The 71,174-nt window shown below is 39.3% G+C and overlaps 3 protein-coding genes across 15 annotated transcripts in view; 2 read left to right on the top strand and 1 right to left on the bottom strand.

Moving 5' to 3' along the window:
• BAG5 (BAG cochaperone 5) overlaps positions 1-2,252 on the bottom strand; it is a 5,492-nt gene extending 3,240 nt beyond the window's left edge. The window contains exons 1-2 of one of the 3 annotated variants that reach the window (XM_071426356.1): positions 2,118-2,252; positions 1-1,538 (exon numbers count right to left, since the gene is read on the bottom strand). The exon at positions 1-1,538 is cut by the window's left edge and continues 3,240 nt beyond it. In XM_071426356.1, the coding sequence (XP_071282457.1) occupies positions 157-1,509 (1,353 nt within the window). In that variant the 5' untranslated portion in view covers positions 1,510-1,538; positions 2,118-2,252 and the 3' untranslated portion in view covers positions 1-156. The other 2 variants (XM_071426355.1, XM_071426354.1) reach the window with 2 other exon arrangements.
• Positions 2,253-2,299: 47 nt separating this feature from the next.
• COA8 (cytochrome c oxidase assembly factor 8) lies at positions 2,300-9,318 on the top strand. Of its 2 annotated transcripts, none has more exons than XM_071426358.1 (5): positions 2,300-2,432; positions 3,286-3,483; positions 4,475-4,538; positions 6,483-6,573; positions 9,075-9,318. In XM_071426358.1, the coding sequence occupies exons 1-5, from the start codon at positions 2,307-2,309 to the stop codon at positions 9,178-9,180; spliced, it is 585 nt and encodes a 194-aa protein (XP_071282459.1). In that variant the 5' UTR covers positions 2,300-2,306; the 3' UTR covers positions 9,181-9,318. The 2 variants fall into 2 exon arrangements, with proteins under 2 accessions (XP_071282459.1, XP_071282458.1); XM_071426357.1 differs by having other exon boundaries at positions 2,307-2,537.
• Positions 9,319-24,446: 15,128 nt separating this feature from the next.
• Positions 24,447-69,971, top strand: KLC1 (kinesin light chain 1). Of its 10 annotated transcripts, none has more exons than XM_071426343.1 (16): positions 24,447-24,791; positions 41,473-41,734; positions 44,890-45,120; positions 47,131-47,209; positions 49,062-49,287; positions 49,812-49,899; positions 50,558-50,659; positions 51,282-51,455; positions 51,596-51,695; positions 52,562-52,611; positions 52,698-52,765; positions 54,112-54,220; positions 56,213-56,323; positions 61,515-61,645; positions 66,192-66,258; positions 67,606-69,971. In XM_071426343.1, exons 2-16 carry the CDS (start codon positions 41,474-41,476, stop codon positions 67,669-67,671), a joined length of 1,863 nt encoding a protein of 620 aa, XP_071282444.1. In that variant the 5' UTR covers positions 24,447-24,791; position 41,473; the 3' UTR covers positions 67,672-69,971. The 10 variants fall into 10 exon arrangements, with proteins under 10 accessions (XP_071282444.1, XP_071282442.1, XP_071282440.1 ...); XM_071426341.1 differs by having other exon boundaries at positions 56,213-56,350; XM_071426339.1 differs by having other exon boundaries at positions 56,189-56,350.
• The last annotated feature ends 1,203 nt before the right edge of the window (positions 69,972-71,174 follow it).

The following is a 71,174-nucleotide window of genomic DNA, read 5'->3' as shown; positions in this document are numbered from 1 at the left end:
TGGGTGACTGCGTGGGTTAGCAGACATATAGCCAAGTCAACTGCTTATGCAATTTCCATGATTTCAGCAGGCACAGAATACTTTATTATGTGCTGCCAATGATCTTCCTAAGGTGCCAAAGGGGAAAATGTTCTTCTGTGTCAGGCCATGGCTGTTTCAGTATTCCCATTCATCTGTTTTCATGTCCAGATAGTAAAGAATATTCTGTGCAAGCTTTACTGCCTGCTTCCTGGCAGCCTTACACCGCTCGTCACCTTGCGGATCAACAGCATCCAGGGCTAGAAGTTGTTTTGTAAGAAGTTCTTCCAGTCTCATGTAATTTTTATCTGTTCTGTTTCCATCAAACGAAATCACCTCTTTCTGAATCTGAGACAAGTTTCCAAGTACAGTCCAAACTGCTTTATGACACTGATGTTCAACAGCAGTTTGCTCTGGATACTTCTGCCTTTTTTCCAGAGCTTCATTCAAATCAATATATGTTATAAGAGTCTGAACTTCAATTACTGCTCTTCTCCTGGCCTCTCTAATACAGGGGTTTTTTCCTGGACTCACTTCATCTAGGTGGGCAATTAGTCCCTGCAACTCTGCTTTGGATCCCAGATACAAATCAGAGGCATTCTCTGTTTTGAGAAGTAAGGAATGAACTTCCTTCATCTTCTTACGGATCTCTTCTATTTTTAGAATGGACTGATTTTTTGCCAAATCATAAGCATGAGTAGAATTTGCTTCTTCATCCAAGTCCAGGTATTTCTGCAATTTATTGATCTCTTCTACTACTTCCTTTCTGTAGTTTCTTATTTCCGTGCGACCACAGACATCTAAAGCATCCAAATCAGCAATGAGGCCTGTGAGCACACAGGACAGATGCCTGCAGGTATCATTACTACTCACTCCCATTAGAAGTGCAATGAGAGTTCCTCTGGCTTTGTTCACCTCACACATTACAGAGTTAATTTTGGAGACAGAAGGATGAACATCATTCGAGAGTGGCAGGGACAGCTGTTTCTTTACAGCATTCTCTATAATCTCCTGAACAGTACATATCTTTGTCAGAGTGCGGTATCTTGCTTTGCGTAGAGAAATTTTCCCTCCAGTTTTCACCTGGGTAAGCCTCAGCACAATGTCCTGAATTCCTTCTTCAAATTCATCACTTATACCGTTTCCTCCTTCGTAAAAAGGTGTGATCTCACGTTCCACAAGAGCCTGTGCCTCCTTGAATAAAGCCTCTATTTCCAGTCTGCGCGGATGGTTTGCATTTTGTTCCAGTTCCTTCAGCAGCCTCTCAGTTTCCTGGGCAGCTCGCTTTCTGGCCTGCTGAATATCCCCCTTCCCTTCGGTGTCTACAGAATCGATCTCAAAAAGCTGTTTCGTAAGGTTTCTTTCCAATTCCTTGTAATCTCGGTCGGTAGACAGACCGCTGAAGACAGCCACTTGCTGTTCGATCTCTTTTACTTCCTTCTGTATTTCATGTAACCGTTTTACGGATGGGTGTTGGTTACCCATATCCATTCCTCTTCCCCAGTCCAGCTTCTGACGAACTACAAGGAAAACGAGAACAAGACTTCCTTAAGTGCTACACGAGCACACATTACAACTTCTCCATTCTGAAGCACTTCAGCGTTACAGCTATGTTAAGTACCTTCACCAATACGACTAAACCGCTCAGCTGATATTTCATAACCTTTTAATTTTTTTACACCTTTCTCCCGGTCGGGCCGCAGGGGCGACGCTTTAGTTGCCACACGCCCAGCTCCAGGCTGCTCACCCCCAGCCTTCCCCACCTGCTCTGCGGCCGAAGCCGCCGCAGAACAAACAGGGCACCCGCAGCCCAGGGGAAAACCCGGAGCGAGGGGAGAACAGCGGCCGAACCCGACCGCCCTCGGGCGCCACAGCCGCGGGGCAGCGCTCCGTCCCCGCACATACCTTGCTGCCTCTTTGAACTCGTCGCCCCCGCCATGGTCGCAACCTCCCGCCTCCCCCGCGGTGGGGCCCGGCGCAGCGGGAAGAGGAAATGAAACCGGGCCGCCGCCGAGGCACCTGCGGGAGGCTCGTCCCCACCGGCCCCGCAGCGAACCCGCGCGGCGCGCGCGACCCGCCGCAGTCACTCACTCACTCACCCGCCGCCCAGCGAGGACCCGCTGCCCGGCCCGGCGCTGCGCCACGGGCCGAGCGCCGCGAACCGCCCGAGCCCCGCCCGGCCCGGCCGCGCACAGGGAGGCGGAGGCCGAGGCGGGCCCGGGCCCGGCCCCGACCTGGCCCCGCCCCGCCCGCAGCCCCCGCGCGGCAGCGCCGTAAAGCGCCGGGCCATGGCGGCCGCCCGGGTGCTGCGGGCCGGTGGCTGTTACCGCCGCCACCCCCTGGCCTCCGCTTCCTCCTCCGCCTCCTCCGGCAGCGGCCGCGCGGCTGAGCGCGGGGAGCGGCCGGACAGCGTGGTAAACCCGGCGGGGGGCGGCGGCTCCTGCGGGGGCCGTGGGGGAAGCCTCGGGGGCCGCCGCCCCCACGGAGCCCTGACTGGGGAGCGCTCTGGCTGGCTCCCGGTAACGCCGGCGGGGCGGGGGCAGCCGGCAGCAAACCGCGATCCCCGCGGCCTCTGGTTTTTATGTGTTTGCCGAGGCCCCCGGTGTTGGGTGTTGGAGGGGCGCTGAGGTCCGGGCTGTGGGCTAACCCCAGGTGTTCCGAACTCGGCTGGGGCAGGCGCATGCCTGTGTGTGGGTACAGGGATGCAGGAAGAACGCCGGGCTGAGGAAAACTTATAATCGCAGAATTATAAAATATGAATTTCTAGGCCCCTACAAGGATCACCGAGATCCGATTCGTGGCCCTGCACAGAACAGCCCTAAGAATCGCACTACTGAGAGAGTTGTCCAAAAGCTCCGTGAGCTTGTCAGGCTTGGGGCCGTGACCCCGTCCTTGGGGAGTCTGTTTCAGTGACCCTCAGCCCTCTGGGTGAAGAGCCTTTAATATCCAGTCTAAACTTCCCCTGCCACAGCTTCACGCTGTTCCCTCGGGTGCTGTCGCTGGTCGCCAGAGGGCAGAGATCAGCCCCGCAAAAAACTGGGATACTTGCTGGTTCTCTCGGTGAAATATTTTAACTGAGTATTAGTGGTAGAAAAATAAAATTAAAAAAAAAAAATTTAAAAAACTGGTCACAGTAAATAAATGTGCTTTATTTCTGAACTTGCTATGTTTGTGTGCTCCGTGGCGTTTGGGAATTTATTCCAAATTGCGAGGTCCTTCAGAAGCTCGGCAGAGGTGCTGGTAACGCGTTGTGTCTGTGCTCCGCAGGGCCTGGGTTTCCGTCCCCCCGCGCACTCTCACAGTGACTGGATCGGGCCCCCGGACAAGCTCTCCAACCTGCGCCCCGTCATCTTCTACGTGCCCCCCGAGGAGTCGGCGCTGGAGCGGCGGCTGCGGGAGGCGCGCCAGGAGGCGCAGGCCAGCAACCAGCGCTTCTGGGCACGGCACAACCGCGCCTTCCGCCAGGTGAGCGAGCCGGGCCCGCACCCGCTGCTGCTGCTGCTCCCCTGGCTGCCCGAAACCCGGGGGCTCGCTTCTGCCCGCTGTTAATGCGCTCAGGGTCACGGGGGAAATGATGGGTTTGTCGTTCGTTTATTTAGATGATGCACAAAACTAAACATCCCACGTGTTGCTGCCTAGTGGTATAGAGTATTTGCCTTTTTCCTGTCTTGCACTGAAAGTATAAAGTTGTAGCTGCTGGACCTGTCTGTGGCTAGAGCAGCTGTTGAAAATTATTTCATGGCTGGTTTTTCTCTTGTCATAAGTGAGAGAAAAGAAATTTGGTGTAATTACCAAAATTACTAAATGAGGGTAAATGACATGTCCCATTTCACTGGGCAGCGTATCCCAGCAAGGCTAAAGTGAGTCTGTCTTTCCTGATTTTAGCATCTCCCAGCCAATGTGGCATTTTTTGGAAGAACAGTAACAGTTCAGTAATTCACCATTGTTTATGATGCTGAACATCATATCCTCTCAAAATTTGCAATGATCCCAGAAAAAATGAAGCTTGGTTTTTTTTAATTCCACAGAACTGTTTTTAAGTCTGTAAAACCCACACACAAATGATTACTGTGCTTCCATTAGGCTGCATGTTTTTCTCTATGCTCAAAATCTCAGTTATACAGTACAGCACATTTCCATAGTTTGCTTTATAAACTGAAAGTTTGACTTCTGTCAAACAACACTGAAGTTTGGCTGTAGCTTTACTCCACAAATCAGTTTTATGAGTATCAGTAAGACACTTGCATGAATTAATTGATGCATGCAGGTAGCAGGATCTAAGTGACCAGTTTAACTCACTAGACTAAGAAAAATGTTTAGTTGACACTTGCAAGTATAACAAGTATTGCTAGTTCTTTCAAAGGATGTTGAACACCACATTGCTATGTAATTAAAACCAATGGTTAACTTCAAGGACTGACTACATCCCATTCTAATGTGGAAAAACATGTTTTAGGAAAAAGAAGAATTTATTTATTCAAGACTGAAAGCCAAGGGTCTGGAAATGAGAGATGAATCAGGTTAGTGAGATCTTTGTTAATAGTTTAGGATGCATTCTCAATTCTGCTTAACTTTGAATATTATTAGTTTATGCTCTTTGTGTTCTGTCAAAAGTAAATCTTAGGGGTAGGATTTAGAACTGTTTTCAGGAGTGTGATTATAAAAGAGACAAGGAGCTTTTCAGAGACGTGCATGTGGGGGTCAGATCATCTGTTGCACTGTTCTCCCCCTAATTCCTTCCCTGCAGCCAGAGGGAATGTGCTGAAATCCTAGCCCAGTAATATAATAATTGTGTAGCCTGAGGAGGAAGGGACTTTTTACTTTCACACCTCCTAAGCCAGTGAGCTGGCTGAGATAAACATACAGAGCATTTGCCTCAAGTGCATGTTATGGTTGGGCAGATAAATTCCCAGTCTTTGGCTTCAGGTCCCTGCTGTGTCCAATGAACACAATATTTTTCCTTGAGGGAGAGTAAGGCAGCTGCTATCTGCCTGTCTCTGCCTGGGCACAGTTATTGTAAAATAGTTGTCCCTCTAATTCATTGTGTGAAAATGAAAACAAAATGCCTTCATAATAATAGTGAATTGAGCATTGTAGTATGAGGTTGAACACTTTGTTCACAGAATAATGATCTGTTTGAGTTCAGTGAAGCATCTGCTCTGACGTTCTGTATGTCACAGACCATTATTTTTCTTTTCTGTTTGTATTCTGGTGATCAGTGTGTGCTTGAGAAGTAATTTTAATTAAGATCTATGTTATTTCAAAACCACTTCTTTTATACTGCTGTTTTGTTGTTTTTTTGTTTTGCTTTTACACTCTAGAAGTAAAAGAGAGTGACCACATACTTCCATTAAAAATAAATCTATATCAACTGCATGCCTTTGGTCAGCTATTCTATAATACAGCTGTGAATGTTTGTAAAAATAAAAATATACACAAACAGTTGTAACAAAACTTACTTTCCTATGTAATGAATCAGTTTTGCTGATACCAGTATGAAGAAACAAATTAACTATAAGTATTAACAGTTTTCAAATGGTTTTATAGTTAATTTATCCTATAGTATGTTAATACATTGTGGTATATTAGTTTTTTAGTAATGACAAATAGAACCAATCAATAATTTACATTTCTGTGGTCAATCTCAAAAGCCTTAAAATGCATTTTGGAAGTGTAGCAAGTTGAATATTGCAATTCCATTTCCATCATCCTATCCATGTTCCCTGGGGCATTGAAATTTGACTGTCATTTTAGGGACATTTTGTGCCAGAAGGGTTGTGTAGGAATTGTCTGGTAGAGTTGAGAATATTTGCTGGTTCTCAGGATTAGACATCTTGTGCTATAGCCACAGGTCTTCCTGGACCTTTTATATTCTGGCTATGAATGACATACTCAAAATAATCTTTTGTTCTCAAAATAATTGCCTACTAGATTGTTTGGGAGTCTCATATCTCAGAACATAAACTTTTTGCCTGAAGTTACTTGGAATTTATTAACAGTAATAGAAAAAGAATTACATCTGAAAATACCATGTCAGTTGTGGATAGTGTTCTTTTGATATTTATGGACTTGCTTTAGGGGGGGGAACTTAAGTTACTAAATGCTCTTATTGGTACTCTTTAGGCTTCAACCCTGTGAGAAATTATTTTATTCAAAGGAAGATACTCCTAGATCTATGCACATTTTCATAGGGGTTCACTGCTTCCCTAAACAGTCTAAGAGCTGATAAACTATTACTTGCACAAGTAATAGGGCTTTAAGAACTATGCCAGCTTCAAGATGATCAGTATTTTTAATCTGCTATGCTCTCTAGATAAGTCTTAAAAGATTGAAAGTTAAAGACATTAACTTGTTCAGGTTTACACAGAAAGCTTGTAAGAGCAAGGAGTTAGACCTAGCATCTGAACCCAGTGTTTTGATCCAAAGAATTGCCTTGACTTTGTTACACCAAAACCTATTTTCAGGTCAAAAAGCAACGCTGAATGCAGAGGAAATGGCTGACTTTTACAAGGACTTTCTAAGTAAAAATTTTAAAAAGCATTTGCAGTACAACAGGTATGTAGCAGGTATTTATGTTGACCATTATACATTACAGTTTAAGTGAAAGGTATAAGATCAAGCTTAAAATTTGAACATTTTTTCTGTAATTGGTAAAACAGCACAAACCCTTGTAATTTTGGAAAATTATATTTTTAATGCTATTATTAGCATTTGGCGAATCTGCATTATCATTTGAGTTCTGCTGCTGCTTATTGTTGTTTTAATGGAAAGATAAGCTCAAGTCTGAGATTTCAAGAGACAAGATCAGGCACATTTTATTATTTTAGGGCATGGGTCTTTTCATGCTGCTAATTGAAACTGATAAATGCAAATAGACCACTTGAAAGTTCTGGATAACAGATTCTAGCTGACTGTTAAACAAGGACAAGTAAATTATTTATCTCAAAGGAAAATCATTTAATGGGAGTAATATTTAATAATCCTGGGTCTATTATTTTGCAAGTGTCTAGTAAAAAAGTGATCAGCTTTTGAGTTTGACAAGGCATAAATTGATCACCTGACCTGGGTAGAATCTCAGCTACAGCTTGGTGAACCCACATCCAACTCTTCAGAGCATCTCCTGCCTTGTTTCAGTGTCACTGTGTGTACAACAACTCGATAAACTGGACTGGGGATCTGAAAGGGCTGAAAAATGACTTGCAAACTCACATACCCCTGCAAGTAGCTGTGCACACTTGAGAAAGGGCTAGAAGTGAGGGAGGAATGGGAAGGTGAAGGAAGACAGCACTTAATTCAGAAATGCTGACCACTGAATGTGAAAACAGAACTGCAGTTTCCTCTCTGTAGTGGATTGGGAGATTATTGGGCTCAAAAGTGTCAGGTGTGTCTGGGTTCCTCATGGTGTGATGCCAGTGAGAGTTCAGCCATCACTGCAGCTGGTCTGTAACCAATGGTGGCTTGAGTTTCCTTGTATATTGTGCATAAACCATAAAACACTCTAAAATCCTGTAAGAACAATTTAACTAACAGGTATTTAAATCTACACATCTTATCTTGCCCATGGAGGGGCAGGGGGGAACCTCATCATAATCCAAAGCAACAGCATGAAAAGATGCAAAGTAAGAAATTGTTTTTAGTGAGAGGATTGTCAATACATTGCCTATAATTGATAAGTGGGAATGCAAATAGTTAATCTTAGAACTGGTTACCAGTTGCCATTGTTGCAGTGACCTTAGGATAGTGTCCCATCTTCAGGGGAAGAAAATTCAGGCTTTGTGCTTAAACATGACCTTCCTTGCTGCTGACTTGGAAAATCAAGTTTTGTTGGCTGAATTGTTGTAGTTTCAAAGTGGAACTGCACAGCACTGAAAACAGCAGAGCTTTTTACAGGCAGTCTGAGGGGTCATATTTATAAAAATCTGTTTATGCATTTAGCTGTATGTTCTTTTGCAGTATTGCCAGCTGGCCTGAAAACTGGCAGCTGAAGTGTTGCAACTTCTAAAATGTAGTTAAAATTGAAGCAATGACTGTGCATAGATGCCTTGAATATCTAGTTCAGGGTACTTAGACTGGAAATAGAGTTTGGTTTTGGAAAAAAATTCAAGAAGGATGTAGTAAATTAAAGGTGAAAGAGGAAAAGAAACAGTTGCAATGCTAGCATGATACTTTTATTTAACATGACAATTGAAGGGGTAGCTCAGTGCTGCCTGTCAGTGTGAATTTGGCTGCTGTCCTCACTGAGGGGTTGGTATCTCAGGCTTATGTTAGAGCTGTGCATGCAAGGTTTGCCCCAGACATCTCAGGAGAAGACCTAAATCCTAGTGTTCTAGTTACAGAATTCTATGTATCCTATTGCTTCTTGTGAGCATTTTACAACATGGAAGTAAGATCCTTGTTAGAAACTAGAAAAAAAATTTGGTATTATTTTAATTTGTAACAGGGCAGAGAACTTGAAGCTAGTTTGCAGAGGTTAAAAAGGGCTGATGCAGACTATACTGTGAATAATTTTAATTTGTTCCAGACACCGTGCATGATTAATAAAAATTAAATTATTTAAAGATATAAAGACTAACTGACAATATTAAAGACATTATCTTTAAAAGATACTGCAGTAGAAGGGTAATGTTGAGTTATACAATTAGCCTTTGAAGTGTGGTTTGATTTTATTTTTTGCCATCCTTGTATGAGACCAACTCTGCCCTTTTTAACACAGGCATCTTTATCCACACACAAACAAATTTTACCTGAAGCACAGCACTGGCAGGTAGTCCAGATAGCTTGGTGATCTGCTTTACTTCTGAAACATGAGACAGTTTTAACTATTTTATCTCAGCTGATTTCAAATGCAGCTGCAACCATGTAATCCATGTGTAATCTGTTCCTGAATGTGGATATACACAGACTTTTTCATAGGTTATTTAACTCTTATTAGGCAGGAAAAGGGTTCCCACAAAGAACACAATTTGGCAGTGCCAAAGGATATTTTAATATAATTGTGTATCTTTTTCCTGTTCTTGTTCTGTGTGCTGATTATTTTCTTGGCTTTGGAATCCTAGAGATTGGTATAAACAAAACTTTAGGATCACATTCCTCATGGGACAAGTTGCACTGGTGAGAGCTCTGAGGTGGCTTCGTTGGAGAAAGAAAAATGTAGAACAGTAATCACAGCTCCATGAAGAATGCAACACTTATGCTATAAATTTGTGGTTTATAGTAATGTTCAACATTTGAATGATTGACGCAATAATTACTTGAATTTGTTTGTTAAATTATGTAAATAAAAGTCAACACTGGTCTTAATTTATAATCAGTATGTAGATTTCCTTTACCCTTTATTCCAAGAATATCTAAAATATTTCTCCACCGAAACACAAGGAAGAAAACTTTCAAAAGCTGTTCCTTGTTCATGTCAGATGGAATGGGTAATGAGTGTCCTGTTTTTACTATAGACTTAGGGCTGCTAAATAATATGAGATTGTGTGCTGCACCTGAAGTCTGGTCTCAGAATGATGTCTCCACTAACTATATTGGTATATAAAGACAAAAATTCCTCATTTTGCAGCAGTTGCCTGTCTGGGGCAGTAGCTACCCATAAGTAATACAATATGGGTGAAGGAACAAGTTTGAATTGAGAGTATATATACAATCAGTTTAGAATAATCCTCTATTCAGTGTGATTATCTGCTATTTTTGATAAAGATTTAAGGTATGATTTCATATAAAGTGCTGTGCAATAGGATCTTCTTAGATTTTCTTTTTTTTAATTAAGAGAAATATGCCTCCCTTGGACAAGAGCTCCTCTGATCCATGATTGGTAAATGTTTTAGTTGCTGAGCAATTTAACAAATGTGCTACCCATCATTTAATCTTGGTAGAAGACAAAACTGGTAACTCCTGCATGAAGAATGACATTACTACAAGCATGCACTGCTTTCTCCTGGTTCATTTCTTCCCCAAAAGTGTGCTATTCTCACCAGCTTCACCAAAGCACTGAAAATAACTTGTCTGAGGGTTGTTTGTTTTGGCCTCCAGGTAAGTAACAGCAATTGGAAGAAGTTTGGTTTGAGTGAAGTCCTAAAATATTGTGCTATTTTTAAATTAAAAGAAGTCTCAATCCTCACTATCTTCTCTCTGTCCATTTCTACAGTTAAATTACTTTTTTTTTATCCAGTACCTACTAAGAGGATTCTGTTAAAAAGAATGTATGCTGTCAAATGAAGTGTTTTCCTAAAGCTGTGCTGTAGGGAAGGTTCTGCTTTTGGAAGCATCATCTCAGTAGCCATTGACCTATTTTTCATATCCAAACATGACATGGTTTGTTCACAGACTTTTTTCAACTGGAGCAAAAAGAGCTTTGTCCACATCAGCTCTAATAATTTTCTGCAAAATGAAATAAGTTAAATAAATTACTAATACAGTAGCAGATCACAGTGTTTCATGCAACTATGATATTATCAGACTAAAGTGGCCATTGAATTGTGATTTTACATATTAGTAAATGATTAATGGTGTTTGCTGAGATAATAGCCAACACCTTGAAAGTATCTGTGAATGTTACATTGCATCAGTTACTGTATAGGGTATATATTAAAAATTTACAAAATACCATGTTTAGGACAACAAATTTTTGAAATAGACTATAGTGGGTATGTCATATAATTCTTCAGGGCTTTACAGTAAATCATATCTTACAGTATGTAAAATTTGACCACAATGTGAATGCACACTTTAATAGGTAGTTCAGATGTAAAACAATAATTGGATAATACAAGAAAATATCCCAGAAAGGGAGAGACCAGAGCCCCAGTGGACTGGTGGTTTATGGCCATATGTTCTGACAGCCTGTGTAGAACATCCCTAAGGTGGTTTCACATATGCTTTAAATGGGTAGAGGTCAATCAAAAGCATTTTCATTTCTGAGCTGCTCACTTCCATTAGCACAGACATTTTTGTGTCTGCCTGCTGAACCAGATCAGGAAATTGATTCACTGCTCAAACTAATCCAAGATAAAAACTGTTCGATGTCAGATGAGCTAATGTGCTTCATCATGCAGATATGTGTTATTTGGCATGGGGGAGCTGTGGGAATTCAAATGGAAGGTTTCGATCGCGCTTCTGTAAATTCACAGTTAAAACTGTTTTCTGAACATGTAATTTTAGTGTTTGTCACCCAAAACCAGTATCAGCATACACTGGACCATGCTAGGATACTGTGAGCTGCTTTGTCTTTTAAATACCTCCAGGGACAGTGACTCCACCATCTCCCTGAGCAGCCTGTTCAACTGCCTGACATCCCTTCTGGTGAAGAAATTATTCCTAATATCTCAACTTCTGCTGGTGCAGCTTCCAGCCATTTCCTCTCCCATTGCTTGTGACTTGGGAGAGTGACTCTCACCTCTCCAGAACCTCCTCTGGGGTGATTGCAGAGAGCAGGAACACTCCAGCGGTGACCTCTCTGTCCTTCCTCAACTGAGGGGCCCAGAACTGCACGCAGCAGCTGAGCTGTGGCCTCAGCAGTGCAGAGTACAGGGGAATGGTCACTGCCCTGCTCCTGCTGGCCACACCATTGCTGACACAGCCAGGATGGCTGTGCCCAGTGCAGAGTACAGGGGAATGGTCACTGCCCTGCTCCTGCTGGCCACACCATTGCTGACACTGGCCAGGATGGCTGTGCCCAGTGCAGAGTACAGGGGAATGGTCACTGCCCTGCTCCTGCTGGCCACACCATTGCTGACACTGGCCAGGATGGCTGTGCCCAGTGCTGAGTACAGGGGAATGGTCACTGCCTTGCTCCTGCTGGCCACACCATTGCTGACACTGGCCAGGATGGCTTTGGCCTTCTTGGCCACCTGGGCACACTTGCCTCGTGGTCAGACACTGTTGACAGGACCTCTGCTTGTCCTTGTTGACCCTCACACCATTGGCCTTGGCCCATCCATCCAGCCTGTTCAGAGCCCTCCAGCAGATCACTCTCCTGCCCAGCTTGGTGTCTTCTGCACACTGAGGGGGTCCTGGATCCCCTCACCCTGGTCATTGATAAAGATATTGAACAGAACTGGCCCCAACACTGCTCCCTGGGGAACACTGCTTGTGACTGGGTGCTAAATGGATGCAGCACCATTCACCAGCACTCTGGGCTCAGCCATCCAGACAGTTTTTAACAGTGAAGAGTGCACCCATCCAAGCCATGAGCAGCCAATTTCTCCAGGAGAATACTGTGGAAAACACTGTCAAAGCTTTACTGAAGTCTAGAAGGGAACAAAGCCTAGGAGGGAGCAGCCTTCCCCTCATCCTCTCTGCAGGTCATCTTCTCACAGAAGGACATTGGGTCAGTCAAGCAGGACCTTCCATGTGATCGTTCTCAGGCACTTCGGAGGTTTCCAACACATCAATATCCATTGTGTCACTGCTGCCACATGGAAATCCATCCCCAGTCTCCATGGGACGACAGATGAAAGGAACTCCCCAGCACACCATCCCTCAGACACTGGTGTGTTGCCCCCAGGCTATCTCCAGTCCTGGTTTTATCCTTTTCCCCCTTCAAATTCATTAGGATTCTGTGTGGAGTGCTGAGTCCCTTCATCTTAAACCTATTGAGGGAGTGAGGTATTTATCTATTAGGTAAGTGTTGAGGTCTGATTTAAATAGATTTAAAATATCTAATAGAACCACTGTGAAAAGATGTTATTAAAATTAATCTGTCTGAAATTTTGAATCTCATTACTAAAAACCACATGCATTTACTGAGATAATTACATTTTCTGAACAGCCAAAAACCGTATCATTTTCACCAGTGTTGCATTATTATCCTTGACTCAGAGCAATTGCAATAACACCAGCTGCTTTTAGATATTATTGATCATAAAACCTTTATACATCAAAGGAAAGCTAAGGAGATGCCAAAGACTACTAAAAATAAAATTTTATGTATACAAAAGCCTGCTACAGTAACTGAAGCTAGTGAAATAGATCAAAGAGTGACTTTTCTGTGCACATTTTCTGAGTATAGGAAAAATACAGGGGAGTGTTCTTATCATTTAAGTATTTAGCTAATCCTGTCAGAAGGAACAGCAGTAGTTCATATTCAGTAGTGTCAGCATGTACCTTTCTAGTCCCTCTCATGTGCTCAGTAAGTCCACAATAAAGCAACAGTATTTTGGTAATATTCAAATAGTTTTAGTTTGTATTGACTTGAGGTGGTTTTGTTTTGATAGTCTGTGTGGCATTTTGCTATTCACTGAATTTCTCTATTGGACCATGAATTATGATAGAATATGAGAGGAGAAAGAGGAAGTGTCGAATGGGAATTAAGCTGCAGACTGACTAAAGGCTGGGTTAAAGTGATTGCAGCATCTTTACATATGATTAATAAAGACTTGTACTTAAAAAAAGAAGAGCTTTTCTCAATTTCATTATGGTCTTTAAAAGCAATGATAGGAGCTATGGAGGAGACAGCTTCTATGTTTAACTGAAAATTCTTAGGCATGCTATTAAAAATCTAGTTCAAACTTCAGATTTGCTGTTTAGAAACTGACCCTTCCTGGCCCCATTTCAAGTGGACTGTCCTGCTTGCAATTTTTAGCTTCCACTGTCGCTAAGCAAGATTGGTACCCTACAGGGTAATCAGATTTAGCCAAACAAGAACTTAATTTACATCCTGTGCAGAGCCCACGGGCCAATCTTTTGCATAAAGACTTGAAGATTGAAATGTTTTCATGAAAGGATAATATATGCCTGGAACTGTAATATGCACAAATAACATTTTCATACTAAAAATTATATCCACTGATCACTGTAAACTGATTCACAGAATAATAAACCCATAATTGAATATTCAAGTTTATTTCTCAAAAAAAACCCAAACTAGTAAGGGAAGAAAAGCTCATTTTATTTCTTAACAATTTATGTCTTCAGAAGAGTTTATAAGTGCACGGAATGTAATCATCTTGAAGCACATACTCATTAGTATTCACAATTATATAAATCACTTCTTTGTGCCTTGGCTTTGCATGCATTAATGGATTAAGATTTACCCAAGTATTGTGAGATTTACTTGACTGATATATTCGAATAGCAATTCAAACAGCAGATGCTGTGGAAGTGCAAGAGTAGTACATGGGGCTAGAAATAGTAAAGGCAGAAAAAAGACATGATCCCTTTTCAAGTCTGATCTTACTCAGAAGAAGTATCACTATGTAGTGACTTATCTATAGTCAAAATCAGCTCTAGAAGACATGGTCCATTTCATACATTGGCTTGTGTTTGTGGCTTGTGGTTCAAACCAAATACCCATTTAACTGAGTTTCTTATATTTTGCAGGGAAAGGCACAGTGATTTTGCTTGCTGGTCCATGCAGGTTCTCATCCCTAGGGTGGCCCCAGGTGTGCTGTGACTGCTTGAGACAGCAGGAGGCAGCAAAAATGTCTGTATGCATTTCCTGAGGCTGCCAGGAGCCAGCGAGCACCAGCCTAAGGCAGAGCAGCCCCGAAGCCACCGTGATGGACCATGTGTGGCAGGAGTTTCCAGCAGCCCCCCTGGCCGTCAAGGCTTTCTGGCAGTCAGCAGTGCTCTGCTCACACTGCTGCCTCCAAAAAACCCCCTGATATGATTCAGCTGCAGGCTTGGCTGTGATACTTCCATCAGCTGAGCCAAAACACATTAACAGGCAAAACACAAGTTTCAGAATCATAAGGAATTCAGGTCACTATTCATATCTCATTGTAAAAGAACTTCCTGTTGACAAATTGTAAGAAATCCTTGCCATGGAAAAATCATGATTGGGGTGTAGCATACGCTGGCTGTTTTTAAAGGGTTCCAGAAAAGCTACAGACTTTAATTCCTGGAATGACTCAAATAATTAAAAGTCTAAATTCTTGGGAGAGAGCAGAGGGGGTATGTGTTGTTTGCAAAACAGACTTTGTAGTTAAGGCTATTTAAGAAGACAAAATCCATGAATTTCAAATTTCAAAAGAGTCTCACTGCCTTGATTGCTTTCCAAGTGGTTGTATTACCCTAGAGTGTCATATAGAAAATAGATGGTATGACACAGCATAAATATTCTGCAACAAACCAAGCTCTGACCTTAGTAACTCTACAATAAATACTTAGGAGAAAACACTTATTTGTTCAAAATTTTATAAGAATCGAAGACAAAATGGAAACTAAGTTCCAATGAATATGTAAGAAAATGTCTTCTGAATTTATCAACCTTCTTTTCACATTTACCAAAATAGCACCTCACTTTTACTGTCATGTCTGGAAAACCTCCAGTTTCCTCAGGCCTCATGAAAAATTCCATCATGGAAAACAGAACAAAATACTAAGCTGACATATGAGTAAATAGCCACAGGTGCCAATTTGTGCCAAGGAAGAAATCCAGCTCACTTCAAAGAAAAAAATCAGTTCTGCCATAGGATATTATAGAGCAACTTGAATTGACAAGAGGTGCTTAAAATTAATTTTGTTCGCTGCCTCTCCCCTGGTGCTGGTTCTGCTGCTGGGCAAAAAGGGGTCTATTGAGTGGGACACCTGAGGGCTTGCTGGACATGTCTAAGTTACCAGGGTATCTCAGCCCTAAATCTGAGCTCCACAGGACTGAGACACCCAGGCTGGTGCTGGGACAATGTGGCTGAAGAGCTGCCACTGTGCAGAGCACTTTTCCATCTCAGGAACACTTTTCTCAGGCTTTTAAATCATGGGGTTCACAGTTTCTCTAGAAGGAACAAAGCAGCTTATTACTTACTGACTTGAGTCTATAATTTATAGGTATTATCAAACAGGCACCTAGCACTCAATGCTCAATTTTGTATGTAATTAACAATGTCATTTCAGTATTTATAGCTACTATATGTTTACATGTAAATTAGAAAAGCAATCTCACTTGTTTACAATATGGACTTTGGTTTTGGGCACAACCCAACAGAATTCATAACCAAAAATTCATAACCAAATTCATATGAGTGTTCATATGAATATTCATTCAGAATTCATAACTAAAAAGAGATAGAAAAGAAGTGAAATTAATGAAAAAGATGGTTAACACAGCATTCCAGCCTCTTTTGGCTGCAAAATGAGTGGGATGGGAAATGACAAATGTGTGAACCATCCTTTAAATGAATTTAGAGTACTTTCTTCATTGGTGCACAATAAACCTGGCAGCACCATTTTACAGTTATGTAGTTAATTACAAGGACGTGGGGCACGTTCAACTGCTGCCTACAGTGGAACCATTTACAGGGTACATTTCTGGTCAATGCTATACACTGGGGAAGGGAGATACTGTTACTCATCAGCCTCTTCTGTGTGAGTCATGGCAGCTTTCAAACATATGGTGATGGTGTACTTTGTGGCCCTTCAGCATGTAATATGAAGTGTAACACTGTGTAGGCAGTACATTTCACTTTCATGGCTAATTTATATTTATCAGTTGTTCCCAGCTTTGTCTTAGTTTTAAGTGAGGCATGTGTCAGTTCCTGTTTGCAGCTACATTATCTTCAATAGGTAGACTTTGATAAAAAACTGCACTATTAATGTCTTTGAAACAATTTCAATATATTTCAATTTGAGCGTTCATTAAAATAGTTATTTTAGATATTAAGGAATAATCTTATGTTAAAATACATGGATTCAAAATCTAAATGCCATGCATATGGCATGTTTCAGCAATTGCCCAGGACATTCCCAGGAGGCTGTAGTTAATTGGTATGGCAGAGTGAACAGCTCTCTGTAATCAAAACACCTCCAACAGTCCAGGTGTTTTGGGTGACAATGATGTCATAGATAACCATGGCAGCATGGATTTTTTCCTTCAAAGAAATTACTACAAGCTCTACTCTGTGAATTTTCCTATGCCCAGCTAACCACCAAAGTCAAAGGCCAAGGAGTCCTGCTTTAAATTCTTATTTACAATTGTCCTCTAAAGTAAAATTGTAGCCTCAGAATATCTGTAATGACCTACATACCAATGAGGTAACTGCCTTTTTAGCCAGTTGCTGCATAAATTACCTAAATTAAATCTAGTCTTTGGCACAAGGAAAACCTTCAGAACATGACGTGATGCAGCAGTATCTGCCAAACTTGTCAAACTAATAGCATCCCCTCACTGGTTTTTTTATACCTATACTGGTTAATAAAAAACCTCTACCTTTTTTATACCTCTATAGGTATAAAAAAACCTCACTGTTTTTTTTTATACCTATACTGGTCAATAAAAAACCTCTACACAGGTGCAGGAGGAATTGCTTTCTTCAGAAATAGACACCTACAGGGCTGCTTTCTAAGGCCTCCTTCCACATCCCCTAAATGCAGGGGGCACACTGAGTGTGGGTAGGCTGGGTCAGAGATGGGCCCCATGGAGGGAGATCATCTGTCCTTATCCTGCATCTGCTCTGTTTCCCAGGAGACAGGATGAGGAACAAAATATCCAGCACAGACAGTTCTGTTTGCTATTGATTTTTAGAGTGACTCTGCCCTTCTGAGCCCCAGGTCCTGTCTACCATCCATCTTGCCACAGGCACATTCAGAGAAGCCATTTTCTGTACAGACATAATTGGTCATTGGCACAGAAATGACAGAAACTATTGTCACACAGCAGAAGCATTTCCATTTCCCTTTCCCTTGGGGCAAACTGTATTACCATGAAGTCCCCAGTCCAGTGCAGCTGGGTACTGCCCCTGAAATACCCTCTTAACACAAACTTAAGACAAACTCCAACAATGAAAAGTGAATGTACAATGGCCTCCCATAAAAAATGTGAAATTCCAATCAACCTTGAATGCCAAGTGAATTTGGTATAATTCCATATAGAGCATTAGCTAAGGAAGAGAGAAAAGCATTTAACAGAACAAAGGGGTATAAAATTTTGGCAATTACTGTGCTATATGCAGAAAAGGAATACATCAAATGTAAGGGAGGTTTTCTGGCAAATCTGTCTTGGGAACAAACATTTTGGGTAGTGACCATGGCACAAACAATTGCAGCTCTTTAAGCTCAAGGAAGATGAAGCAAATAGGAGCAGAGAAGGGCAAATTGAATAATCAGGGAGATGTAGAATCTCTTTTAAAGAGATTAAGAGTTCAGTTTGTTTAGACAAGCAAATTGATGGTCATGAGGGGAGAAAGGTGTGCAGAATCTGCTACACAGGTGAGTGGAGAAAGAACCAGCTAAGAGAGTTAAGCAGGAAAGAATCTTCTTTTTCTACAAGAATTTAATTAAACATACAAAAAAGAAGTATTACCTATGAGGAATTCCTTAGCAATGCAAATACATAGAGAAATTGGGCCAATCAGTAGCCAGGGAAAAGAGCCAGAAAAAAAATAACACAATTTGGCACAATATCTGTATGTATATATTACCCTTGAGAATGCACAGTGAAGGAATGATGTTCTTGGGCAGGAAGGGCAAGATGCCTGCTTGGTTTTCAATAGACTTTGATAATTACATTTAGAAAAAGACCAGATTAGGTGTTTATCTGTAATGGCTTTTAGACTTCAGAGATTTAGTTGTGTTTTCTTTCATCAGTAGGTGCAAATTTCTACTTGGAAAAGGTCATATACAGCTATATACTGGCATTAGCATTTCTTGTGATTAGCTTATGCATAAGCTTTAATAAAAGGCAGCATCTGAAAAATCCTTCCTTCTTCTCTAAATGTATGCAGGAACCTCAGTGACAATAAAGAGAATAGATCTCCTATAGCTGTGTGAGGAAGCAGCAGTTTTCCTGGTGCTGAGGCAAGTTTATATTCTAGTCTGTGCCTCTGCCTGATGTTGATTGGAAAAAATTAATGCTTTTCCTACATTTTCAAAGATTCACTTCTCAAAATAAGAAAAATCTCATACTGCTTAATGAAATTATCCCAGATTTACACTAGTGTGTCACTGAAATTACAGCCCTCACAGCCCTCACAGGTTGGTTGTTTTAGGAAAAAGCGTTTCTCATAATGAAACTCTGGAGGATTTAATGAAAAAAAGGTTATCCATAAGTCTCCTTTGCTGAGGATCCTAAAATGGCTACTGAAATTACCAAGGAAAGAGTCTCACCTAATCTAATTGCAAGTAATCTGGCAGCCAAACTGGATGAATTAGCAGATCTCTACAGGAATGCTGACAAACCATAGAGGTAATAAAGAGCTGGTGTTCTAAGAAAGGGAAGGGGATAATGGAAGCAGTAAGAAAGCAGACACTTAGAAATCAGTAAAGGTGATCCTTTTCCCCCCTGCTTTTACCTACATGTTCCTGGGTTTGAACAGACACATGATTTTGTGTTTGGGAGAGTCTGTTTGTTGTGTTTGTGGAATAAACTTTTTTGCCATCAATACTGGGCCTAATCCCAATATAAAGGTAAAAAAGGGAGCTGAGTTACAGTTGGGAAGTAAGGATATAGGAGGGTGAACAGGAAGTACTGTACCACAGACTGAATGTTATTATTCCAGTTGTGTGATATTCCAGCCACAGCATGTTTTTTATTTCCTCTGGAGGATCTAATACACTTCTGCAATGGTTCAGTGGCTGAGGTAGGTGAATATAGAAATAAATGTAACTTCCTGTGACTCATATGCAGAGATTAATAATCCTCATAACCTTGAATGAACAACTGGAACCCCAGGGGAGAATAAACTCACTGAGAAGTGAAAGTATGGAGGAAGGAAAGGAGGAACCTAAATAGGATGTTATCTTTCTTCATGCATAAGCACTAGAAGTCATGCAGAGTGAATATGGAGAAAAGAATATTTCCAAGCTAGAAAGGTGCTGGTAGTCAACCATCAGGTGACTGTAAACAAGTGAAGAAGAAAGTTGCTTCACCTTTCAAGGAAATGAGAGGTATGACAGAAGGCAGAGCAGAAATTGCTGCTGCAGCATAGTGAGTGTAGTGGTGTAAACATTCCCTCATAGAGGTGGCAACTTATTCCTTGAATGCAAGGATTAAAATTCAGGTCTAATTATCATCACAAGCTCTCCTCTGTGAATCCTTAACCTGTTCAGAATTTTGATGTTTAAAGTAGGATCTTGGAGAATACTGACAGTGTCTGTAACCTCATACAGCACAGAGTATTAGACCTTGTCAAAGGGTGGAATCCTTAGCTCCTTGATCACTTACTACTTTGAAGATAACAGTGGAAGTTTGGATATATAAATATAGCTGTGCTGCTGAAACTTTCTAGTATTTTCCTCTATGTTCACATTAATATTGACATGCAAATTCTCTAGCTTTCCAGTGGTTATTTTAACTGTATTACCTGAGGTTTAGAAGTCTGTTTTTCATAACAGAACTGTTTTAAAGCTAAGTGAACGTGCTGCTTAAACCTTTCATTCAGTATGTTATGTTCTTTAGTAGCAGCACAGCTTTGTAATAACTGAGAGTTTAAAAAAATCTTATTAACAAAATATCCAGTGCAAGTGTCCTGCCCTGTTTTAAAAAATATAACAGAAATTAACTGTTAAGATTTGAATTAACACTTTATGCTTTATTTCCTTGCTATTTCTCTGTGAAGAGAAAACAGCAGGGAAAAGCAAACTTGCTTCCATTTGTTACAGCTTCCTAGAAGTCCTTGTGACTCTGAAAAAGGAGAATTCACTTGCATGTAAATAAAGCTTATTGACTTGGGAAGCAGGATCGTGATCAGTGTTTATTTTACTTAGAATTAATGCCTTGCCTGACAGTGGGATCCCAATGGTAAGTTCAGCATTTGACAATGAGTCAAGCAAAGCAAAACACAGTCCTTTTACCCCAAAGTGCCTGAACTCCCTGACAAAAAGGTAGCTCTGCATGCAGTAAATGCACACATGAACAAAAGAGTTGGGCTAAAATTGTGCCTAGGACTGGGTACTTGACACTTCTGAGCCTGGTTTTTATGTTCCTCTTTTCCATAAAAGACATTCTTTTAGGAAATACAAACTAAAATATATGCAACTGTCAAGTGGTTGTGGTGAAACAACAGACAGGTTGCTGAATCTGGCCTTTCAATATTTATTATTGCCAGGATGCTTTTAAACAGCACTTTAGCAGCAGTTGAAATTACTCCAATATAGTACTTTATTGTGGCCATATTTCTAAAATGAAGTCATAGATTTTATAGACTATAAGATTAGATTGAAAAAAGAGTAAAATTCTCTTTTGGTAGAAAGATTTTCTAAGATATATATCTAAGAAGGATATATTTTTTTAGTACAATAGTGTGCTGGTGGCATTTGGCCAGCGTCAACCCATCACAAATGGTAAAATAAAATGACTCACACTTCTTAAATGAAGTGAACCTGAATTTCTTTACAGGCTTGCCCCATTTGTGGATGTCAGTTAAGCTGACCTCAGTTTGCTGTGTGTATTTCTCACACTGTTGCACTTCAAAAACCACCGGGCTTTGTGCTGCATTAGTTGAACTGTTTGCTTTTTGCTCTCCCACTGTGAATTACAAACCTCCCTCTCTCTTCCAGGGGAAGGGGGAAATTGGTATATATTCAGACTAAAGAATCCATTGTAAATAATGTGTTATGGGGTTATGTTTTGGTCTGCACTCAGAAGTCTGCAGAAAACCACGGTGACCTTGCTGGCAACAGGCAAAGGATCATAGGAGCCACCATGCTTGGAGGTGTTTAACCAAGGTCTAGTTGACATGGTGGTGTTAGGCCATAGGTTGGACTTGATGATCTCAGAGATCTTTTCCAACCTAATTGATTCTGTGATTCTGTAATGTACTAGAGACAACATGTCTCGATAATTTAATCAAAAAATCAGGGCATGCAGCATAACTAGTTCCTGAAGAGAAAATGGAAATGTGGGCAGTGAATAGTTTTTACTTCTAGATGAACCTGGATAATTCTCATGTAGATGAGACAGGAAAAACAAGATCCAAATGAAGAGGAACTCTTTGGATATTTCAGGTCAGGCAGTAGCTTGAGGAAAAATCATCTTCGCCAAGTCCCTCCTGTGTCTAACTTCTGCTGTGTGCCATAAACAGAGAGGAGTAACACTGCACTATAGCTCCATTGAGCTAATCAACCTTCCTGCAGGAGGGAGCTTATAGTGTGTGCTGTTTATGTGGGAAATTGCCAGGATGCAAATACTTGATTAGCCAGCATATTATGAATCAGGGTCATAGCTGGAGTAGTTGCTTTGTTCAGAGATGCTCACATCCCTGGGGTGAGCAGCTAATTGCAGGAAATCTTTTAAAGCAAATGTGTGATAGGAAGAAAGCAATGAATATTGTTTATTCAAAAGGCAGGAGTGGTTCCTTTGAATCAGTTCTCTTGCATAATTATGTAATTAGGGCATGTTCTATTTTTAATTAAATCTCTTGAATATTCATGAGAATACTCTGAACCTGTGAACCAATTGGCATAACTCTTTAAAATGTACTTTGTGTAAAGGAATGCCCTTCAATCTTTTTTCCCCTTTCATATTACTGTGCAAAGAGATATTTCACATTGCTATAATTGGGTTGTATTGCCTGTCAAAACTAGAATGTGGTTAATTAAATCATTAATATAAAATTGCCAGAGAAAAGTTTTAAATGGAGATGAAGAACACAAGAAACTGCTGCTTGGAAATATTTGTATCAAAATTGGGTTTTGCTGGACAGCTTGATGTGTGTAAGATATCAACCAGAGAGAGGAATTCACTAAGTATACTTTATTTCCCTCAACTTTTCAAATCCAGCAATGATTCTCTGTATTTACAGTCTGAAGACTATCCATGTTCCCCTAACTTTGCTTTGTTTCTTGTGACTCTTCCTGTTCTTCTGCCTCTTTGACAACAACATCAGCTTTGATTCCTCTTCTGACTTCCTGCTTATTCTTAGGAGCCTTGCTTTGTCACCCAACTCTTGTTCTCACATCTGCTATTCTGTAGACTTGCTCAGCATTGTACATGAGGGCAAACATACATAAGCTCTGCTTTCCTTGAATATTTTAAATATTACCACTTAGGTGAGGCTGCATATTTTCATTTACCACTATACCTCTGTTCTTCTATTAGGTTATGATTCATACCCTGTACATACTGCAGGGACTAAATGATCATTGCAGGTCTCCTCCAACTGAACATTCTATTCTATTCTATTCTATTCTATTCTATTCTATTCTATTCTATGTGGAGCCCAGGTGATAATCAATAAAACAATCACAATATAATAGGTTGTCACCAATCCCTGATGATTTACAATGTACATTTTACTGCTTTGCTATATTTGATGTTTTGGGGTTTTGGTTTTTTTGAGGTTTTTGTTGTGGTTGTTTTTGTTTTGTTTTGTTTTTTAAACTGTTCTTTTTAATATTTTTTTTTTCTATCTTATACCTCAATTCCTTCCATCTTTCCTTTCTGGGCTTAAATTCTACCTAGTGGAACATAACACAAAGAAAATACTGTGGCTGTTCCTTCCTCTCTAGAGAGAGTGGGAATGAAATTGGAAGCTGCAAAGAAATAGTTCTTGTGACAAGTGTCACTGAGTTCTCAAGAAAGTCTTACTTTTCATGTGTAAACCTGCGTAAGAGCAGGGATCTTTCACTTACTTCCATGCAGAACAAAGACAAGGGCATTGAAATATATTAGCAACACACACTGAGCTCTGTGTGGGGCCCCAACCTTCAACACAGAACTCATCCTTCAGCCCATTTCTCTGTGACTTGCTCCATGAGCCACTGCACACTGCAGAGATTTTCAAGCGCATTTCATGAAGTCATGGTTGGAAGAGACCTTCACGATTATCCAGCCCAACCCTCCACCCAGCACTGCCCCTGTAACCCCATAACCACTGAACCCCATTGCCCAGGGCCACATCCCGGTGCCTCTCGAGCATCTCCGAGGTGGTGGCTCCACCACCTCCCTGGGAAACCTATTCCAGGGAGTGATGTGGTTCCTCCTGAGCCTCCTCTTCTTGAAACTAAACCAACTCAGGTCCCTCAGCCATTCCTCATAGGAGACATTTTCTAGACCTTTCACAAGCTGTGCTGCCCTTTGTGGGACACATTCCAGCACCTCCACGTCCTTTTTAAAGGGAGTTGAAGATTTTCCCAGAGTCATCCAACTGAGATGGGGGCATCAGTTTCACAAGTTCTACAGTCACCATAACCCTGAACTTCCTTCCACTACAGGAGGTGAAACCAGCGCCAGGAGCATCAGCAGGGGAGCCCCCTTGGCGTGGAACCGCCCCAGTGTCACCGAGGGCGCCCTGAGGAACCGCCGGGATCTGCTCTCCGCTGACATCCACTTGAGGCGGACGAGGCAAATCTTAGCAGGGTTTAGCGTGGCCGGCACCGGCAGCCTCGGGGATGCACCTGAAGCCCTGAGCTCCCTCAGAGCATCCCGCCAGGCACTGCCCGCTCCCGGGGAGGGCTGACGCCATGACGGGGGGCGGTGGGGGAGAAGGGCGCGCGGGCGCTTGTGGGAGAAGGGGGGGCGCCGCCATGTCAGGCGGGGCGGGAGGGAAGGAGGGAGGGGAGCGCGGGGCGGGACAGGGGCGGCGGCCGCAGCCGCAGCAGCAGCAGCCGGGGCGGTGGTGGCGGCTGCCGGCAGCTGTCAGCGCCCGCTCCGCCGGCGCCGACCACCGCGGCCCTGCCAGCGCCTTGCGGGAAGCGCTGGGTCCGCCGTGGTGCTGACTCGCTTCTTCCTCGCCTTCCCTCCCTCTCTCCGGTCCTCTCTCCCCCCCAAAAACCCTTTTCCTTCCTCCCTTTCGCCCGCCCATCGCTGACATCCTCCTCCGGCCGCCTCCCCGCCCCGGGCTGCGCGGCCCCCGCCGCCCCAGCGAGCGCTGCGCACATCGCCCGAGCTGCAGCACCGAGCGGTGAGCGGGGGGAGCCGGCCGGGCCGGGGCCGGCGGGCCGGGACCCGGGGCGTGTGTGTTTGGCTGTGGGTGCGTGGGGTGTTCAGCTCCTCTCCCTTCTCATCCGCCGCTGCGCAAACAACAAAAGGCTGCGCGGGCCGGCCGGTCCCCCCGCAGCGCCGCCGCTGACAGCCGGCCCCGTCCTTTCCGCGCCCAGGGCGGGGTGGCTTTTTGGGGAGGCTTTTTTGGGCGTTTTGTCAGTTGCGCTCGGCGCTCGGCTGCGGGCAGGGGTACGTGCCTCGGGATGGGGATCGGCTGGGCTTTGTCCCCGTTTCCTCTGCCGGCTCCCCCCGGTGCTGCGGCGGGCGCCGCCCTGGGAGGGAGCGGGCAGAGAGGGCTGGGGAGGCTCCGGCCTGCGGCTCCGGGCGTGCGGCGCTTTGTCTGCGCTCCCCCGGCGCCGGGGCTGCGCCGCTGCCAGGGCGGAACTGCTGGTGGAAGGCGAGGCGAGGACAGGTCTGCTTTGGGCTTTGTACATAGTGACCGGATTTATACATTGTAGGTCACCTGCCGGGCTGTAGTCCGAGGCGATTCGTAGACTTAGGTCTTGCCTGGATTTCTGCACCTCCAAAATAAGGAAAGCATTGGTTAGAAACACGTTATTCTAGCAAAAAATACATAATTGATTTAATTGATAACTAATTGTACCTTTGAAGCAGAGATTGATTAGAAGGACACTTTAAAACCTTACTTATTTTGCTTTGGTCTTTCTGATATTTCTAAGTAACAAGATGCCAGATTTGTAGATCTGCATAGCAGTTGTACGTAATCAGAATAAGGAAACTTCTTGACACTTTATTGAATTCTATGTTCTAGACATATTGAAGCACATTTTAATTGCCAAGATGGTATCACTTAGTATAATACTCTTGTGTGCCTTTTGAAGGTGGCTAAACCAGTGATGGTGCTCTTAAACATTTTGGTGGTTTTTTTTTTGTTTTAGTGATTTCTATTAGTGGATATGATGTAAAAGTAATATCAGTACTTAAGATACTGGCCATGAAGTCAGAATACAGACTCAGAAAACAAAACTGGCTAGGAAAAAGCAAAAGTCTATTTCTATAGTTTACTTTGAACAGCAAAATTATGAGCCAGTGTCATTCATATAGCATGCTTTCATGTTTACACATAAAAATACAAGAAATTAAAACAGTTAAAATTCATTTTTAGCTGTCCTGTGCTAGACAAAAGGTTTAACAACAATTGCTCTGCAAAGCAATTGTCTCTTTCACTTCCACTTTTGCATTTGCTCATCACTTAAATAGGAAACTTATGTACAAAGGGTGTCCATTGGAAGCTAAAGAGGAATTGTTGAGGTTTTAGATAGCTTAGCATTTTGATTTAAAAAAGTCCAACAAAACTGAAAGCAGCACCTTTTAGAATGCACTGTTGATTTAAAACTCTTTTGGAAAATAGCTTTATTTTAATTGGGTATGAATTCCAAAGCTTCAGCGAAACATGATAGAGGATGTTATAACCCCAGGATTACAGATACAATTGGAAGTTACACATTCAGCATTTACTGGCAGCAGAGAGAAAGCTGATCCATCTGGTGAGGCTGAGCAGAAGACCTTGTAAGTCACTTGCACAATTATTTTTATGACCACATGGTTTGGGAGGACCTTTTCCATGAAATTAGAACAGCTATGGAGAACTCTGGCAATTCCATTTAGGGAGACATTTCACATAGTGGAGAAGCATGTGGGTAAAGGCAGGGAATTTAAATTGTCCATTCCTGAAACTTGCTCACCAATGCAGTATCACTTCTGCATCATGTTGCAGTTAAAGTTTGGCAACCTTCATGTTTCTGAAGGATGAGGATGGAGCTGGACAGTTCCAGTAATCAGAAGTTCTAACAGCAATTTGAGCATGGATTCTCTTTACTTGCTACCATATATAACTAAAAAAGAGTATAAGGTTACCCCCCAAAGGTCCTGTGAAGTAGCTTCATGAATTGTTTGTCAAATTCCTATGATATGGTTAGTAATGCCTTATTAATGGAAATTGATTCTTTTAAAAGGTCTGTGTTTGACAACAGAGGACTTACATACATAATTTGAAATTAAATATGCAGGAGTCAATCTGAATGTTTTTGACATAGAACAAAATACACTGTACAGACATTTAAGGCATATAAGGACAATTGCTGCTTCCTGTGTTTATGCAGAACTTGCCATGCTCATGTCAGAAGCCTCTCACTCATGTGCTGCTCATACAGTACACATATCTCTCTCTCTGTATCTTTTTGTGTATGCACACATACCTACATATGTCTCTTATTTAATTGGGAATTTGGGGAAGTACTGTAGCCTTATATTCAGCTCTGAATCCATTTAATGCAGCTTCTGTTTCTCTTAAAATGTGGGCTTGTGCAGTTACTCTTTCATCTCTTCTTCTGTTTGACTTCTCTGGCAGACGTGCAATTGAATTTACTCTGGGATTAATAGCATCTCTCCACTTGCATAGCTCATGATTATTTTAAAACTCGATTCAGTGTACAAATACTTGTAAAATAAAGTTTTTATAAGAGGAGTAAAAAATACAGAAATCTAGGTAAATTCATAAATAAGCAAAGTGTACTCTGTTTACAAAGTAAAATGTATTCAGTGTTGAAGAGCAGAGTTGCAGATAGTGATGGGAGCAAGCATGCTAGGTCTAGTTAAATTAACATTTTTTGTAGTCAGTAAGCCTCCAGGGTGTTGTTCAGTATGACACAACTGTTGTAAAAATGGACCACTTCCTTCACCATTTCAATAAAGTGGGTAGCCACAGGCTTTCTCTTAATTCAGCCTTCATAATATTTCATGTTTCCAAAGTATTTCTAATTGTTTTACAAGAACACAGTATTTACCTTGACCAAAGTTTAGAAAAACATTTCTTTCCAATGTTAACTCTGATTTTCCTTCAAGCAAAAGCATGACAAACATAATGTCTAAAATGCATTTGTTGTACCCAAGTACCAGCCAGAGACACCTTGTTCACTCTAAAAAGATTCCTGTTTGACTTCAAAGTAGAACTAGTTGTAGCAGTTACCCTGAGTCAGAGTCAGCTTCAGGTGTTCTTGAGGTAATAAAGTCTTCCCAGTGTTTGATTTAGTGAAACATTTTCCTTTCTGAAAGTAGGATGTAGAAGGAAGTGTGGTTCCTTTGAAAATTACTAAATAAATGCCTGACCAGAGAAAGGTGCCCTTTTTGTGACTTGGATTTGCTCAGATATTTGTTGTCGTTGTCTTCCGGGATTTAAATTGGGCACTTCGTTATGGATTAGAGCCAGAGTTGCAGATGCTTTCAGTGATACAGGAATTACTTCCAGAGGGTTCTATGTGAGGTGTTTGGTAGTCACCAGGCATGAGATGACCCTATACATGGGGCTTTTTGTGCTAGACAATTAACATACTTAATAATAAGAGGCCATAATGAAAGGGCATGCATGAGGGCTGAAGGTTGTAGGTATACTTCTAGTACCCATAATATATTTGGGAATGTGAACAAAGGATGAACACTAAAGCACAGTTAACATTAGAGATGCTAATTTCTTTAAATGTGTAAAGACAGTCTCTGATAGTTGACAGTTTCTTCAGATTCAGTCAGCTAAGAAAACAGATGCAGGTAATAGTATCCATGTGTTGATTTAATCACTGTTTGTTTCTTTGAATCCAGTTTATCTCCCAGGGATGCTGCTTTTTAACTGCAGTAAGAAACAATCTTTACTCTGGAAGCTGTGTTTTGGCATTTGGCATGTATGTAGAATTAAAATGAGTTTAGTTTGTCAAATAGTTATTGTTGGTCATGTTTCTTGCTGAAAATGAGGAATATGGGCTCATGCCATCTTATATTTCCAATATGCTTTCCCTCTGTTGTCTGCTTAAATGGACATATTTTGTACATAGTTTCTCAGTATCAAGTCTTCCTTACAAGTGAAAGCACTAAAATATCTTTTGTGGGTACACTTAAAAGTGAGCAGTTTCATATTTTGATTATTTTGTAAATACCCACCATAAACCCAGTTCATCATGTTTAGATTTTCTTTCTAGGACTATGTCAGAAACCTAGCTGATTTTATTAAGTTTTAGAGTGACTAGAACAAAGGATATCACCAATCTAGTGGGTAGCACTGGCTTCTTTACATATCTGTAGGGTTGGGGTGGTGGCTAGTTATATTACATTTACTATGGGATGTACCCCAGCAAACCATTTCAAAAGTTAACACTGCACATCTTACTGTTCAAGAAATGTCTGACATAAAGCAACTTTTTGATACTACTTGAAAAGTTATATCTACAAGTTAGTCTTTTTAAATGACAATACATATATTTTTCAGTATTACCAGATAAATTATTATCTTCATTCTTATCTGTGTTTGTATGTAGTAATGTTAATGTTAATATTTTGTTAATGTTAACAAAAAATTAAGATTACTGGCAGTGTGGTGTGGTTTGAGCTTGTGAGCCATTCCTCAGTGCAGAGGGTGGTGGTTGAAGCTTTGTAAAGGATTGCAGTAACTGCATTCCTGCGCTGTATCTTGAGTTTGTTCCTTCCAGTGACAGTAGCTGAATGATTTGCAAACCATGTCATTATAGATTAGGGACTGGCAGGGAGGAGCAGGGTGTGTGTTGGTGTGGTTCTGCTGCTTTCTTTTTGTTTTTCTAAATAGAATATTGTCTTAAGATTTAGTGCTTTTATGGATGTTCCTTTATCAAACAATGTCAGCCTGAATAACGTGGGAAAGGCACAGTTTCATCTTTGTCTTCTGGCTTGAGCAGCTTCCATTTCAGAGGCTGCTGTTACTCTGTCATCCCTCCTGTCTTTGCCATGAGTGGATTTTAGTATATCCCCACCTTTAATATTTCATTTGTTCATGTGCTTAAACTGGATGTTCCACCCTGCTCTCCCCCAGCTCCCAGTCACATTTAGTGTGTATTTAAAGGGAGGAGGGTTGATGGAAGAAGTGGATTCATCTCTCCCTCACAGTGGCAGAGTGCAGTCAGATTAATCCAACTAGTGGGATGGTAATATGTGAGGACACAGGGGAAGTTATAGTTTTGAGCTAGGAGGGGCATTACAACCTCCTATAATGTTTCTGTTGACAGAATAGGAATATATAATTGATCTCTAAGGATGTAGATGAAATGTTCTTCAATCTCAGTGCTGGTTTATGTAGTTCCACAGTCCTGCTGCTTGTTCCCTTGTCCTTGTTTCATCAACACAGCTTGCTGCATGGCAGCCTGGGGAAATAAGTGTATTTTGGTTGGCCTGAACCTTTTTTCTTTTCTGTACCCTCACTTCTGACAGTAAAATAATCTAGCAAAAGGCACATACCTTTATTTTGATTTATTATGGACAGGGATGTGAATGAATTGTGTGGCTGGATGAGGAGCACTGCCAGGTTAGGATGGCTAGCCATAGCCTTGGTGAGTGAAAGAGTGCTCAGGGTCAGGTGTTTGCAGGAAGCCAGGCCAGATGATTCAGTCTCTAAATTCCTCTGGACATAGAAGGCAATAACGTGTGGAAAATAAAAGAATGTGCTGAACTTTATATTTACCATTTCCTTGGATGTAGTGGCCCAATTCAGCATAGTAGCATTCACTATAAGGAATATTACTGTATTGAAACATGGAGGGGTGCAGAAGTCCTGATGATTGGCAGTGTGTTAGCTTGCATGATAGTGACCTAGAGGTATAAGGGAATGAATCCCCAGAAAGACATGTTAGTTTTGAGGAATGTTGTATTTTGGGAAGATTAGATGTGGGAACCTGAGGACTATGGCTGTGGTAAGGCAGAATTGTGTTTAACAGAGAGAATGTAATAAAACTGCTTAATAAGATTCTGGTCTGGGAGCATTCTGGAACACAAGATACTGGTCCTTGGTAGGCACTCCCAAGTGCTTAGGAAATCATACAGAGATGATATGTAATGTTTTCTTATGGTATAGACAGGTGTCATAGCCAGATGCCCTAATTTTTTAAAGAATTTGTTATCCATTCTATACCTTTTGAAAAAGACAAGAGGCACCACAGGGTGACTTTGTCTCAGAGTCTCAGTAATTTGCTGTTACTTAAATACATCTTTCCATTGTTCAGAAAATAGATAAAGGCAGATTAATGAGTCAATTACTTTGCTTTTAAGTACTTTTTATTCAATTAGTATCAATTTCTCTCCCTGGAGTTTTAAGAAAAAAAATCATATTCTGCATGTTGATTTTAGCCCACACTTAAAATATTGCTGTTGGAATACATTGTTTAACTAAAGAAAAATATCTTGGGTTTGGAATTTGTGCTGAATGCAGGTGGGCAGCAAAGATGCACAACCCGTTTTTGAAGGCAGCAGTTGGTGGGATTTGAATTATAGTGACTGCCTGTACTTTGTGTGGCCATTGAATCTTGATCCACACCCATTTGTTAGGATAACAAATAGCTTGAAAACATGCTTGCTGACTTCTGTTTTTTCTTTTCCTTTTTTGTATTGCAGCCTGTAGTGTGGCTGCACATGGAGCGGTGCTTGCGAGCGCATGATACGGTGCTTTTAATGGCCTGCTTGTTTTAGGAGGCCACTGTTCTGCCATCCTCGGGAGGGGCATGCTTTCAAAACAGATTAGCCAAGTGAGATGGTTTAAAAAACAGTATTCAAATGAAACTTTTAGCTTCTGTGTTTATTTTCCAGTTAGTGTGCTCTTGTTCTGTGTCAGCCCTCCAGAAGAGCGGTGTCCTGCAGCAGGGTCGGGGGAGCTGTCACACGAGTGATGTGACCACAGGGAGGGTTTCAGGAGTCCCAAAGGGACACTCTGTGCCCAGCACTAGCTAAGGTAAATCAGGAATGTGAAAGATCACTAGAGAAGGGGTTGGAACTATGGTTTGGTCCTCAGGTATGAGTGCACAGAATGTTAAGGTGCCTTTGTGAAGTGTTGTGTTAGGGCCTGCTCTATTGCTCAGCACCTCCTGACCCAGGAGAGTTCAGAACATCAGAATGAGGCCTCCAGATTATGGAGTACTCAACAAGGAAATTATTTCCAACCTTACAGCTAAGTCAGCTTTCTGCAGTTGTAGGTAAGAATCAGTGAGTGAGTGATATGCAGTTGTTTTTCTAGATGGTTGTATCATTTGCTGTCCTTTCTATGAACTTAAATATGTAAGGTAAAAAAAATTCTCATAACTGGTAGTTGCCATTGAAAGTATTGGTTTTAATGTAATATTGAATGGGTTAGCATTGATTCTTTCTCAATATTAAGGATTATGCCTGAACAGTTTAATTGTGAAACTTTTTCTGTCTTTTTGCATTTCTTTTTTTAATTATTGAAGGATAAGCAGGAGGAAGATACTTCCCCTAAAGCTTGAAGAGACACTGCACAGTTTGTGCATCTTAATGTGAACTATTAAATAGTTTCAAACCCGATGTAAGGATTTGTTAAACCTAAAGGCTGCTGTGTGCTGAAACACTGTTAGTGCATGTTCCTTTTATGCCTGCAGAAGAAACAGCTTTTTTTTCTTGTTTCAGTCCTAATAACCCTTTTCTTCAATGTCATCAAGCATGTAAGAGCATTGTAGTCAATACTCACAGCAAATTGTCTGCAGAGCTTCCCACATGGATCCAGTGATATGAGGCAAGCTGTGGCCTTCTCTGCCCTTCCTGAATGCATTTTCCAGATCTTTATGGGTATGCTATAAAAAGTAGATTTGGTTAAGATAATAGAATTGATGTTAGCAAGTGGAAGCTGATAGCATTTCTAATGTATTCTGGAAGACTGATTTGATGGGAACATTCCTGTACTTCTACTTAAGTGCTGTTTAGAGATTAGATAAATAGATAACATAAATGGATGCTTACTTTGATTAGTCAATAAAGCAGTTCTTGTCCAAAAATAACAATGCAAAATGAAAGAACTAGAGTTAAGCTGAAAAAATGTTTTGTCTACACTATTGAAAACTTCAAATTGCAAGACAGGTAGCTTTTGATGTTGCTGTAGTTCCTCTTATGTTGTGTGCCCTAACCCTATTCCAATCTCAAAATCTCTCACACCAGCAAGAACCAGCCTTATCAAAACATTTATCAAAATTCATTGACGACCTGTTTGCACAAGGTGGCCAGTCCATGAAGAGCCAAGTGCTATTTTCACACAAAAATCAATGCAGGTTCTTGGAATATTGAGGGGAAAAACTGTGTAATTTGATAGTGATGATGGATCTGTTACTCAGACTTTCTTGACAGTATTTATTTTAAAATACAGTCAAAATTTCCTTTCAATCCACTTAAAGTAGATAATTTAGGAAGCATGTCCTTGTAACTACAAAATACTAAACTACAAGACAGTTTTTGAACAATTAGCCTAGATTTCTCCTGATGGATCTTTGATTCTTGTGACAAGACTTTTTAATAATTAAAGGTAATTATAACTACTCTTTAAGTTGTTACACCTCTGCCTTCTGATTCATGTAAGTAAGCTTATTCTGTCTTTATGTAACTGCTCTTGATACAGTCATGATCTTTTGGTTAAAGTGATCCAGTGAGGTGGGCTTTGTTGTCACATCTCACAGGAGAAGGCAAATCTCCTGTGGCCTAAACTGGTATGTTGTGTCAGTGTTTTAGGGAGGGAAAAAAACCTCTCCTTTCTCAACATCCACTGGTGGCTGCCTGAAAGTGTTTTATTAGTGCTCACAGAAGCTGAGGAAGTGCTGGCTTTGCAGGAGACCAACAGACGCTGCTTCTGTTGACACAACAGTGGTACAGAAGGGAGGCAACTCCCTTGCTCCAAGGGGTAGGAGACTTGGAGGTTTGCAGTCTGCCTGCCTTCAGAGATTCCATGGACATAACTAAAATTAAAAAAAAATTTCAGCATTAGATTTCACCCAATACTGCCCAACAGCAGAAGAGGATTGTGTTCAGTTTTATTATTCTGGAAGAGAATGGAGTTTGGATCTTGCCACAGGGTTGTTTCAGATTTTGAGTAAGGAAGTTATGTACCACCAGCATGTAACAGATGATAGCAGCCTTGATTAACAAAAAGTTTCTAAGCTGTCCCTTGTTGAAAGTCTGGCTTTTAGTGTAGCTCCTCTGGACTCCTGACTGGCTCTGTGGAACTGCCTTAGACACACATGCCTGTCAGATTGCTTTTGCACTTGTTTCAGCTTTGCCAAAGAGTAATCTTTGATGTGATACCAAGTGCATAGAAGGGTCTTAATATCCATCCTAGCTTCATTTGAAATCTGAGGTATAGGAAGGGCTTGGGAATGTGTACAGAGAATGAATTTTTCTCTTACATGCTTATAATACATCCAGACCAACTGTAGTATCTAACACTTTTCAGAGAATCTACAGTGATTTTAGGATATGTTGCTAGTCTGTGTTTCAATCACTGTATTTTTAGGTCTTTGGAAAGGTAAAATGCAGTTGATGAGATGTGCAAAAAAGAGGGTACTTCGCCTTGATTCCTTCCACACAAATAATTGGAATGGGTGTAATAATGTGTAAAGGGCAGTCACATCATCTGAGGGTCTCTGTCTGCTGCAGTCTGTGAACAGGAAAAGCAAAATGGGATTGGCCTGCAGCGTTATGGAATTCCAGATATGTTTGAGTCTAAAAGAGATTTTGGAATTAGATGGGCAGGTCATCTGGACTGTCTGCAGTTAAAAGGATACAGATTTGCTGTATCATGATAATTGAAATGCTAGCTAGTAGCCAGTGTTTATTCAGTGCAGCACGGTCAAGGGATTGACACCATAATCTTTTCTTTAAGAGGGAGAATAATCCGTGTAGTTAAAGAAAGCTTTTATGTCACTGAATACTTTTACACTGTATACAGATTTTGAACTGTTAACTAGTTCAGCAGGAAATAATACATTTCATGAAAATAATTTGCTTGCTACAGAAGGAAGAAGGCTGAGGACTGAAATAACTCTCAAGACATTTTTGCCAGCTGTCTTTGAAATGTGCAAAAGTATTTTTTTCAAACTAGTATTAAATTTGTTACCTTTAAGAATCCAGGTATGATTGCTAAGAAAGTGTTCATTAGTGTTGAAGTAGTGTGCTATAGAAATCTAAATCAAAGGACTCTGCAGCAGAGCAAATCTTCTAGCTTGTACTTTCTCAGCAGTGCAAATCATCTTAGCTTGTGCTTTCTCTAAGAGAATTGTCAGCTTCACCCTTGGTAAGGGTTTTATAGGAGCTATTTTTGCTATCATCTCTTTTTTTTAGCAAATATGTTTTGTTAGTCTGAGTTTCTCTGTAATAATTTTTTCATTTTCCAAAGAATCTGAAGATTTCCCCTGAAAGGTATGATTTTTAAATTTTTTAATAGCTGGCCCCAACATTAAAACATTGAAAGATTTATCAAGGTAGATGTGCAGTGGCTGTGTTCTTCAGCTAAACAAGTACATAATCCTCTTCACTTAAACATAGTTTAATGCAGTGCAAGGGCTTTGGTGGCCATTGAGGTTTTCAGAGGCTGGCAGTGTTTTTCAGAGGTGGATGCTGCTGGGATGCAGGGGTAGAACGTGAGGCCACCACAGCCTCTTCCCACTGCTGCCATGTGGAGAGTAGGCTGCTCCTGGCAGTCATTAGAGAAAAGCAGCAGCCTTGTTGGAGATGTGGAGATTTCTGCCAGTATTCAAGGGTTGTTTTTGTTTTACTCCTTTTAGTCAATCTGTCCTTTGCTTAATTTTAGTGTCCTGTGCATTTCTTCAGAAACCTCTGGGCTTGCCTTTAGAAATGCCAAAATTTTGCAAAGATTGAGTGTTTGTCCAGTTTACTTACCAACACAGACATTTTATGATGTTAAGACTGTAGGTGACAGTCCAGATGTGATTCTGAGCTTTTCTTGGGATATGTGACCTTGACATTAAAGAACCACAAATGCCTTTTTTACAGGACATTTATTTACTTAGCATACCTTCACTTTAAACCAAGTGGTAGGGCAGACTTCTGCATTCAGGGCTAGCTCTGAATTGAAGGCTGGCAGGAGGAGCACAGCAAGATATTTTAAATTCAAATGCTTACTATCTGGTAATTGATAGAAAAAGTGGCTCCCCTTGGGGAGGGGGAGTTTCTCTGTAGCTTAATGCTGGTTGCTAGGTTGTGTGCAACTCCATCCTCTTACCTGCTTCTGGTCAGTGATTTACAGCCTCCAGAATGTGCTGCTAATTGTCCTCACGGAGTTATTTTTATTTTTAAGGCAGCTCGTGTACCTGTGTGTTAAATGCTGAAGGTGCTTTCTGAGCTCAGGCATTTGGAAAGCCGAGGCAGTGCAGAAGTGCAGCAGTGTTCTGTTTATAGAACTGGGTCAGCCAGTGTGCCTTAAGTCTGACCTCCACCAGGACACTGCTTGCAGGTGCAGTTCCAGATTTTCTATTTTATGCAGATTCAAATATAGATGATGGGAAGAGTGATGACTAGCACTGGCAGGGAAGCTGCAGTCCTGAATATGTCAAGAGGGAAAAGCTACATTCCTCTGGGAGTTTAGGGGTCATGTAATGGAACTAAATTCCTGACTATAAGGGATCATTTTAAGTAAAAGGAAGGCAAATCAGACCAAAAAGGAAAGATTATAAATATTCCTTATGGGAATATGACTTGTGACAGCAGAAATAGTCTCACAGGTAAAGAGAAATTTAACATCTTAAATTTGAAAAAAACAACAGATAATCATTGTTCTTTCAGACTTGGAGATTCTGACCGAAAGCCATAACAGCAGTTTAGTCCAAATCGCTGTTTGTTATGTGAGTGCTTTTACAAACACCTTTCTCAGCCTATGAAAGGCATCCATGAGTGATTCATCCTTGTCACTTGCGCTGTTGCTGAGCTGCCTGCAGGAGGGGTGCGGCTGATGCAGTGCTTGACACGCTGCTCAGTCCTTCCCAAACTGTTTTTCATCTCTTGCCTTTGTTGCTTAGTTTTTGTGCTTGGAACAGCCTGTAATGTTTTGATGGTTGTTTGAGAAGGCAGTTTTCCACATTAGGAAGATTAGCAGTTAAAGCAGCCTGTAGTATTTGAAGATGATGCCTTCCATGATGTAATGAGACGTGTTCTTGCTCTGAGCAGGGAATTAATGACTTGTAATTTGCAGCTCATACAAAATTGAAGCAAGTACGCGGCAGATGTAGGATGCTGAACCTTGCCATTTAATTAGGAGGAACTAAGAGTGAAATTAGGGTTAAAAGCCTTGAATAGACTGATTATTGTTAGGAAACTGTGAACTGTTAAGTTCCTATTAGAGATACAAAAAGCTCAAATTAGTTTAACTTTTCTCTGTAACTTCGTGGAATTTGCAGTGCATGTGGGTGACAGAGCCCCTAGGTATGGCTTGAGCCAATCTTGCAGCAGCTTTTACTGTTGGGAAGATGATTTACTCTTTTTTATATGCAAACACATTATTTGAATTATTTGAAAATGAATGAACACATTCATTTTCAGCTCTGTACATTCAGAGAAAAAGTTTAGGGAGAATTTCACTTGACAAAGCAGTTTAGACTTGGAGGGTTTTATAATTTATTTAAAATTATATTTTGCAATAATTGTGATCATATGCTAAGTACATTAAAATTTTATCTTCCAAGCTTTTAGTACTTGAAACTCATTAATTAATAAAAATATCAATACAGAGAGGGGCGTCCTTAGGGATTCAGACCAAGGAAGAAAAATTAGACTGGTTTTATTTATTTGTTTTTAGGATCCATGCTAATCTTTAGTCAAGGAAAAAAAATTCTTGTGGGTTTTTAGAATGAAATTCTTCCTTGGTAAGTTTTCTTATGCAAAGAGGGATTCATACATGTTTTGGCACAAGAATATTTTGAAGTGAACTGCAGGAAAGCAACTCTTCTTTAAAAGCAGCTGGGTAGGAAAAGCTCTGTAAGAGATCTTTAAATGTGAGCTGGAGAGTTTAGTAGCTGGCTGTGATATGTGTATGTATGTGGAAGAATTTAGGCAGAAATCTGTCATGTCAGCATTACTAGTGTAGTTGGTTTGAAAGTTTTATGAATAACAAAATACTGAAACTGATTAAAGATAGCAGCCACTTAAGTTGTTTGTATATGATGAGATTATCCCAGTGGTTACAGACTGAAAGGCTTGGCTTTGCTTGCCTTGTGCTTTCTTTGGTTCAGACTCTTACTATTCTCAGTCAATTTCTTTGTTTTGAGCTTATGTTACAAAATGTTGTGGAAACCTCTTTTTATGTTGATCTGTCAAAATTACTAATTTTTGTGCGTTCCAAGGCTGTGACTTGATTTTTCTAGAAGTTGGAAAGCATTAAGTGGCTTTTGGACTTCAGCATAGTCAATATCATCACAAAGAAAGGAGGAGGATAATATTCAAGATCTACACAGACACATACTTAATATAATAGGTAAATTTCTTAAGCCAGCTAGTGAGTCTGTAACTCTGACTGCATTGCATATTTTTTTTCCTCATCCAGAATTCTGTTTTATAAACCTTTGTACATCTTAATTCTTTGATTTGTTTTCGATTGTAAACTGAGCTAAAAACTAGTATTTGAATCAGTATTTGAATTCCTGCCCAGGTAAAATTTGCAGTGCAGTGGAGTGCAGGACAAAACTTACAGGAGCTTGAGAAGCCTTTGCCTACACCATTTTTTTCCTGTAGGGAAAACGTATAGGAAGAAAGAGTTAACATTTTTTGAGAAGTGACAATAGGCTGGCTAGGTTTTGTCTCCTTTCCTCTTTATACATCCTGCATACAAACTTCATTTGTTTGCTTCCTGTGTGGCATTTGCTGCCTCAGGATATTCAAATCTAATTTACAGAATTACAGAATATGCTGAGTTGGAAGGGACTCACAGGGATCGTTGAATCCATGTCCTTGCCCTTTACAAAACCTTCCCCAGTTATATGATTATGTATTCAAATATGGGCTTGATTGGTGAACAGGCAATGATCTTTTGTAAAATACATTTTAGAAGAATCATGATAGCACCACACCTTCACTTACTGCCCTTAAAGGCTATTAGATATTTATCCATAAATTTTACTCCTGCAAGGAGTCAGATTTGATAGCAGGACAAATTATATGTTTGTTTTCCTCCTGTTTTCTAAATTATTCTCCCAAGCACAATCTATAAAACTCTGAACACCAACAGACAACCCTCAAAACTTATCCCAAAAGATTTATTCCTTTCCTGTCAGTGGGAGAGATTGGGATTCTAACAGTGACATTCTAACAGAGGAGACTTGAGAGTCCCAAGGACCTTCATGTCAGTCTGTCTTGATGCAGCTTTTGGCTTGGCTCCAGCTCCAGCAGATCCCTTGTGCTGGTAGTGCAGAAGCAATGAAAGCTTTTAGCTACATTTGAGTTGGAATGAGGCAGCTAAAAAGCCTGGCACACTGGATTGAGACAGGAGGAATGTATTCATAAAGCAGGTCTGCTGCTGGGATGGTTTTAGTGTGGTTTTGCCCCATCATGTTTAAACCTGCTTCTCCTCTCTTCAAAAGCTGCTGTGCTGGCTTGGCCATCCTTAGTTGCAGCTTCAATGTATTCAGCCAGTGCTATGGGCCTTTTAATTTATCTGTTAATTTATGAGTGTTAATTTATCTGTATTCATCACTTAGAATTAATTTTATTTCTACTGAAGTGTTTAAAATGTGTAATTTTTTAAAGACAGTGTCTGTGTGTGCATTACATATATGCATGCAAACATCTGCTTTTCATTTTGCTGTAAAATGACAATATTGAGGTATGCAGAAGGAATTGCTGCTATCTCTGTTCACAAAAGATACACAGATAATCACTTCATTAGATGTCTCTGCTGGTTTTACTTCTTTATAATCAAAGGTTCAGTTCTGTGCATGCAGGATGGAAATTGTTAATTGAGGCTGTGAAAGTGTGCCAAGGCTAATTAGGCTTGTGTGCTGAAGTTAGTATAATCCATAACAAATTCCTATATGACTGTGTGTTAGAAGCATTCATTTGCAAATTTGGTCCACATTCAATTACAGTTCATTTTTCTACACAACTTTGGAGAGTCTATACTTTAAAACTGTCTTTTTAAGCATTCTGGGTCATAGTTTTCAGGTTAGGAATGGGAAATGTGTAAATATCATTCTCCTCATCAGATCTTCATGGGTTAATTTCTTATGCCATGCTAGATTTGTTGCTTTATACAGATTTATATGTTTTATATTGATTTATTTGTGAATATGAAGTTACTGTATTAAATCTGGGTAAAACCAAGTTCACACTTCCCCAAATTCTGTGTTTTCAGATTATTACAAAAAAATCCTACTGTCATCTACAGCTTTGGTTTGGTAGCAAGTGGCTCTGCCTTTTGGGTATTGTATTGCAAGACATCATCACAGAGAGGGTAATTTGAGCACATATAAACAGAAAGAGCAGCCTTTTATTTTTAATATAATACAAAAGCATAAGAGCACATCCTTTGGCTGTTGTCATGTGCATGTACATGTCTTCTTACAGCAGTTTTAATTCAAGATTTCAGTGGTTCTAATTATTTTTGAGTTCTCCTAAAATTAGACTAGCTTTTTTAGTACAAAGTTTTAATACAGTTTTAATTCATGTTAAATGTTAGTTTGCCAGTGCTTACCTAGGTGTCTTCACATAGATGGGATAATTTATTGCTTTTGAAAAATGTTTCCTATTTTATTCTAATTTATACTTCCTGGTTCATGCAAAGATTTAAGTAGCTGAGCTATAGAGGAGTAATTTCTCAAGTCTTTCTTTTCATTCTAGAACATTTTTCTGAGTGACATTTAAAAAGGGTCAAATGGTTTGTGTGTCTTCTGTTTACATTTTTACATTGTTAAGCTTGTTTGTCAGTTCAGGAACAGCATGTGTGATAATTAGAGAATCTGAGTTTCTAAGCTTTTTTGGGTCTTCATTTGCATTTGGTAGAGGTGTTGACAAACATCCAGAAATTTACTATCTTTAGTGTAATATGCATTAGATACTGATAAAATAGCACAGTGAAATGTTTCTTGCTGCAAGGGTTGTACTATACAAACTATTTTTTCTGGCATGAGACAGGTGTTCCATCTTCATCAAAACAGCTGCATCTAGACCTGTAGGCAATTGAATATCTATGTGTTTAGAGTTAAAATAATGAATGAAAGTTGTCCTGGGGGTAGTTGTGATGTTCAAAATACATAGTGGTAAGAGCTTTTGTAGTCCTTGGGAAAGGATGAGGCTGGTGTTACCTTTTTGCAGGAGAAAGATGCCTTTTCTCATGACTGACTGATGAACTCTTTCAGAAGGCTACATGATATTTCTTCAGATTCTTCAAGCTCCATTTTGTGGGGGTTTTTTTTAGAGAACTACAGATCAGTGGCATCTGCAAATAGCTATATTTATTATAGTGTGTATTTTATACACCACCTACTTTGCTTTTTCACAAACCAGAATCCTGGAGGTGCAGCCCTGTTCCTCAGTAGTTGCTACAAATTCTAATACCACGTCATAGTCTGTGTTTCATTATATGTTGTTTTTTGGTTTATCAATGAGTGTTAATATTAAATCTGGAAATAGAAACTGGGGAAGTTGACACTGTTCAAACTCAGGACATGAAACATTGTAAAAATTGTGCACAAATATAATTGTATTCTGAATATACGTTTCAGACTTTATTCACTTATATACTTATATGCTTATTTTATTTTTCCTTTTGTACTAACTAGCATATTCTTCCATTTCAGAATGTATGAAAACATGTCCACAATGGTGTATTTAAAGGAAGAGAAGTTGGAGAAGCTTACTCAAGATGAAATAATTGCCAAAACTAAGCAAGTGATTAATGGACTAGAGGCACTGAAGAATGAACACAATTCAATTTTACAGAGCTTACTTGAAACTTTGAAATGTTTGAAGAAAGATGATGAAACTAATCTGGTTGAAGAAAAATCAAACATGATTCGAAAGTCACTGGAAATGCTGGAGCTTGGCCTTAGTGAAGCACAGGTAAAGTTGTGGTAAAAATGAAGCATTTCAGACATTTCTCCCCAGATATTAGTAATATGCTGGGGCATTTATATTATTCTTGGATATAATGGACAAAAGCTGCTGTAATTAATAGAGGTAGTTGCTGTACATCATGCTGTGTTACAGAACTAATTATGGGGTTAGTGTTAAAGCACTGAAACTCATGACTGGGCTCCACTTGGCATCAGTAATATTCCACTTGACATCACTGGCATTCAGTCTAAACATTTTCTGTTTAGACTTTCCACATCAGGCATCAGGCAGGTAATGTTGGAGCAGCTCAAGAACTGAGCAGTAGCATTTTAGCTCTAAAAGATGGCATAGAAAGGTCTCAAAAAACCACACATATAATGAATGTATTTGCTCCAGCTTTTGAGCTTTGGTGTAGCCTTAAATTCATATTTATATTCCCTTGACTCAGATTTTTTATAGTAGCACATTATGCTTTTAGAGCTTAAGTATCTCTAATGTTTATTGAACATTTTACTAAACCAAAATTGAAACTGAAAGCATTTTAAAGTTTAAGACTTGAGTACAGAATCTGAACAACTTTGACTGATGCATTAAAGAGAGGACTGAGCTAATTTCTATGGACTCTTAGTTGATGAAGATACCATCTGCAGAAAATAAGTGAAAAGTTGTATGTTTATTGGGTTGTCAGGACTATATTTATGATATTTTGTACTAAATCAAAAACCTGAAATGATGTGATATGACAGTCATCCCTGTAAAATAGGAGAGTGTTTGCAAATGAGTTGAAAATGCCAGTGAGTTAGTTCTACATTAATAGGCTCTCTGTTGGTCTGTAACTGTGCTCAGACTTCTCTTCTGGACTGAGCTATTATTGTGTGCTGATCTGGAAGTTGTGTGCATTGGATCATGGTGAATTGAGGCTGAGAGAATGAAATGTGGGTTATCAGACAGGGGAACATAGAAGCCCTGGACAAACTGTCAGGCCTTAGTGTATATATTGTATATTCTTTGATGCCTTGTATAGAAGGAAAATGCTAGAAGATATGTGGAGTCAAATTGCAATAGTTGAGTTACCTTTAATGGTTGTTTGTAGAAGATGTGCAAGTGAATGAGTAACTTCTGTGTAGTATTAGGACTCTGAGAAGCCAGTTCTGAATTTTACTCTATCAGGAGCCTCAGTTGCAGATGTTCTGCCTTGTTTGCCTCCCATGGTACTTTGTGAACTGTAGTGGTGAGGAGCCAAGAAGTCTGCATTTGCTGCCTTTGTTAGGGAGCCAATTACACTTCAAACTGCTGCTCTCAGACCTGATAAGGCTACTCTTCCTGAATGCTTTGAGTTGTAACAATGTAGCATTTTTTTTAAAATTTTTAAATTTAAGATATGGAAATAGATGGTTTTTGTGGCATGCATGTAGGTCTGCTGATGTGTTATTTCCATGAAAATGAAGCTAACTTTGCTAAAGAAATAATCAGTCTTTTCTTTCAGTTAATTCTAGTGAGTAAGACAACAAAATATTTTAGTTTGCCATTGCAGCTTCTTCAGTGTTTGAATACGTTGACCCTATTATCACAATTTTCCTAAATATGCTTTCTCATTATATAAATGCCACTGTTTGAATTGACCAAATAATTAAAAATGTTAGAACAATTTCTAATATGTAATTAGATAGGTGCTGAAGTCTGGAGTTTCAGACTGGTTTTAGAAATTATACCTGGAGTTTTCCTTACTGCTATAGGAAAAATTAGTTTCTAAAGGCTTAATGAATATTTTGACACTGGAAATTTCAGCTAAAATCACCATCTGTTTCACATGAAATACTTAGTTGAAAACCACTTAAAGATTACTTTGTTTTAAAAAAACCCATGAACTTGAGGAGATGAAATACTGGTAACTTGGGGATGTCTAACAGATCTGAAAGATTTGTACTCACACCAGTGGTCCATTCTGGCAAGGTGTGCATCCTGGGACTGCTGCCAGCTGTTCTACATGTGTCAGTGGGAGATTGCATAAACAGTGAAGGGAAAATATCTTCTGCTGGTAGTGTTTGGCTTTCACTTAATAAGCTCCCTTTTCATTTAACTTTGCTCAGCAAAAAAAACCCCAGTCCAAGTAAGCTGCTTTTATGGGTGTTCTATTTTTTGCCCTTAATGTGACTGTGTTTGAAAGTCTGCACACTCCAGCTTATGGTTAGTAGTATAAAATGCATCTATAAATTGTGTGTTCAGTTGCACATGCAGATCTCAGTCAAATATCCCTTTGAAGTGTTACCATTATGCTGAGGTGTTCATCTTTAGGAGCTATAAGCATGTATACAAATCCCTTTTTTGTGTGGAAGGTGCTAAATTAGAACTCTGTGTTAGTTCTTAGGTTATCTTTGTGATCCTGCAAGTTGAATGTATTACTGCTCCATTTTATGTTAGTGGAACAAAGATTTCCAGTTCAGTAATCTAGTTCAAAATTTTAATGTATTTTAAGATTATATTTAATGTTCAGGAAATTCTGCAACAATTTTAACTTCTGATAGCATCATGGAAAACAATTATTTAGTAAAGAGTTCCTCTAGGTTGGGACCCCAGCAAGGGAAGGACAGGGACCTGTTGGAGCAAGTCCAGAGGAGGCACAGGATGACAACTGGGGCTGGAGACAGGCTGAGAGAGGTGGAGAAGAGAAGGCTGCAGGGAAATCTTACAGCCCCTTTCAGGGGGTTACAAGAGAGCTGAAGAGGGACTTTGAAAAGTCATGTAGTGATGGGACAAGGCAGAATGGCTTCAAACTGAAAGAAAGTAGGTTTAGGCTGGATTTAGGAAGAAATTCTTCCCTGTGAGGGTGGTGAGGTAGGGGAACATGTGCCCTCTCCCTGGAAGTGTTCAAGGCCAGGTTGGATGGGGCTTTGAGCAACCTGATCTAGTGGAAAGGTGTCCCTGCCCATGGCAGGGGCCTGGAAGGAGGTGATCTCAGAGGCCCCTTCCAGCCCAAATCATTGTAAATGGTAAAAAGGTTTAGAGGACAAGAGAAATAAGTCTAAATCTAAAATGAAGAGAAATAGGAATGTTTACCAGATTTCACAGCTCACACAGGTTTAAATAATGAAAGCCTTGTATGTTATGAACAGGACTGCATTCTAGGGGAAGCATGCCATGTGACACATTCTGCTTTTCAGGTAATGATGGCTTTGTCAAATCACTTAAATGCAGTGGAATCAGAGAAGCAGAAACTGCGGGCTCAGGTTCGCCGGCTGTGCCAGGAGAATCAGTGGCTGCGGGATGAACTGGCCAATACACAGCAGAAACTGCAGAAGAGTGAGCAGTCTGTGGCTCAGCTGGAGGAGGAAAAGAAACATCTAGAATTCATGAATCAATTAAAAAAATATGATGATGATATTTCACCATCAGTAAGTATCTCCATGGTAAAATAGTAAAAGCACCTTACATTTATGTGTGTTGTAATCTGCCTGTTTAACAAGAAATAACAGATACATTTTATTTGTCCCTTAGATGTATTTGTCATTAAAATACTACCTTGTACTAGTGTCACATAGTTTGCAGAATGATTCTGAGAGCTCATTCTTATTTTAAGAGAGTATATATTTTACTGTCTGCAGATAATAAAATACATGAGGAACGGAATCAATAAATACTCATTTAGTAGCTTTAAAATGTGAAGAACTGGACCAAAGCAAAAATCTCACTTCTATAAACTTAGCAGTAAAAATAAGTGAGAAATCTCAGCTGTGAGACATTTTACATGCCTAGAGGACTTGGCTTATTTTGACTGCAGGAAAAATACTTAATTTTTGTCTTGTGAAATCACTGTATAGCTTTTGTATCTGTTGAGAATTTACACAAGGATAAGATGTTACTGAATCCCCTTTCAGGACCATCTGCCAGACACTGTGATCATCTGCATGTATACAAGCCCATTGTGTTACATATTCTTAGATTCAGAGAGAAAATGGACACAACTTTAATTTACTGAAGGAACTTGCAACTTAAAGAGGCTTCTGATTTATTTGCCATTAATTTTATAATTTTATTTTGCTTCCTTAGGTTAGGTGGCACTGTAGAGAAGGATCTAATTTTGTGTGTTCAGATCTTCTCAGTGGTGTCTTGAAAACTGCAGTTTTTCATAACTAATTACTTCTGCAATTTAAATGGTTGCAGATGGATGTGATTTAGTCATGCTTAACTGACTGCTTGACTAATCCTTTTTAAAATATTGTATGTGGTGAGAGTTGTTTTGGTCAATTGCACCTGGAATTTTTCAGTGCTGTTCCGTGACTTGGTATTTTAGATGGATTTGCTAGTGAAGCCTGTTCAGAAAAGGGGCAGAGGAGGGAATATTGGGATTGTGATGTGCTGTATTGTCAGACTGTACTCTGCAGATGAATTAAGTAGCTCCATCATTTGAAGTTTAATTAACAAATAGAGTCCAAGTAAGCCAAGCATCTTTATAGTTTTGCTAACCATATGGACAGTCTCTGTTTCTAGCCTTTGAAATAGTTGTATAGACTCAGTATGAGGTTGGAATCAACACTTAAAATTATGAGCATTTATCTGATATGTAGTCCCATCAATTTGCTGGTTTTACAGTGCCCTTGCTCTGCCATCACTGAATTTGAATGCCAGCAGCAGTTGGCTTTTTCTCATCTGTGGAAAAAGGTGTTGAATGGAGAGCCAGAAAAATGTGTTCTGCCTCTGAGTTTTCTCCTTACTGAGCTCATCCTTTCTGAGAACTTCAACTGTTTATATTGTGTAGGCTCAACATTTAGGAAACAGGACTAAGGGATGATCTGTGTGATCATTTTATATTTGAAATGATCTTTGGATGCTTGAAATCATTTTAAACTGATGGATTGTGTAGAAATTAATATGGTTCCAGATGGAGACTATAAGAAATGAACTTCCTTTCTAGTGTTCTTGTTTTGTTTTTTGATTTTTGAACCTTCCAGATTATAATTGCAAAGTCTAATTATTTGTACAGAAGTTGAGTACTCGGAAATTGAGGTCTCCTAATTCCTCTCCCTTGCCCAGCTATAACTGGGTTTATGACTAAGAAAGGTACCATGGACAGTTCTGTACTGAGCAGTGCTTACTCTTCAGTGGGTACTTTCATGAGACCTAGTGCCTCTGTGAGAATGGCAAATGTGTTCTTGTGTGCTTAAATTGAGACTGAAATCTAGGAGACCTCATTTCTATTCCTGGCCCTTCTGAAGGTGTCCTGTATTGTTTTGGGACAGAGTGTGTAAATACATTAAAATATAAGACCTACCTTTATAAAACTTCAGTGAGAAATGTTATTCTTGTCAATTCTGAATGTGGGGTTTTCCTTTAACATTGCTGGTTAACTGGCCTGTCCTCTTATGCCTTAGATTTAATTTGTTGGGTTTGGGCTTGTTCTGTAGGAGGATAAAGATACAGATTCCACCAAAGAGCCTTTGGATGATCTATTTCCCAATGATGAAGATGACCAAGGACAAGGAAGTAAGTGCACTTCTGACTGCATTGCTGGTGTGTTTCTGCAGTGCAGAATATAAAGATGCACTTTACAAAAATGCTTGCTTCATCAGTCTACTGCAACACAGCTGGAGTGTGTTGATATAATTGATATAAATTCTGTACATTGAATTTATGTGAATATGAGAGTACAGAACTGGGGCCTAGGTTTTTTAGAGTTTGCTAGCTGCTGTAAAGTTCAGACTGGTTTACATTCAGAATTTCTCCTGTTATCCTTCTTTGGGGCCTCAGAATGGTTAGTTGCAAATGACTGAGGCAGATTCTGACCAGATAGTGGATTCTGTTAATGACCTTTTTAATGATCTGATTTGAGATTTTTGTGGCAGGTTTCAATAAGAAATCTTTTTCATATAGTCTTTTGTCCTTTGCCAAGGTTGTCTGCATTGGTTTTAATATTAATTGTGGAAGCATTGTTTGTCTTCAGGACTGAGGGATATGCTGTGGAACTTGAGGTAGATGTTTGGTAGTGTGATTGAAAAAAGCTCTTGGTAGATAAGTAAGCTGTGCTTAGTGGAATGTGTATTTTGCATGTTTGTTAATACAGAACATACTGCATTGACTCCACAACATCAATGTGGTGGGAGCAGAATGGTTTTTACCAGACAAATGACTTGAGGGACAATGTCTGAAGGGACCCACCTTTGCAATCAGCAGTTTCAAGTTTCCTTTATGGCTGTGCATACAAGGTACACTGACTTCTTGTCAGCACAGTAAAGCTAAACATAGCCAGCCCTGAAGTGAAGGCTTGAAGGGTTTGCAGCAGGTCAGTGTTGATCATGAGCTCCTTCCTAGCTCATCCTTGCTTCCCTAGAATTTTGGAGTTGGAAGGTTGAGAGGCAAAGCTCCCTTATTTCACTTTACAAAAGACAAAGTTGACATGTCAGTGATTTCTCTGACCTTCCAAAAAATGCTGAAATTCTTCAGTGCTTTGGCAGGCAGTGACCCTGGGTACAGGCTTGGACTTGTGTGATTCCACTGTCATAAAAAGGCTTCCACTTTCTGTGAGAGTGGTTTTTCCTTAATAGAAAGGAGAGAATAAAGTCAGGCTCAGAGAATGATAAACTTGTTCTTTAGAGTTTAATGAAAATGAACAAGACAGAATATTCTAAACCTCAGAAATTGGTCAGGTGAAGAGAAAAGGAGGCAGTAGGAGAGTAAGGGTTTTTGGGGGCAATAGAAGAGTAAGGGTTGCAACAACCAAAGGTTAGGAGCTACTGGAAAATAAGTGGTGAAGCTTGAGGGTTAGTGAGTAAAACTTGAAGGTTGACTTTGACTCAGGGCCTTTTGTCTTGCAGCTGTTGCTTCTGGCATCCAAGGTGTTTCAGTCCTTTATGTGCTAATCTTAAGTGCTCCTTGGCATAGCAAACAAAGGGAAACAAAAAAAGTATGTTTAGAGAAGAAGAATAAAGGAAAAAGCTTTTCTGCAGATATTCAGCTTATGTATGTTAGTGTTCCTTGCCATATGAAAACAGCAATATTTGTAGGTGCAAAATTGTTAAATCATTTTGAGACTGGTTTGCTGAGCCAAAATAGTTTCCTGCTTGCTTCATTAGTTTATTACATTTAGCCCTTTGAGCTATGAGAACTGTAAAAATAATAGTAATACAATACTGGACAGGATATGAGGAATAAAACAGTCATACTTCCACTGTCACTGTTGAAGACAGCCTGACAGCTGTGACCTGTGCTCTAATGCTAATTCTGTGTATTGAAGACATAAAATTCAGTGAGTCTCTTTTTGTGCCACTGAACACTCAAGTGAGATGTTTTATTTACAGTCATCTTTTACACAAGTTGAAATTTTGTGGATTTCTTTCAGTTCAACAGCAGCACAGCAGTGCAGCAGCTGCTGCCCAACAAGGTGGCTATGAAATTCCAGCGAGGTTACGGACCCTACATAACCTTGTTATCCAGTATGCTTCCCAAGGTAGATATGAGGTTGCTGTACCTCTCTGTAAACAAGCTCTGGAAGATCTGGAGAAGACTTCAGGTCATGACCATCCTGATGTTGCCACTATGTTGAACATACTTGCTTTGGTGTACAGGTTGGTATACTGACATAGATAAATACCAGTGAAATAAATACTTAGTTATTTGGCTACAACCTTTTAATGTTTAGACTAGAATTTTTTCCCTGTTCTATTTTCCTTTTTAAAATTATTAATAAAACCCTCAAGAAGTTCCTGAAATATTTGTATGTCTCCCTATACTTAAAAGTCGAACAAGTTGTTGTATTTTTGCCTATACCTTTGCTTTGGGAATGAAGCTGGTTTTGATTTTTGGTTTCTTTTTTTTTTGTCTACTGAGGGGGCATGTCTTGATTACCCACTTCAAGGTCATCTAGAGATAGAAATTGGACATCAGTGTAGAAGTGGTACATGCTCAGTATAGTCCTCAACTACTAAACTATTTACAGTTACAGGCTTCAGGGTTCTACTTCCTAATTTATTAATATATTCTCAATTATTCTTTAATAGTAGCATCTTTAGGTCAGTAGTGAACTCAGCTTAATTGTTATGATTTTTCATTCCTGAATCCCCAGTGTTAATTACATCTCTTTACAATTCAGAGACCAGAACAAATACAAAGATGCAGCAAATCTCCTGAATGATGCCTTGGCCATCCGTGAAAAGACTTTGGGCAAAGATCATCCAGCGGTTTGTATACATGCAATATCATCATTTTACTTTGTGTTTCACTCAACTTTTTTTCAACTAATTCTAATGTCAAACTCAACAGGAAAGGTTTTAAGACCTGACTTGTCTTTAAACAGTACAGGTAGGAGGCCACATTCTATTCAGTGCTGTTTCACCACAAAGAATTTGCCCATACTTGATTTTGGATTGCCTGGATTTTTTGTGGGAAATCAATTTGTGAAGAAAGATTTTTGCTTACTCAAATCTCTTTATTATACTCAGATTGAAGGGGCACTTGTGGTTTCATTTACTGCTGCTTGTAAATGAAATGTAAATCAAGCATTTGGAAAATTCATGTGATACTTTTGTGGCCCGTGGGACGCAGGGCAGATCAAAGTGTAGATGTGAGAGGTACCTTTCTAAGAGAATTACATGTGAAGATGTGTGCACTAAATGGCATTTCCACAAAGAAAGCAAAATTACTTCATGATTTAGGTTTTTCTTTCCTCTGTTGTGTGTATATGCATTTAATAATAATTATTTCTTCACTTCCAAATTTCAAGAGGTCTATCCTGTGCATGGAAAACTTAATAACATCAATGCCTTGCAGATGTGCTCATTTGTCAAGTATTTGTATCAGCAGATTTCAGTGCACCTAATGTTTCTGTGCTGTTAACAGGTGGCAGCAACTCTTAACAATCTTGCAGTACTCTATGGTAAACGGGGAAAGTACAAAGAAGCAGAACCGTTGTGCAAGCGAGCTCTGGAAATCAGAGAAAAGGTAGGAGTGACAAACACACAGCCTCTACAGGGACTTTGGGAAGGAGAAGGCAAAGTTAAATGCTACTTTTTTGTGCTTTGGTTGGGTAGGTCTATCAGATAAACCCCAGAGTTAACAATGCCTGGTAGTTAGGAGTGTCTGAAATTCAAAACAGTAGGAAATTCCAGTAGTGCTACGGAATTGCTGGAGCACTCTGGGTATATGCTAAATTCTGTATTTTGTGAGAAACCTTCTTTAGCTTTTTCCTTCCCCTTTGATAGCTAAATAATCTTTGATTTGACAAGAGCATTGGAATTAAAAAATGAAACTTAGCTAAAATTTTTAAGTTGATTATTCTCTATGTAGATATTTATTTTAGTACATGAGGTTGCATCTTCTGGTTTATATAAATAATAATTTCCCTATAATGTTGTTTTCCTACTCACTTTGTTCCTCTTATGGATTGTTATGCATCATTCTCAGTTTGCAATATAATTGAGTAATTTTCATATCTTTGAAATGCAGCTTTTGCTTTTGCTGAATTGAGGAGGAATAAAACTAACAGGATGTTTCTGAATTATTTATTTCTAGACCCTGACGTGATGATTAGAGAATGTTTTAATACAGTGTATTTCATTTCCAGGTCCTGGGGAAAGATCACCCTGATGTTGCCAAGCAGTTAAATAACTTGGCTTTGCTATGCCAGAACCAGGGTAAATACGAGGAGGTTGAATATTACTATCAGAGGGCACTTGAAATCTACCAAACTAAGCTGGGACCAGATGATCCAAATGTTGCAAAAACAAAGAACAATCTGGTAAGCCCTTCCCAAAGCAGACCTGAGACAAAAATCTCGTGAATTGAAATGCACTTCTATCCACAATGTATTGTATTTCTTGTTTGTAAAGACAAATAAAGCAATGTGCTGATACCTTTTGGGGGGTATTTTGTTTTTAGGCATCCTGCTATCTAAAACAGGGCAAGTTTAAGCAAGCGGAAACTTTATACAAAGAGATTCTTACTCGTGCTCATGAACGGGAGTTTGGCTCTGTAGATGGTAAGAAACTTGAGTCCCTAGATTTGAATTCATGTTTTATTTTTGTAGTTATGGAATAAAATTTGCAAGAAATCAAGTGTCCTTTTTAAAATTATTGTCTGCTTTAGGTGGACTTAAAAGGTGAACTGATAGATGTGTTGGAAGTAACATTCATCATAAGAAGGCTTTTAGATACAGCAGCAAACCTTTGTTTCAAAAACATGAGGTAGACTTAGTGGGTTTATGTTTTATGGATTTTGTTTCTAGCCTAATTTATCTTACACCCCACTAAACCCAACTTTGGTATGTTTATAGATGCAGAAAAATGTACCTCACTTTCCAGTCACAGGAAAAAGTCAATGCAGGATGTTAGTGACATAAATAAATAAAGACATTGTTAATGCAAGCTCTCCATTAACATATTTAAAGAATGGGGAAAACACCTTTAAATTGAGAATTACACTGTACAGTGAAGTCATGTACATTTTATAAACTAAAAATCCCAGAAAAGCATTTTCACTGAATTCCATGTCAGTAGCATATGCACCACTTAGTGGATGACAAAGTAGTTGTTAGGATAAAAGAAATAAATTCATGTTTTCTAGCACAGAACTAGACACCTGACAAATGGGTGGCAGTGTATACTTACTTCAAAGCTTCTCAGAAGTAACTGTTCCTAAGTTCAGATAAGAAAAAGAGACAGAATTGTAAAAGTGTAAAAGAGCTGTGTCTTTTATTTATCTGCTGCTAGTAGTATGGACAGTAAGTTTTTTTTGCAACAATAGTATAATTCCCTGGTTCTCAGCTTCATTTCAGAGTAGTGAAAATCCAACAATCAATACCCTGTAGTTTTGTTCTTCTGTAAAATACTTTTCTTGTTTCACCAGATGAAAATAAGCCTATCTGGATGCATGCAGAAGAGAGGGAAGAATGCAAAGTAAGACCATTGTTATAAATCTTTTTTGGAGCTTATTTTTGTTGAGGTTGCAAATCAGATTTTTTTCAACTGTACCTTTGTTCTAGGGAAAGCAAAAAGATGGCACATCTTTTGGAGAGTATGGTGGCTGGTACAAAGCTTGCAAAGTTGATAGGTGAGTAACTTCTTCACAGGACAAACAACTCATTAATACTCAGTGTCTCAGATTAAAGCATTTCTAAGAATGGAACCAAAGCAACTCTTTGGTTAGGACTATAAAAATGAAAGTATTAAACATTCCAGGCCCTAGACTGGTTTTCAGGAATACAGCAGCACTTTTCAAGTCCTGAGGCTGCTTAGATCCAGTGACATGAAATTGCCCCAGCTGTGTTCTTGGCAGTCCTTCAGGTGGCAGCATGGGTCACCTTTCCCTCTATTCCACTCCCAGGCACGTCTGTCCCTGCAGGGCCTCTGGAGAGGGCCAGAAATGAGCCTGCAAATAACTGCACCTTTAGTTACATTGCTGGCACAAGAAAACAAAGCTAAACTGCCACAACTAAGCATTACTTGAGTTTCTAAATCTTCTAGAATGTAGTTGTGTGAATATGACAATGTATACTTTAAAGTGAAAGAAGAGAAACGAGGATTTCAACTTGGATTATAGTTGGTGAAGTTTGGTTTTTTTTTTGCTCTAATTTTGTTCCATTACTGCACCTTTTTTAACATGTAGGTGGTGCAGTGTATGAAAAAACCTGCAACTAGTATTGATAGTGAGAATTTTTTGTTTATTGAGTATTTGAATGCTCATGTTTAACAAGAATCAGAGCCCTTGTACTGTTGAAATCTCTTTTTTCTCCATCCTGAGTTCTGTGGATACGATGCATTTTTTTGGTTTGTTTTTCATGTACTTGTTCATTCTACTGCATGAGAAGATCTTTTCTCTGTTGTTAGTGGAGCAAAACTTCACTCAAAAATAATATGATTGAGCTAATTTTATGCCATTGAAACAAAAATGTCTTTTTTGTGAGACTTGTTAATGAAATGGGCAATTTTTTGCTTTTGTTGTTCAAGCAAATTGGAATGCACAGAAACTGCAAATAGGTGTTAAGTAAAAGCTGATGAAAGCAGCTGTTAATTGCTTTTGTGACTAACACATGCTACATGTGGTCTCTCTAATAGTCTATGCATGAATAAGCATTTATTTTTTGGAAGCTGCACAATTATTCAGTTGGATATGCTCATCTAGAACTAAATTTGCACCTTGAGGGGCAGCTGAGGAGCACAAGATTTTGGCATTCCAGTTTCAGGATGTTGGCTAGTCACAGAGACATTGATAGGCTTTGAAAGGGGTCAGCAGGTTATTGTGTGTACATGAAGTACAGTATAGTGCATTTCAAGACAGAATAAATTATTACAAAATATGATAAACACTGTTAATTTAAGCTTTTATTAGTGAATTGAGAAGAATTTGCTGTATGAGTATATATTTAACATAGAGCTATTTTTATTTTCTTTCAATAGTCCAACAGTAACAACTACTTTAAAGAACCTTGGGGCACTTTACAGACGACAGGGCAAATTTGAAGCTGCTGAAACATTAGAAGAGGCAGCAATGAGATCTCGTAAACAGGCAAGTATGAAAATTCATCTGAATGATGTTGCTGCACTGTGGTCATGCAGATTTTCAACTTCCTGTGTGCAGAATATAGAAACTTTCAGTGCCTGGTCACCCTCTAATTTCAGCCTGAGCTGGTGATAAACTGATCCATCTTAACACTTGCAGTTTGGTTAATTGTTAGGGCAGTGGCACCATGTACTGGGGACATGATTCAAACTGGAGGTGAAATTATGTGGAAAATGAAGGAGCAGAAAACATTGTGTTGGCCAGCAGTGCTCAATTAATTGGCTGCTTGTCCTGGGAAACAGACTGTAGCTGGGGGAAAATGGGGAGGTTCTGCTGGAAATCTCCTTTGCCAATCATGCTGTTCTATTTTTAATAAGGAGCTGTCAGAATTAAAAATATTCAGTTGCTGCATACAGCTGACTAACAGAAACCTTTTGTTACTTCTGTAAACTAATGGGATAAATATTACAGTTTCAGTGGGGACTTCCTTTTACTGTATTCTCTTTGTGCTCTCAGATCTACTCTTCAAGTAACCCTTTCTCCCTTCTCTTGAAAGGTAGAAGAGAGTTTGGGTTGGTTGGGGGTTTATTGGCTTTTTTTTTTCTTTCCCTTTTGGATGGTTTGATAAGTGACACTTATAAGACACTTTTATAAGTGTCTAAGACTGAACAAGAAAACTTGGGTTGTCAGTTGGTGTTAAAATGGAAAGCAAAGTAAGAAAATACAAGTAAACAAGCATCGTAAATGTTCAATTTTAATTTCATTTTTTTAATATGAGAATAAATAAGACTTGTATTTTTTGAAGCTTGCTGCTGACTTTATTTTTATGGATGCTTCAGAATTTCACTGTGCATCATATACCACCTCTTCCATTAATCCGTAATATATGGCAGTATACACACCCCTAGATTTAGATGTAGGAGATAATGCTGTGTTACAGCAGCATTTAACTCTACCTTTTTATTCTGGGTCATTCAAGTAATGCTCTTCACTTAAGGAAAAACAGTTACATGGGAACAAGAAACTGACATCTCCATGCCACTAAAACAACTTTCATGCTTATTCATGCACTTTTAAGAACTTTGGCATCCTTTTCACTTTCTGCATTGTGGTTGGCTTTATGGATTTGCCACACACATCCCTGCTGCATTTGCTGCTAGTGCTGTACTGTAGAAAATGCAGAATATTTTCTAAAGTATAAGGCATTCATCTGGGATCTCTTCCTGTCAGCAAGTACTGGTTATGATGTGAAGTAGGTTTATAATGAAGAAGACAAAACTGAAAATAAATATGATTTGAGTTTTGATATTTTCTAGTTGCTGTGTTAAAGATTTTTGTTTTAGTGCAGGGTTTTCATAGAAGGTACTTTAGCACTTCTATGATATTTAAAGGATTATTTTAAAATTGATAGGCATGCTTAAACACAAAGTTAATATATTGACCATATATTTAGTATGTTTATTACAAGTTTCTATTCCATGTGATTTCTTTCTGAAAGAAAATTACATTAATGCCAAGTGTTCTATGTCAGTATTTTTAAATAACACAACCTGTTTCTGAGGTACTAGAGATTCAGACACCTCTCCAAAGGCAGGTGAAAACAGCACCATTTGATGGGTAGAAAACTTGAGAATTCCATTGATGGTTCATGATCTATAAGTTGCTTAAATATTTAGCTGATTGCCAGATTGCTTCAGGTGAGTGACACAAACACCACAAGGCTTAGACAAGTGATAAGAAAGGAAGAAAAGAATGGCAAGTCAGGAGTTCTCAAACTGCTAAACTGTTCACTCGATGCTGTGTTGATCCTTGCAATTCAGAAAGGGCAGCTCAGCTGCTCTCTGGAAGCAGAATCTGACTGATGGAATTGCGGGTTGCTTTTACCCCTTGCTCGGCGCAGCTCTCACGTGTAAGTTGTAGCTTAACAGAGCTTGTAACAAGATAAAGCCTCTTCCCATTCTATCAAATTCTCAGGGTCTTGACAATGTTCACAAACAGAGAGTGGCCGAGGTGCTGAATGACCCTGAGAGCATGGAGAAGCGGCGCAGCAGGGAGAGCCTCAACGTGGATGTGGTAAAGTACGAGAGCGGCCCTGATGGCGGCGAGGAAGTGAGTATGAGCGTAGAGTGGAACGGGGTAAGTACAGTACACAGTTGGACACAGTAGCCTAGGAGCTCCTCCCTTACAGCTCACCAGCCTGCTGTGCTCTCAGGAGTTTCCTGCTTCATCTACCTCGTGGTTTTTAATTTTGCAGAAACAATTAAGAAATGAAGAATAACATTTTGTCTAGCATAATGCTAAAAAACTCATCCTATTTAAAAGTTCTAAGATACCCTTTCTGTTGCTGTCCTGAATGGTGATATTTCTGCAAGAATCCCAAGCAGTTGTATCTAAGGCCAAGTTGTGTAATGCTGATTGAGTGTCCTGGTTGTGGTCTGGTGTACAATTGCTTGTCAGTGGTTTGTTTTTACTGGTAGAAATATTCTTGCAATTAACTCACTTTTGCTTTTTTCCTTTTGGTGCCGTATTTGCTTGTAATTTAAATGTTTATTTAAAAAAAATCCATCAGATGGAATCGCAAAAAACATTTCCTATGTAGATATACTGAGTGTTAGCAGTCTCAGAGCAAATTAAAATGACCAGTGTAACACTAAAATAATTCTAATCTCCTCCTCACCCAGCTTGCTGGAGGAAGGAGCACAGCTTTCCAAAGTGCTGTACAGTCCATTTTAAGAGGCAGTGCCATCACATAACAATGTGATGGTGACTTCATGGCTTTCCCATATTAAAATCTGTCTGGAGCCAGGGCTTGTTCCTATTTGTTTCCCATATATTGGCTTCACTGTGTTACACTGATTGTCATAAAGTAAAAACATACATATAATATGTATATATATAATGTGATTACATGTGCATTTCTCTAACCATTGTTTTCCTTTAATTTGAAGGACAGTGCAAGCTTTCAGTTATTACCTGGCTTATGTAGTTTGCTTCTGTCACCACCTTTCCCCATGATTTATCCCATTGCTGGCAATGGGATACATGTTGCACTCTTAACTAACTCCCAGCTGCAGTTCTGCTGAAAATACTCTTAGATTATAAAAGTGGTGTTGCTTTTGCTGTGTGGGAGGGGAAGTAGCCTACTTTGCAATATTGAGTGTTCTGAAGCTTCATTTCTCTTACAATAGCAATCTTTTTCTCCCCATCTTTTTGTAAGCAACATGAGACAAAGCTTAGCATTCCAAAGCAACCTTGAGAAAACATGTAGTGCTTTAGTCTTAAAGGAGAATGTTCTTTCCATCTTTGCTTTTGTCTCTTTATTACTGTTTTCTTGGCATTGGTGTTCTCAGTGCCAAGACAGTCAATCAGCATCTGTTGTGAATTAATACTGCATCATTAATAAAGCCAAAGTCAGGTTGAATAACTCTCTTTTTAATTCTCATTTTGCCCATTCAGCATTAGAACTGTGTACTGTACTCCTCCCTTAATATTCACTATACTTTGCATGACTGTATATTCTAAATGAATTAAACTTTTTTCTGTTATAGACATTAATGCATGCAGGGTTTGGATGGAAAGGGCCTCCTGGGGAAAAGCAATAGACAGTATTTCTAGGTCAATATTTGAATCAAAATCAGTGATAAAATTTGCTGGTCTGAAAAACTAAATTTGACATCTGAGGGTAAGCAAACTTCATTTTTAGTGTGCTGAAGTGGCATTGCTTCATTCTCATCTTTGTTATTTCTTTTTTCCCCCCTCTTGAGAGAAGGTATTTTGTATTACATGTTCTACGTGAAGTGGGCAGCTCTCTCTCCCTCCCCCTGCAAGTGTTTCTATCTCAGTGATGTTCTTTCCTCTTCTTTATATTGTGTAGTTTTTTTACCCTTGTGTGTTCCCTCCAGACAAAATACTCTGATTCATAAAGTGGTGTAGAATCTTTTATTTGTGTCTGCAGAGCCTGAAGAGAGGCCTTTTCCATTTAAATTCTTTTGAAGTGGTCAAGCTGACTCTGAGAGAATAGGTGGAGTATGCAAAGGGACAAACTCAACAAAATTCTGTCAGAAGATGTAATTAAGGTCCTGCCATATGTAATGTAATCCATAATAAGCATTGTAGGCTTTGATGTAATATTTTGCACTCTTACAAAAGAACAGAAATGTCTATTGAAGTAAATCAGCCAGTAACTATTAAAACAGACACATTTAAGTGAGGTGCTACAGTGCATCTTTACATGTCACTTTTAAAGTTCATGACTGAAAGTGAACAGAAGATACTTGAAAATACAAGGAAGTACTTGTTCTTAAAAATGGAAGGTGGGAAAGCCCAGATTTGATCTCTTACTATACTTTTATATAAAAAATAACAGTGAGTACCTGTAACTGGCATTTTTTAACTGATCTGGCAGCCTGCTGCAGGACAGATTAAAATCCTTGTGCTACTTATTAGAATGTTTGTAGTGTGAGGAATTATCTTTTCATAACTCTGATCCATATGCTTCAGAGAGACAGGCTTTTGGGCATGTAAGTGCAGTTCCAGGTGAAGGGAAAATGATGGATTTCACTGCCATAGATGAGAGTTACTCTTGTTTAAATAAGTGCCAGACAGAGGGATGTTGTGGCACACTAAGTACAGGAGATGGTAATGGTAAGCAGCAGTAATAAGGTGATTCTCATTCTGAATGGCATAAAATTTGGCAATTAAACTTTGCCATAAAAACAGCTTGTGAGTTTTGGTTTTGTTTCCTTTGGCATCAGAAATGTTTTTGTTTTTTTAATCCGGAGCTCATATTTTAGAAGTGTTTTGTTAATCAAGCAGTCAGTGTTTAACTTAGGAGTTTGATATTTTTATTTTGATTTGAAGTACCCAAAAGCTTGTCTGCTTATTCCTACTTTTCTAGTTAGTTTTACTGTATAGAGTTAGACTCCATACTTACCAAATTTGTCTTGCCTTTGGATCATTTTCACTTCTCTGGTATTCCTGATTGCAAACCACAGGAATAATTAGCCTTTTCCCTGATCTAATACTCCTAGCTGGAATTTAGACTTCAGTTTATTCAATCCTGCAAAGCAGAAGTCTGTCATTAAGTGTGAACAACATATGCAATTGAGTTTGAAGCATAAATACTCAGTTAGATTTAGATCTTCTGATCACTTGGTAGCAGGGCATTTTGCCATTTCCAAGGATAATTTTAATTACTGTTCATTCCAGTTGTTATAGGCAAAGGCTCTCAAGACAGATATCATGAACCTATCAGTAATGGTCTCTGTACTTGTACAAAGAATAAAAAGTGTGCAAGTTGAACCACAGTTTATTTTAAAGGTATGTTGATTCAGCTGCCTCTCACTGCATTAGGGACTGTAGAGAAAATTCCACTTGGATTATAAATATAGACACAAACACAGATATGTTCTAAAAATACTTGTGAAAGTGAACTGACCCAGGCCAGTTGGATTCTAGTTCCTTAAGGGAATTATGAGAATTTTGTCTGGAGGTTAGGTGAAGACCTCTTTCTTCTTGCACTTTTGTTTCAAGGAAAATTCCTGACAGAAGTTAAAGCTGAAATGAATGCACTTTGCTCCATTCTTTTTTCTTTTTTTTTTCTTTTTTTTTTTTGTGTTAATGTCAACTGAAAAAAAATCCTTTTTTTTTTTGTTTGTTTCTGAAATGTAATAGCAAAGCTATTTCTTGTTAAAGGTGTTTTGTATTTTATACAAATTCTAACTTGAATGCACAGCATCAGTCATGCTCATTTGTCAGTCCCATCTCAGTGATGTAGGTGAAACTGCATAAAGATGTAGGTTCTGGTAACTGCAAGGGCCTGCACTTTGTACTTAAGGGCTGTCCAAACAGTTACTCTAGAAAAAAAAAAAGTTTTGAACATGACCTAGAAATACTGTAAACTAACTGTTCAAAATTGAAAACTGTTGAATTTTTCCCAACAGTTTCATTCAGTTTTTCTCTCTCCATTTCTGACAGGCCTAGATGCCTTTTGTGATTCTTATACTGTCTCCTGCATGACGGGCGTGCACCATCTTCAAGCTTTAACTTCTCTCTTCAGTACTGACTGCTGTGTTTTAGCAAACCCCTTAAGATTCTTGTCAGAGCTACACTTCCCTGTAAACTGGCCATTCCTTCAGTGCTGGTGTCGTTTTTGGTTTTCTATTTCTGTACCTGTGTAGCTTTGCCAGATATGTATCTAGTCATACCAAATGTTATTACAACCATTTGCTGTGTAATACATTAGTAAAAAAAAAACCAAACAAGTAACAATGACCTTTATAAGTAGCTGTTCACTATGGAATAAAGGTAGTTAAAAGTATCACACAAGGTATTATTGAAATGGCATGATGGTGATCTTTACAGGAGAAAAACCAAACCCGTACAAGTAAAGCATGTTCTCCAAGTGCTTTAAAATGTATTTAGAGACCTATTATATGGTTAACATCAATATGGAACTCTGGATGTCTTCACTTACAATTATTCTAAAGTAGCATTGCTGTTTAGTCTTTGTGTGAGATTTTGGCAATTATGCTTTTCTCTACTAATCTTGGTGTTCAGTGATTTGTGTATTTGTCTTTCTAACTTCTAATAAACTCACTCCAACTCAGGTGTCTGTCTTTGCTTAGTAGTGCTTTTTTCTTTTTCAACTCTTCTTTCATAATCACATAGGTTTTCTGTGGAGACTAGGAAGTGGTCACTTCTAATCTTACTAAACTCTTGGGGTTTTGTAAGAGCAAAAACATTTAAAAATAGAATTGTGGTCACTCTGGGTCAGCACAGCAGTGTAAAACATGAATGCAAAATATGAAAAATAAATTTCATTGTGGTTTACTTTTTTGGGAAAGATTAAAAATGAAGCACAGGAATTTGACTATAAGTATTTCTGATCAGAAATATTTTTGTTTAAGGATTTTAGGGTTAATTAAACATGTTTGCAAGTAATGTAGATATGTAGAAAGATGATGGAATGCTTTTGCTTGGGGCTTGTACTCTGTAACCATGGTGTGCTCATATGAAATGGTGGTGGTGAATTGTTGGACTACTGTGGTGGGACTTTATTAATGAAGAATTGTGGCTTGGGCATGTCTTCACATTTAGAAATCTTTGTTGCACTTTGGAAGGAGCCCTTTTGCTTTGATAAAGCTGTAGCTGTATGGTATTACATGTCTAGGTAAATGTATACAGTATAAGCATATCTTAATAGCCATTAAAAAGTAATAATTCACCCCTGAGATGTTTTCAGGCCAGGCTGGGGCAGGGCAGCAGCTCCTGCAGTTTCACCTGTGTTCATTTCTTTCAGGATGGCACTGGATCCCTAAAGCGCAGTGGCTCCTTTAGCAAGCTCCGAGCCTCCCTTAGGCGCAGCAGTGAGAAGCTGGTTAGGAAACTGAAGGGAGGAAATTCCCGGGACAGTGAACCAAAGAACCCAGGGTAATTCCTTATCTGCTCTTGGCTGTGCTCTGTCCCCTGCTCTGTGCCCCACTGCAGCCCAGGGGAGCTCCCAGGGCAGTGTTCCCCTCCCTGCTTAGCCAACTGCATAGCAGACACAGCTATGTCTTAAAGAAAAATAAAATAGGAAAATACTTCTTAAACTTCCATTGTAAGTTCTGTAGCATCTGAGGATCTATATTTGCTTGTAAGAATTAACTCTTATTAAAAATTTCTTTTTTCTTTTTGCTGCTTTACCTACTTGAAGATTAGAAAAGCTTCATAGAACTACTGATAAATGTTAATTACCTGCAAAACTATTCTTTTCACACAGCAGTGGAGAATAATAACTGTTACTGGTTTTTACAGTAAAAGCCTGAATACACTAAACCTGCAACTAACATTCTTGATATAGCTTAGTATCTTGATATATTCTTGATATAGCTTTTTATATTGCTATGAGCATAAAGAGAATTACCAACTGAAGCCTCTCTTGGTTTCTCTTTTTGGAAGACTCAGAGGAGAATGTTGAAAAACTTGAGCCTAGTTGTGCATCTTACTAACATTTTGGCTCCAATGAAATCTGGTAAAAATCCACATTTACTGAGTGTGACTGCTCACTCTTCCCAATTTACCATATGATGATGGATTTGTATGTAATATTTCTAATAAATCCATAAAATCATTCATCACTTCTTGGCTGCTGCAGAGAAGTCAAAATGTTAAAATGTACCTGCCGCTTTTCATGGTGGCACTTCTGGGTGTTCCACTCACCCCCAACACAATTGCAGTCAATTTTACAGGGTTTTTGCCCTTGTTGTGAAAAACTAGAAGTCATTTAGTTGACAGGAAACTGCCAGTGTGAACTTGTGCTTTAAAACAGTCATATTGGAGAACTTGGGGTAGCTTGTGATGGAGCTGCTGAATCTGAGTAATGCAGTGGATGATGATAATGATGGTATTACTTAAGACAGTGACCTGGAGGCAGGGTCTCACTGTGCTTCTGGAAGTGCTCCAGTGAAGTTTTGTCTTATTGTTTTTATGGCTGTAAAACATTAGGTACAGCAGCAGTACATGTACAATTATCTTCCTTGCATACCTGTTTCAAATTCAGCCTGATCTGAATTTTAGAGTTGTTACTTAAAATTCCACTGCCAGACACTTGATGTTTAAGGCATTGAATAGAATTGAAGGCCAAAATTCCTTTGCATTTATTGATCCATTATTAACAGCTACCTCTGAGATAAGAGGTTGGGAGTAAACTATGGAAAGCACCAGATTAAAAGAATGAAAGATGTAAAATGTAGAATACTTTAGGGAAAACAAAGGCAAGCCAAAATAGAATAAAAGGGACATTTCCTTCTTTCTCTTCAGTATTAGCAGCTTTATACATTGGTTTTCTGTTTCTATTCAATTCTGTCCAGAGTTCATACATCATAGTTCAGGTATATTGTTGTATGAATATGAATGCATGGCTAAATTTGGATTTTCTCCTCATTTTTGTGAGATGTGGAAAGGCTTTCAGTTTCACAAAAGCCAGGAGGTTTATTCCTTATTCTCTGGAGTATTTATAGCTAGCTCTTTCTGCAGGTAAAGTAACTCCATGTTTATAGGTATAGAAAATGATGCTTACATAGAACTGAAGATATTTGGCTTTGCAGTGCCTGTGAGAACTCCCCTGCCTTGTTAGTGTCTGCACCTGAGTTGTGTTACCTGACCAGAGTCCTCTCCCCAAGCTAACATGAGTTACACCCTGGGGTCTGCAGCACCAGATGAGATTTCCTCAGATGGAGGCATTAATGTGGAACAAAATTCAAAGCAAAGCAGGATATTCCTTGCTTTCCCTTTCTGACAAAATCATCTTGTTTTTAGATGTCACCATAGTTCTCAAGGAATAATTTATTCTTAAAACTTGCAATAAGTGTATTACATTGCCAGGCTTTTCTGTAGATAGGCACTTTCAGTATATAGAACAATAAATACTATAATTTCTGTTCTTGTAATAAATAGTTTTAAAATCCTGATTTATATTAGCTGGTTTTAATAAGAAATGCAGAAATTTCTGGTATTAAACACCAGCTTTGTAGGTCATAAAGCATAGCTTACATATTGATATTCCAAGAAATCATTTTGATTTCATTTTATGAAGAAACTTTAGTGAATAGAATTTTCTTTCTTCTTCTTTTAAGTATAGCAAAAGGCACATTCAGTTGTTACCATGCAGACCTTTGGGTTTTAGTGTGTTTGACAGCTGAATATTTCAATACAGACATAGCACACCTATAAATCTTCCTTGCTGAAGGCAGCCACTTTAGGCAGAACACTTCTGTGCCTCCCTCCTTGCCAGTGCATTCCCTGCCTGTGTCTCGAGGAAGGTTTATTTTGAACTTCATTTACACCTCTTGTTTATACTCTGCTTCTCTAAATAGGCATTGACAGTGCTGGTGTGAGCACTGACTGAGAAATACTTGAATGACAATGACTCACAGGATGAAAGAAGGACTTAGTGTCCATGTTGTTACTTGATACAGAAGGTTGAAGAGAATGAAATGGAAAACTCATCAGGGAAATTGTTTCTTTACAATCCTGCAAATGCATTTTTAAACAAATAAGTATCTTAAAACTGGTCTTTGAAACATGCAATACCTGAAGCAAGGTATCAGTTCTTTAGAGAATTCAGTTCTGTAATAATTTAACTTTGATTAATTAGTGTTCCTTATTTTTTCACATCAAAAATATTGACCACACAGCAGAACAGTTAAGATTTCTAATCTAAAAGAAAAAAACACAAGCTTTCATTGTTGCTATTATTTATGCACCAAAAAAATGCATGTTCTTTGTGGAGCCATGTTTGTAACATGGAGGGAACTAAAAGTGCAATTGCCAGACTTAAAGTTCTTAAAAGTGTTGATTTAAACAAACCCAAACAAATAAAAGACCAACCCACAAACAAAGTAGTATCTCGGGTATTAATAATTTTTTTTTAATTGGCACTTTAGCAAGAACCTAAAATACCTGTGTGAACTTTTACTGGTGGATTTTCTGTTTCCCTGGAATATTTTCCATAAACCTTTGTGCTCCTTTGGAGAGTTTTCTGTAACATTTTGTTTGTTTTACAGATTAACTTCCTTTGACTTCCATATATAACCCCTGTTGTACCTGTTTCCTTGAATAAATGAGAGGTGTACACCATGCATGAGTCCTTGCTTTGTTGTTGCTAACACTCATGTCAAATATTGTAAATTCTGTGCTTCTGGCTTTGGAAACACCCAGATGTAGTGCTGGAGAACCAGCCAGGCTGTGTTGTGTGGCAGCTGCTGCCTCGTGTTTTGGTTCATTGTCCTGCTAAGCTTTTGCTTTACCAAAGCATTTCAAACTTGTGCTTTGATTGTGAGCAGTGTTGTTTCAGTAGGAAGAAAATCTGGTTAATATCTAATGTGATCTGTATGGAAAAACCTTCCCATGTTACTGGAAGGCATTGGAAATCTTGCTTTAGCCAGTTGTCCCAAGCTGCAGGTAGCACTGCAGGGTTGGGGCTCATTGTCCTGTGACCAGTTCATCAAATATGTATTCAAAGCCCTCATTTAGTTCTGAAAGAGGTAAAGAGCTCATGAAAAATCAGAGCAAATGCAGAATATTCTGAGGAATGGACAGGCACTGGTGTAAAGGACATCAGACATCCCATGATAGGAATCCTAGGGCTGATCAAGAATTTCATGATGCAAAAACTTGAAAATATTTTTTGTTAAATTGTGTGTATATTTGAGAAATATAGATAAATTATTTACCTACCAATTAATCCTCGTTTGAAACAGCAGCAGATACTGCAGTTAATGCAGTGATATTTTGACTTTAGTCTCTCCTGGGTAGGTGATGAATTTTTTCCCCTTTTCCATTGCTTTCCATACTGTGTTCCAGGGTGCTTGTTACCACTGCTTGGAGTGTTGTAAAGCCAAAAGCACAACCAAAGTTAACAGCAGCAACCCATCTTAATTCCTTTCACTTTGAAATACTTAAAATAAAACATTTTTAAAAGTGCTTTTAAAAATTTATTCTGAAGACTTAGCTAAATGAGGCAGAAAGTACCAGACTAACTTCTGTTGTAGCTTTTTCAAGGTAAATGCTGCCTACACAACAAACTTGTCTTTCAGATGTTTTTCCCTAAACTGTTTGAATGTTTTGATAATTTTGTAAGAAGCCACACAAAATTGAAACAGATAATTAATTAATTAGTTAATTAAAACTCAGTGTAAGTCACTGTATTAATTTGAGATGCTTTAAAAATGGAGATTTTAAATCAGTTGCCTGAAATGTTTAAGCTCTGAGGAGCTTGTAATTTTGGGGGGGTTTATATGTAATTAGAAGTGAGTGCAAATATATTTGAAGTTCTGTAGTTGTTACCTTAAAGGCTGTGCCTCAGGTCACTTTTGAGGCATTGTTCCCACTCCCTTCACTGTGCATTGCTCGTTGTTGTACTTGTGTTTTTAGAGCTGTAGTTTTCAGCCATTCTGATCAGTTTATCCTTGCATGTTCACTGTCCTGGTTGCAGCATGAAGCGTGCCAGTTCTCTGAATGTTCTTAACATGGGTGGCAAGGCTACTGAAGATCATTTTCAAGTAAGAAGCCCTACAATACTCTTACAAAAATAAATACTGTTAGTAGGGTTTGGGATGAAAAGAGTGTGATAAATAATAACCCAACAACCTCACAGTGATTGTAAGGTCCTACTTCAGTAGGGTGTTTGAAGGCTGTGCTTAAGGCATCATTCTCTGACACTTTTGTGAATTATGATTAATTTTAAGAGAGTTCAAGTCTAACCAGGAAAGAGCATTGGCTTTTATGATACCAAGCAGCCTGGCTTTGGACTTCTATTACAGGGGATATAAAACTTATGGAATATTACATTCTTGTAAAAGCAACTTAAAAATGCAAGAACTGTTAAAGCCCAATATTTTCAATATTTTTTACTGCAGTCTGTTTATTGCAAGGAGCCCTGTCATTGTAATTGCTGTATGTTACCAGGTGCCCTTAAACACTTCAGTTGTTTCTGAGGTTGCACAGGAGCAGTCTCAAAAGTTTGTCTGATCTGTGTTGTGCTTCTGCTAATATAAAAACTTACTTTGCTTAACTGTTCATGGTGTGCCCAAGTGCTACTCCTCATTGCCTGTTTTTACCTAACAAATCACTGTTTAAATTGTCAAATGAGTGAGCAATGTTCTTCTAAACACTGCTGTGTGTTTTACTAACACAGTAACTGCTACTAATTTTAGGAAGATAAAATTGCTTCTCTACTAACAAAACTGTAGGTGAGGATCTTCATCACCATCTCCTAAAGTAGCAGCAGGAAAGCCCCAGCTGTGGCTCTTGTTGTACTCCCCAGTGGTGTAAAGGTGGTGGAGCTGTGTGATCCTGATGAATGCTCTGCAGAGTTCTCTGTGGCTGGAAGTGTGAGCAAAACTTTGCTCAGGGTGAAGTTCAGCCAAAACCAGTGCAGGGTAAAGCACAACTCTCTGCAGCAGCAGTGCCAAGGGTGTCAAAGAGCCGTGTCCCAAGTGCCCCTGCCTGGATGGATCCCCAGTGTGTGTTAAATTGATGTCACTTCCAGAGGAGGGGCTTTTTGTTAGTGTCTACAACCCAGTAGTAAAATCAGTTCTTTCTTCTTGTGAACTTCTGTGGTCCCTCCACTATCCATACCCATGGCAATTCCCATAAATGGGCTCTTGCATTTCTGGGAAGGCTTAGGCTGGATTGTAAGGGTGTTTATGCTTTATAGTATTGCTAGTTAAAAATTGGGGAAAAAGATGTTTATTGGACTCTGGAAAGCATCCCCCTATCCAGCATGAACGGTTCTCAGTAGCTGCCTATGTTTGTTCCCATTTGTTAAAACTGGTACTTTGTTTGTTTGCTTGAACTATCTGGACATCTGCTTAATTTCTTTGTTTGTTTTTTTCCCCTTCACGCAGGAACGAAATAATTGTCTGACAGACTCGCGAGCTCTGAGTGTCAGTCATTCTGACCTGGCACACTGAGAGCTGGGACAGAAGCTAGCTAATATTCCTTGTGAATAAAGAAGCACTGAGACCTTCAAAGCTTTGGTTCCTCATCCTTGTCCATAGGAACACCTAGTTTGTAGATGTTGTTGGTTTTTTTCCAATGGACTGCTGTTTTTACTTTTTAAATAGGGACAATTTTAAACACAGCATTAGTGAGTGTTTTCTTCTAAGGGAAAACTATAGATAGGTATTGCTCCTTGCACTGCCCCCGTTCATGCTACTTACATAAACTTCTTTAATAGATCTGACTATTACAGCAGCCAAAAAAAAAAAGAGTAAAAAAACCAAACACATTCAATGTGTACCAAAATGCATTGGTGTTGGAAAATATAAAGAACCTGTGTGGCAGTAAATCCATGCAGTGCTGGAATGAGAAATGGATAAATTTATGTGCATTACTGTAGAAATTCCAGTTCAGCATTCTGTAGTGGTGGGGTTTGCCCTTGCACCACTGATTCTTGTAATGGTAGAAGCCTTGGCTAGCAAAACAGCACTTAGACATGACTGACTTAACCACTAGACTGAGCTGTTAAATCCTGCAGAAGTGATGGCTGGGGGTGAGTTACATTTAGATAGAATAAACAGCAACACCTGTGACCATAACTTCTGATATTGTAAGTCTTAGGGCACAATAGTCAATGGATATAGGATGGTTTCTGTACATCAGGAGAAATGGAAAAAAATCTTTGTGTGATTGAAGAAATACTCAAGTTTTGGACTGCAACTGTCCCAGAGCAGCTGCTGCTGCTCTCAGGGGAGCATCGAGCCTCAGGTTGACTTTCTCGCTTGTCCACTGGAATTCACAATCCCATTCTCTGTTTGCTGAAAGTGCCCAACATTTCCTTATGCTGATCCCAAATCCTGCCTTTTTCCACACCAGCTGGTGACAGCAGAAGCAGGCACTGCACGCCAGGATGTCCCACTGTGGAGTGGCTGCTCTGCAAGGACCACTCCCTGCTAAGGCCCTCGTGGAAGCACTCAGAGGCTGTAAGTGACCTGTGTGACCACATATCCATGTTACAGGTTAATATATATATGCTGTCTGAACACAGGACTGCTGCTGGAACAAAGTATGTATGTATGTTTTAAGGATTTTATAGGCCTTAGGATTTCCTTTTGCTTTTCTGTAAAGCTTGTAATTTTGTTCATCTTCTGTAAAAATTCCTATTTGTGTGAAGTTGGATAAGAAAGTAAAAAAAAAAACAAGCAGTGTGTGTAAAAATGTATTTGTGGTCATAGTTGTGAGTTGGAAAATGTCGAACAAAATTAACTTTGGGAAAAGCTGGAAAATTCATTCAAAGTCAGCACCAACTGAAGAAGGTAAAATATAGGAACATAGGAAAGTTTTAGTATTTGAACAGGCTGTGAAAAGTAATTAGAATTAGTACTTAGTAGGAGTTTTTGACTGGGTTTGCACCTGGTTTTAAGTTGGTTACAGTAACTGATGCAGAAGTTGTCTGTGTAATGCACTTAACAATGTTTACCAGGAGGTACCGTCTGAGCATCTCTGCAAAGGAAGCCGTGCATGGTGCACCTGCTTTAGAGACAGTGTAGGAATGGTGAGAGACAATGCTGCTAATAATTTTGTAGAAGTTTTAGCACATAGTGCAATTCCTTAATGAACTCGAGCAGGAACGGGTTGTTGCTCGTTTATCTTAACAATAGATACTCATATAATGTTGACTCTTGAGTTTTAATCTTTTTATTAAGAGCTTTTTATATTAAAAGAATATGTAATATATATACTTCTTTTCCCCCCCTAAAGTACAACGTGCTCAGTGCCCCTGCTGGCTGACTGGGCTCCCTGCACAGAGGCAGACTGAGCTGGCTTTGCTCAAAGAGCCGTGTCAGCTGCCAGGCCAGGGGTGCCCATGTGCAGCCCCAACCCCACTGGAGTCTGGCTTCCAAAAGAACCCCACAGAACTATTCAGACACAGAACTGTTTTGGTAGTAAGGAATTACTTAAACTGAAGGATGGGATTCCCACATTCAGCTTTGAAACAGAATGATTTTTTACAATCTCTCAAGCCCCCAGCCCTGTGTAAATAAGCAATAAATTATGTAACCATGCCAAATGACAATGTACAGTAAGTTTCAAAGTGCAAGACTGTGGTTTGTAGAGGGTGATGGTGAGGGAAATTTCCTGGTCAAGATCTTGCTGGTGGTGGCATTACTAATACTGTGCTTCTAAATGTTTTAATCCTTTTTATAATATTTTAAAGTGTGATGGAAAGTTAAGTTGTTGAGCTAATGCATATTAAACAACTTTTATATTTGAGAGGTTCATTTTTTTTTTCTGAGAAGAAACAAATTTCAAGACTTCTTTAATCCATAATCCCTGAGAACAGTAGCCAAGTCCTTACTGTTAGGAGCCAGTGAGCTGTTAGCAGTTTGAGAACTTCTAAAAAACCCAAACCAAACCAAAGTCAACATTCCCTGTGTTTGAAGCATAGATGAGTTACTGTCAGGACATGGTTTATGTACACTTATATTTCACACATCTTCTCAGTTCACTTTTGTGCAAGATTTTCTTTCTGGATTTCCTTTTGTAAGGTTGTAGTTAGAGCTAAGAGTCTGCATAAAGAATATATCCAGAATATCCAGTTGTATAATTCTGGGATGTCTTCAGCACCAAATTAAATCAACAGCTCTGATGAAATAGAAAACCAGAAAAGACCTTCAGAATTGACAGACACCTTGTTAGGAAAACTGCAACAGTGCAGTTGTGTTTTTAATCTGGCATTTTTGGCCTTGACTAAAATTTTAAGGGTGAACTTGAATAAAAAGGTAATGAGGACTCCACATTGGGCCTCAGATTGTCCCCCATGAGTCTGGTGTACAGCAGGATGTGGGATGGATTGTACATGGAATTGTTCCCTTCTGTCTCTGGCTGTGTGCTTATATTGGCAATATTCATTCTTGAGTTTAGCTCTTACTGAATAGTCTTGTAAAATGTAATTGTTCCATGATTTGCTCCTCTTCTGGAGGAGTAACTGACCTGTTGCTGTGGTGTGCCTGCACTTACACAATGCAAAAAGAGTCAGTTATCTACAGTTTGTACTTAAATGACACTTTCATCCCCCAAGCACTCCTTAATTAGTAAATTAAAATGGTTTTGAGCTTGAGAAGTATTTGTACTTAAATTGTATAATTTGAATCCAGAGATTTTGCAGATGGTATGATTCTGTTGTAAATACCTAATAAAAGGTGTGTGCAGTGCTGCATTGACAGTTGTGTTTACAGTAGTTGATGATAGTTGGTTTTTGTTATGTAGGTCACATGTTGTGTCTGAAGGCTGCCAAGAGAGTGGCATTCTTGGTCATGTTAGTCTGTACTGAGAGAATAAAAGTTAACAGATGTCATGGATTTACAGAAGTACACAGGGGTGGGTGTGTGTGTAAATATTTAGAATTAAGGAGTATCTCAAACATCTCCATTGGATTATTTTTTCCCCTAAAACCATTCACAGTTGTGCCAGT

This window comes from Agelaius tricolor, unplaced genomic scaffold, assembly GCF_023055355.1.
Source record: "Agelaius tricolor isolate 1412-34295 unplaced genomic scaffold, bAgeTri1.0.p SCAF_5, whole genome shotgun sequence".
In the NCBI taxonomy this organism is placed as follows: domain Eukaryota; kingdom Metazoa; phylum Chordata; class Aves; order Passeriformes; family Icteridae; genus Agelaius; species Agelaius tricolor.
This window is presented reverse-complemented; position numbering and strand designations above follow the sequence as displayed.

Bases quoted from the DNA above. Each gene is read 5' to 3' on its own strand.
- COA8 (XM_071426357.1), top strand. From the start codon at position 2,307: ATGGCGGCCGCCCGGGTGCTGCGGGCCGGTGGCTGTTACCGCCGCCAC. The intron at 3,484-4,474 runs GTGAGCGAGCCG...AACATGTTTTAG, and splicing joins ACAACCGCGCCTTCCGCCAG to GAAAAAGAAGAATTTATTTA. The intron at 4,539-6,482 runs GTTAGTGAGATC...ACCTATTTTCAG, and splicing joins GGAAATGAGAGATGAATCAG to GTCAAAAAGCAACGCTGAAT.
- KLC1 (XM_071426339.1), top strand. From the start codon at position 41,474: ATGTATGAAAACATGTCCACAATGGTGTATTTAAAGGAAGAGAAGTTG. The intron at 52,612-52,697 runs GTAAGACCATTG...CCTTTGTTCTAG, and splicing joins AAGAGAGGGAAGAATGCAAA to GGAAAGCAAAAAGATGGCAC. The intron at 61,646-66,191 runs GTAATTCCTTAT...TCCTGGTTGCAG, and splicing joins AGTGAACCAAAGAACCCAGG to CATGAAGCGTGCCAGTTCTC.